The sequence below is a fragment of the Nelumbo lutea genome, chromosome 1 (genome assembly GCF_056320005.1).
Source record: "Nelumbo lutea isolate HS-2025 chromosome 1, American lotus-T2T, whole genome shotgun sequence".
Taxonomy (NCBI): Eukaryota; Viridiplantae; Streptophyta; class Magnoliopsida; order Proteales; family Nelumbonaceae; genus Nelumbo; species Nelumbo lutea.
This window is the reverse complement of record NC_142684.1, coordinates 209,605,838-209,677,926: the sequence shown is the minus strand read 5'-3', so window position 1 is coordinate 209,677,926 and position 72,089 is coordinate 209,605,838. Positions and strand designations below refer to the sequence as shown.

Sequence of the window (72,089 nt, the reverse complement as noted above, 5' to 3'; positions counted from 1 at the left end):
TAAATGGACGAACTGCTTCCTGGTGTAATAGTAAAATCTTCTACTTGGTGCCAACACAAGTCCCAGGAGCTATGGACCCAATAATAGAAAAGTTCCATTGCAAGTTTGCAGGTTGGAAGATAACACTTAACCAGAGTGCTCTCTCTAATCTTCTTCCCATATATTTCTTGTCTTTATCTACAGCACTAACCTCGGTTCTAAATTCTTTGGAGAAAGACGGACCGCAGATGGGACTTCTAATGATGAGAATAAGTTTCATCTTGTAGCATGGCCTTAATTTTGTCTCCATAAGAAAGAAGATGGGATAGGCGTTAAACCTCTCTGCCTAATGAATAAAGCTTTTCTAGGAAAATGACTATGGAGGTACACCAATGAGATGGATGAAGCTTAAAGATGATTTCTCACGGTACCTTGGTTTAAAGATGATTTCTCTGTGTTCATCACTCTTAAGCCTAGAAATGGAGAGTGAATTTCTATCTGGTATGACACATGGTGTGGAGGAAGACCCCTTTGAAGGGATGAGAGATCCATCATATGGATAGCCAAACCCTGCAGGAAGGTAGGGCGAAATTTCAAAAATTTCTCTCTCCCACCTGGGAATCACATTCCCTGTTTTAGAAAATCTGTATTTTCAATGATCAATCTTGAACCAAGAACCGAACCAGATTTGAAACCAAAAGTAGGAGAGGGATATAACTGGTACGAAGAAATAGTATCTCCCAATGAAGGTGTTCACGCCCAAAAAAAGTCTCCAAAGACTGCTCCCACTGAAGATGACAGTGTAGGGTGGAGCAGAATCAGCAGTGTTCTTCCCAAGAACCGAATCCTTCAGTAAGAATTCGATGGAGGCTGTGAGCACGACTTCAGATCAGCCTTTCTTCAAAGACTGATATCAAGAACTGTTCTTGAACGCTCCTACAAAACTGGAGAACGAACTAGCAGCAGGCGGCAACTGGAGGAGAACATAGGGAGAAGATGGCGCAGTCACACTGTTGCTGTCTTCTCTCTGGGTGATCTAAGATCTGATGTTTGGGGATGGGCTGAATGGTTCGCCCCCTCCTCCTTTTATAGACTTAAAGAGATCAGGTACTAATCTCATTATGAGTTTCCTGATTCAAATCCTTATTTGAATCTAGACTCTCTTTAAGTGATAAGGATAAATCCTTATCTTATCTGCAGATTAAATCAGCTCTCTCCTAATCTCATTAGGAGGTTTCCATATCCAAATTCAGATCTGGACTCTTTGAGTGGATAGGGATAACTCCCTATCATATCTGTTGATCCAATCCCAGATCCGCCCCTCTCTTTAATTAGCCCAATAAGTCTTATGTGCTCAGTGGCCTTCCAAACTGTTGCCCAATTGAGCTTCTTTGCATGGCGTGGGACCTAAACATTGATCTACACATCAACCACATGGGTTCAGCCTAGCCTCTATTACAAGGCCTGGCTGAATTCCTTGAAAAGATAGTGAACCCCCTGAAGCCCATCACATGGGCTCCTAATGGGCCCAACACTTACACTAAGTGGTCCCTGGGCCAAGCCACCTTATAAAAACCCAGGGACTGTGGGCAAATGCAAGATTAGCCCATCAGGTATTACCCTCAATGGTCTTACACTTAACCTCTCAGCCCATAATGATCAAACATTGCCCGACAAGAGAGGACCTCCCCCTCGGCTGCAAGGAACAGTGTTGCACTCTCTAGTCACATGGATACCAGGAATTAAAACCTTTTGCAAACATTTTGAAACCAATATATATATGTATATTCGTATATAAATATATTTTGCAAAACAAATTTCAACGATTGAAATCGGTTGCCGGCAGTCTTGGTTTCCATCAGAGAGAGTGCATCCCCGATCATTACCTTTGTCCGACAAAGGGGCTGATCCTGTCACTATGATCACTCACTCAGATGAATTCTCGAACTATCCCAACATACCTAGGTTTTGACCCCCTCTAAGGATCTCACTGATTGGCATATCAAAGACAACCCAATCCGACACCTAGTGTAGTATCATAATCGAGTCTAGGGGTCAGGTGTAACTTTCCAGTTTTGCCCACTAATCTCCAAGGTCCAGGGCAATACTGGAAATCCGATCCGGTTCAGGGTTTCAAGTAAACCTACACTGCATGTACCTTGGGTCTTACCCTGGCAACTGAGACAGGCCACCCCAACACTTGGCAACACATCAGTGTCAGCCTTAACAGGATAAATCTCCCCAGACTTATCCAACGGCTATGAACATTCTAATCAAATATGTACTTTATTCATTTACAATGTCATAATGTACATCAATCTAATTGGAGCTAAGGGCATACATTGTCTAACACCCATAGCCAATCCTATCCTCATATCTTTAATATAGCTCCAAACAGGGATGCTGTAGTTAAAGATATCTATCAGATTATTGGTGGGGAAGCGGTCTGGGCCCCTGTTTTATGCAGAATTCCATATGATCCGAAAATTCAGGAAACAATGGCATTTCTGAATGACATTGCTCAGTTTAAAGTTCACCCCAATTCCAAAGACCAAATGTGGTGGGTTGTATCTAATGGGGGAGCCTTCTCAGTCAAATCCTTTTCTCTAAATTGTGTGGATCTACCAGCTCAACAATAGCATGAAAATGGATCTAGAAGTCCAGAGCTCCATCCAAATCCCTTTTTTCACATGGATAGACACCTATTAGGGACAGGATTCTAACTATCAACCACCTGCATGCAAGAGGCACGGTGCCAGTTAACCACTGCATGCTCCCAAAAGGGGGAACCTATCTTCGACTTTCTGATTCGTTGCAACTTCACTTATAGCATATGGATGCACTTCTTTCTATTCAGTGTATCTATGACTTCAGTATCCTTGGGGGGGCTCTATGCTCTCTATATAAGTTAGTCCCAATTGCAAAATATGTTGGAAAACGTGGGGTTACTGGTTCAGATCTGAAAATAGAATTGTATATATTCCTAGGATTGTGGAAGGATTGATTTAGAAAGTTTTTTCTTTCTATTTCTTTCTTTCTATTTTTTCTTCTTTCTATTTTCTTTTCTTTCTATTTTTCTTTCTTTCTATTTATTGCAGCAGCTTACTGTATAAATATGCCCATTGGCAATAGAATGAAACATATATCAGTATTCTACCATTTCAAAACATGGTATCAGAGCTCTAGGTTTGTCAACCTTGAGATTTTTTCGGCCTTCATTGCCAGTTTTTTGTGCTTTTCTCTTCTGGCCTTCAGTGTTGATCTGTAACCAGAAGTGTTTCTTTATTCTCCTTTCTTGCTGGCCTTATTTTTCCTCCATTAACAATGTCCGACATGACTGCAACAAGTGCTCCCGTCCAAACCGATGAAGGAGCAACAAATTCTCATCCTCACACTGGTCATTTGCAGAATATTCAGGCAACATATAGACTGAATGGCCAGAATTACTTGAAGGGTCACAACTAGTGCGTACCTATTTGAAGGGAAAAGGAAAAATTAGTCACCTCCTTGGAACAAGACCAAGGTTGGGCGAGCCAAATTTTGATGCTTGGGACGAAGAGGACTCCATGATTATGTCACGGTTGTGGAGTTCAATGACACCCGAGATCAGTGATACTTGTATGTTTCTTCCCTCTGCAAAGGCTATTTGGGATGTTATCCGACAAACCTATTCCAAAGCCCATGACGCTGCTCGTGTCTATGAGGTCAAAGTGAAGACTGTGGCGGCCAAACAATGGAGCAGGAGTGTTACAGAGTATGCAAATCTGCTGCAAAATTTATGGCATGAGCTTGATCATTATCGGGTTCTTGAGACAGTGCACAGATGATGCTGTGATCTTGAAGAATTTTATTGAAAGAGATAGGGTGTATGATTTTTTGGTCGGACTGAATGCTGAATTTGATCAGGTCCGAATACAAATTCTTGGCAAAGAAGAAGTGCCTCCATTGAATGAAGTCATAGCCCTTGTCAGAGCTGAGGAAAGCCACCGTGGAATCATGCTTGAGCCTAAAGATCCCGAAGGCTCAGCCATGGTGGCAAGGGGAGGAAGTTACAGTGGTTCAAAGGGTGAGAACAATCACAACTTGGCTCGTGACACAACCACCTGTGACTCTAACGATAACCTCTGGTGCACCTATTGCAAGAAGCCCAGACACATGAAAGATCGGTGCTAGAAACTTCATGGGAAACCTCCCACATCCAGCAAGGAATGGGGAAATCGAGGAGTTTCAAAAGGAGTTCAACAGGCCCATAATGTCTCCAGAACCCCGCAGCAAGAACACTCAAGTTAGGGACCATTTAATGATGAAGAAATTGAAAGGCTAAGGTGCTTCCTGAAATCCTTGAAACCAGGAAGTGGTTCTACCACTCTTGCTCTCTCAGGTGAGTCTTTATCTCTAGGATTACATGCCTCGGCTAGTGTTTTTCCATGGATTCTTGATTCTAGAGCTACTGACCACATGACACCCTCTTCACTACATTTTCTCACCTATACACCCTGTCCTAGTAATAGAAAAATTTCTGTTGCTGATGGTTCTTTCACCACAGTGGCAGGGATTGGGAATATTCAAATTACTCCATCCCTATTACTTAAAAATGTGCTTCATGTTCCTAAGTTATCCACTAGCCTTATCTCTATACATAAACTCACCCAGGATGTGAACTGCAATGTTGTGTTCTTCCCTTCTTACTGTGTATTTCAGGACTAGGTTTCGGGGAAGAAGATTGGACTTGCTAAGGAAAGAGATGGACTCTACTACCTTGAAGCAACCAGCAAATCATCTCACACTGTTATGCATGTCACACGAGTCATTCTTATCTACCTCCAATAAAGATTTAATTTGGCGTCATCATTTCCGTTTTGGTCATCCTTCATTTCCTATTTTAAAAACAATGCTTCCTTCCTTGTTTAAAGGAATTGATGTTGAAACCTTTCATTGTGATGTTTGTGAACTTGCTAAGAACAAAAGGGTTTCTTTCCCAATCAGCAATAAAAGATCTTCAACTCCTTTTTATTTGATTCATTCGGATATATGGGGCCCTTCTCAAATTCCCAACATTACTGGTTCCAGATGGTTCATCACCTTTATTGATGATTGCACTAGGGTCACATGGATTTTTCTTCTTAAGTCTAAATCTGATGTGGGTACGATTCTTCCCAACTTTCATAACATGGTCCAAACTCAGTTTGGTGTGAGAATTAAAAGGTTTCGATCTGATAATGCTACAGATTATTTTAATCAGAATTTGTCCCCATATTTTCAGAAAGAAGGCATTGTGCATGAATCCTCCTGTATTAACACTCCCCAACAGATTGGGGTAGCTGAGAGAAAAAATGGCCATCTTTTGCAAACCACCTGAGGCTTTCTCTTTCAAAATCAAGTGCCAAAACAATATTGGGGGGAAGCTGTCCTTACTGCTGCCTACACCATAAATAGACTACCATCTAAAGTTCTTGACAACCGAAGCCCAATACAAGTCCTTTCTCAATTTTACCCTGATATTCGAGCCTCAAATAATCTCACACCAAGAATTTTTGGCTGCACTGCCTTTGTTCATGTCCATAATAAGGGAAAATTAGACCCACGAGCAATCAGGTGTCTCTTCTTGGGGTATTCCCCAACTCAGAAAGGTTATAAATGTTATCATCCAGCCACCAGAAAATTCTACACCTCCATCGATGTCACATTTGAGGAAGGAAAATCTTTTTTCACTCAACCTTATCTTCAGGGGGAGCCCTCATTAATGGAAGATAAGGCCTCGGATCTACTCTCCCTAGATGTATTACCCTCCTCACAAACACTCAATCGTCAAGAATCACATCCTTCTGAGTCACATTCCTCTGAGCCCCACATTCTCGAGTCTCAACAAGAGTCAAACAACCCGACCATTGAACCAAATTCGGACACTGTTAACCCCACGAATGATGTGCATGATAATGTGAGATATATGCAGGTTTACTCTAGGAGGAAAAATCCAGATCCTCAACCTGTGCAAGTCCAAGATTCAACTCCTAATCCTAGAACTGAGGGATGCTTAGAACCTGAACCTACACCTTCATAGTCTAAGTATGAGTATGACCTGCCTATTGCACTGAGAAAAGGAACCAGAGAATCTACCAAACACCCATTGTACCCTTTAGCCAAATATGTATCATTCCAAAGATTCTCTAAATCCCATAAAAGTTTTCTAGCCAGCCTTAACACCATTCCAATTCCTAATACTCTAGCCGAGGCACTTTCTAATAAGGAGTGGAGAAAAGCCATGAGAGTGGAAATGGAGGCATTAGAAAAAAACAACACATGGGAAGTTGTGGATCTACCAAGAAACAAGAAGACGGTAGGTTGTAAATGGATGTTCACAATTAAGTACAAATCTGATGGGTCATTAGAAAGGTACAAAGCACGCCTGGTAGCCAAGGGATATACACAGACTTATGGGGTAGATTATCAGGAGACTTTTGCCCCAATAGCTAAAATGAATACAGTAAGGGTGTTACTGTCGTTGGTTGCTAATTATAATTGGGATTTGCAACAGTTTGATGTAAAAAATGTGTTTCTCCATGGTGATCTAGAAGAGGAGATATACATGGACATTCCACCGGGTTTTGGAGAAGGCATTAAAGGGAACAAAGTTTGTCGGTTGAAGAAAGCACTATACGGTCTCAAACAATCTCCGAGAGCATGGTTTGGAAGGTTTACGAAGGTAATGCTGAGTACAGGTTACAAGCAAAGCCAAGGTGACCACACATTGTTTATCAAACACACAGCCTCTGGGGGAGTTACTGCACTATTAGTCTATGTGGATGATATAATCGTTACTGGGAATGACAAAAAGGAGAATGAAGCATTGAAAAACTGCCTTGTCAGAGAATTTGAGATAAAAGACTTGGGGAGACTAAAGTATTTTCTCGGAATTGAAGTTGCACATTCTAAACAAGGCATCTTTATCTCTCAACAAAGTATGTTGTTGATCTTTTGAGAGAAACAGGAAATATGTCATGTAAACCAGCTTCCACGCCTATAGATCCCAATCATAAACTTGGAGAAGCCAACGAGAATGTAAGTGTAGACAAGGAGATGTTCCAAAGACTAGTTGGAAAACTCATTTATCTTGCACATACACGACCGGATATTGCATATGTTGTAAGTGTAATAAGTCAGTTTATGCATAATCCTAAAGAAGTTCATCTGCAGGCTGCTCATCGAATTCTGCACTATTTGAAAGCCAATCCAGGAAAAGGAATTTTATTCAGAAGAAATGGAGGACTGACTCTTGAAGCATATACAGATGCTGATTATGCAGGATCTCCAGTAGATAGACGGTCCACTTCTGGTTACTGTACCCTTCTTAGGAGGAAACTTAGTCACTTGGAGGAGTAAGAAGCAAAATGTAGTGGCTCGATCAAGTGCAGAGGCAAAATTCAAGGCTATGGCACAAGGAGTGTGTGAACTACTCTGGTTGAAAATTTTAGAAGACCTGAAGATTCCACGAGAAGAGCCTATGAAACTATATTGTGACAACAAGTCAACCATCAATATTGCTCACAATCCTGTTCAACATGACAAGACGAAGCACATCGAAATTGACCGACACTTTATAAAAGAGAAACTGGACAACAAGTTGATTTGCACTCCCTATGTGTCTACAAAAGGACAACTAGCCGATGTACTTACTGAAGGGCTCAATAGTACAGACTTTCGGAGAATTATAGCCAAGCTGGGAATGGAGGATCTCTATTCACTAGCTTGAGGGGGAGTGTTGGAAAACGTGGGGTTACTGGTTCAGATCTGAAAATAGAATTGTATATATTCCTAGGATTGTGGAAGGATTGATTTAGAAAGTTTTTTCTTTCTATTTCTTTCTTTCTATTTTTGTACTTTCTATTTTCTCTTCTTTCTATTTTTTCTTCTTTCTATTTTCTTTTCTTTCTATTTTTCTTTCTTTCTATTTATTGCAGCACCTTACTGTATAAATATGCCCATTGGCAATAGAATGAAACATATCAGTATTCTACCATTCCAAAACAGCTGGGTTATGTGGTCTGATTGCAATGATCAGATTTTTAGTGGCAAGAATTCATCTACAGAAGTTGTTGGTAAGTCAGAGAGACTGTTATATCATTGGTCTATGTTATATAAGGACCTATCGGTAGACCTGTTCATGGGCCAGGTAGCCCGACAACCCGGCCCGGATGAGCTGTGGCGGGCTTGGACATATTATTAGGCCTGTGGGCCTGGGCCCGGGCCCTATTATCTAAGCCCGACTTAATTTCAGGGCCCAATGGTAATTTAAATACTAATATATATTATTAAAAATATAATAATATTTTTTTTCCAACCCTAACTCGTTTGAATCGATAGTCTTCACTCTTCCTCATCCCTGTTTTATTCGAATGAACTGAAACTTCCCTTTCACAGCGACAGCCGGCAGTAGTTTATCTATCTTCTATACTACAGACAGCGAGCCGGCAACGACATCTCTCCGAGCTCTGACTCCGAGTACTCAGCGGCCTCCCGCTGTCCCCATTTCTCTAAGCTTTGAGTCCAGACTCCAGAGTCCAAAGTAGCAGCGTCCCCAATAATGGTTGGCGGCAACTACAATAGCAAGCTGACAACCAACTCTGAGCTCTGACACCAAATACTCAACGACATCTCCATTTCTCTGAGCTTTGGGTCCAGACTCTAGAGTAGTGGCATCCCCAACAATGGCCAGCGACATCTACAACGGCAAGCCAAGCAACAACCAGTGAACTCCATCTCCAGTTCGTCGATGGCCGATCCTTCCTGCGGAAAATCAGCAATCTCTGGATTGGAAATGTAACTCTCTCAAATCATTTCTCGGGCTTTAGGCTCGGGCTCGAGCCTCGGGCTTTTATCAGGGCCAGGCTTGGGCTTACGATTTAGGCCCGATGGTCGGGTCAGACTCGGTCTCGGGCCTCAATATATTGCGCAGATAACAAGTGAAAGCCCAGCACGGCCCAACCCATGAACAGGTCTATCGGATTTCACCATCTGAAGCTTTTGTTCCCATTGGCGAAGGATCATTAGAGATGATTTTTTTTTTTTTGATAGATATAGAGATGATAATTTGTTAATAGATTCCTGATAGTAATTTCTTTGGTTGATATCTCTTTGTACTCTTTCTTGCTCATTTAATAGAATTGCTCTTTCCATTTCAAAAAAAATGGTATCTTGGGCTGAACAAGCATGAGAATGCAGTTTGGAGTCTGAGATTGGCCACTTCATGCAAAAATTGCTAGAGGTTAGGTCCGTATGACTATATCCAGTGCATCTCTCCCAAGACCCTGGATAGCTATTAGGTAACAGCATATTTTTGTGTTTAGCAAAGAATTAAGATGCTATCAGAAATGTTCTTTCTTACAATAAATGAATATATGTAAAAAACAAAAAGAGAATACAAAGGCTGGTGATAAGAAATTACTCAGAACAGGATCCAACCTTCAACCAAACCCACCCAAATGAGAGCTCCCTAACAATTTAACCCCCTCAAAATTATGTAAATATTCACCTAGAAGAAGATCTCCCAACCAACATCAAACAGCCTCCCAAAATAAATCCTCAAAGAACAAAACAGAGACAGAAGAATTCAGAATAACAAGGAGTGTCTGACCTGTATCTTAATAGGAGAAACATATCAATTGTTGTGTGGATTGCAAGGATCACAAAATGTTGATAGTTTAAATTGTGTATGTGTGCATGCACATGTGGCATGTGCACTTATCCATACATGTGCCTGTGTCAGTTCTTGTGTGCATCCGTGTGTGTATGAGAGAGAGAGAACGAGAAAGAGACCTCTTCCTTGGCAATGACAGCATTTCACTCTCCCACTTCCTCTGCATACAACACAAGGTGGATATGGCTTCTTCTTTTCTTCTTTCCGGACATTCGACTGCATAATGTAATGGAAGATGTAAACGGGTTTCGAGGACAGCATATGTGTAGTATATAAAAAGCAAGATTTTATGTATACTTTTTTGGTTCTATCAATACAATAGTGTTACCTTTTCACAAAAAAAAAAAAAAAAGAGCAGCATTGCTCTCAAGTCTCAAGGATTTATTTTCTCCTTTGTGTGGTAATGCATAATAAATGTCTTACTGCTGATAACCTGTTAAAAAGAGAATTGGCTGGAGAAATCCGAATTCCATTTTCAGTAATGGCAGTTTGGCATCTGTTCACCATCTTTATTCATTGCAAATAAGTATATCATATTATGGAACAGATGGCAGGTCTGTTGATCTGCTAAGGAGCTTCTCAAGGCATAGCAGACCGCCAGAGGAGGGGGGGAATGAGTAGAGGTTGCAAGCTTTTGTGGAAAATGGTTCCTGCTGCAGTCTTGTGGGCAATTTGTGTAGAAGGAAATGTGTGCATCTTTGAAAACAGACTTTTAGAGGAGATTATGGTTGCTAAAAAAAGTGTGGGAATGATTATATCATGGGATGGGAAGCCATGCATAAATTATTCAAAGGAAGACCATACAGCTCTTTTTTTAACTGATTTTATTTTGTAACTAATCAAGATATGCTACAGAAGTTTTTGTGAATTCCAAATATACAGTTGCTTATTGTACATAGATCTATTTGTTTAATACTATATTAGTACTTTACCAGTTTTCAAAAAGTTTCAAGAGTTGCATAAAGCGTTGTTTACTAGCATCCCTAATATTAGCTAGCCAAGAAACATTATTTTGAATAATATCTTGTTACCTAAAAAGACATTCCAAAGTTGTGACTGGTTAAATGCATAAGATTTTGTCCACTAACACTGGACCAGAAGTGACATTTTCAATAATTTATTTTCCCCTGTAAAATGACTAATTTATTAATATGTATCGTTTTAATAGGTGAACCCCTAAACATGTAAAATTAATATGTATCGTTTTAATAGGTTGACCGGAATTTGATACTTAATTTTCAATAATTTATTCTTAGTGCTGTCTTATGGTCCATCTGGTCTGAGAGGAATAGTAGGCTTTTCTGTAATAAGGCCTTAAGTCCAGAAGATTTAATCCAGATTCTTGGAAGGGTATGTAATTTCTGAGTTGATCAGTCTGCCTTTCTGGGACTGATCTCAGCTTGTATGTGCTGCTTTTGTTTCAATAAATATTACGTTACCTTTTTCCAAAAATAAAAATGGGTACCCTAAGTTTACTAACTGAGGAAGATATTCAAACAACGGATGATTTGCAGTAGGGTACTAGGGTATTCAAACTCCTCCAGAAGTGAATGACAATAGCATGATGCAATAACTTACATGTTCTTAGAGAGAGCATTCTATCCCAGTATTTACAGGGTTCAACATCCTTGAGTAGTTTTTGAGTTTATCATATGTATTTAGACTTAGTTTGGGAAGAGTACAAATACAAACATGCAGTGCAAATACAGGTTTAGAAATAAAGAATACAAGGTTTTGCACTATACATATTTGTATTTGTACTCTTCCCAAGCTGAGCCTTATATGCACACATGTTAGGTAAGCAGCAAATATGCACATGATTGAATACATGTGAAGGGATAAAAAAGGAGAGAATCATATCAACCAAAATTTTGGTCTACAAATCAAACAGTGTTTACATGACTACATTTTTTTACTTATTGATAGTTTACATGACTGCATTTGGAACAAAATTGTTGCATCAGAAGCCATCAACCATCATATCAATAAAAAATGCTTTAACAGAATGTTCAAATAAAAAATAAATCCCATTGGACAAAATTCAGAACTATAGATGCAATGCAACTAAAATAAATCCCATTAAGGGCCCAATATAAGGGTGTGAAAATATAGAAATAAAAGAAAAAATTGATTACAAATATACAGAAAGAGATGGTTCTTGTGATTCTTGTTAGGTTTTTATGTCTTAGAATAGTCTACATGGATGTTCACACAATGCACATGTTTTAGCTTGTTATGAATATGGAATTGAATGAGAACCATGACTGTAATACTAAGGCTGAAAAGTGAAAACCAAAATAAGACGGGACCATGCCAAACACTCTGACAGAGGGTCTGTTCAGAGCTTTAAATAACCATCGTGCTTTGACCAAAAGGGATTTAGAGACTAAAAACAATGTCAAGTGCGAACTTTCAATGCTGTTCACTTGATAAGCAAGGAAACCGTTCCCTTTGCACCAATCCTCTTCCATTTGAGTCATTAAATGCCACTAAAAACATAGAACAAGATACCAAAGAGTTTCCAGCAACTCAGGACTTACCGCATAGAGTAATCAAGACTGGGGCATCTGAGACAAGGAGAAGAAGCTTGTTACCTCGGTTCTGACAACCCAAGAAGGTCTTGAGAAGGACAAACGAGGCAAAGGGTTTTGGTTTCGGGGAACACCGTTGGACGGGGCGGCTTCAGCCTTGATGGACGTTATCAGACATGTAGTTCTTGCTGCCATCAATATATACTTTCTCCTGTCGGACAATCTCTATCGTCTCTTCCACCGAACAGCAGTTTGCAGTTTGGATTCCGGCTAGTCGGTCGGTAGATCAGTTCGCTCGTAGTCGTAGAGGAAATTGGCTTGGCGTTGAACTAACATATGCCGGTCTTTTGCCTGGAGCTGGTCTCTCTTAGCCTCATCCTATCCCATGTCTCCCAGACTAGACAATCTCTGTACATTTGATTTGCAATTGAAATTGCAGGAAACAGACACCATCACACTCACACGCCACACGGCAAAGCCGTTGTCCATCGACCATCATTGGGCGAGTTATGGGATTGAGGCTCATCCAATAAAGTTGGGCAGGGTCCCCGGGCGTGTGCCCACCCTAGGGCTAGGGGAATGGACCCGAGCCCAGCTTGGCCCAGCCCTTCTTCGTAGCATCTATAACAAATTTTTTATTTTTTATTTTTGATATCACATTTTTTTTTTCTTTTAATGGGCTTAGCTTTAGCGGTTGATGGGCTGCAATAGTTTGGGCTGAGGTGTTTAAAATATTTATAAAGTTATTTTTGATTAAAATGTTTATTTTTTAAGTTTTCTCAATGGTTAATCCAAACCCTTTCAATCTCTTTTCTAAAATTGATTTATTTTTCAAATTCACCCTTCACATCATTGAGCTCGCATTCTGTGCATCCGTGGATGCATTGGACGAGTGCAGCCACGAATGGCGTATCGATGTCGATACGCCTAACGTTAATGTGCGTTTGCACGTTAACGCAGTCTGGTCTGGTTCGCGGGGAAACTAACCGGTTCGTGTGAACACGAACCGGTCGAATGTTCAATCAAAAAGCCCCTTCTTCCTAGTTTCATCGACTCTACTTTTCCAGTTCTTTCGTCTCTTTCTCTCCACTGAATCCTATCCATACAACAGAGTAACCCTTGTCCATTGTCTCTTTCATCGATTGCGACAGAGTTCCGGTGGCGGCGACGTATCCTCCTCCTCTTCTTCTTCAACTCTCCATATTCTTCTTCTTCATCTTCTCCCGATAGTAGGTCCGATCTGAAGGACAAACAGGTAGGACACGTCAACCAGAAACAAGTAGGACGCGTCAACCGATAGTAGGTCCAAGCACATATATACCCCATAACAGCATCATATTCTACCGATGTGGGATACCTCACATTAGCATCCCATACTACTAACATGGGACAAATGGATCATAACATCCCACCACTCTTTTGCAGTCCCAGCGCCCACGCACACAGACTGACTTTGCACTAGTCCACCTAGTCCCGGTCGAACACTGCAATACCGACGTCACCACCTGTGCCGCACGATTGCAACTACAAGGCATAGTGTGGGCTCTGATACCATTTGTTATGTGTCTTAGGAGAACTCACCCCTAAAAGCTAGCTGTTAGAGGGAGGGAACCCAAGCACATATATACCCCACAACAGCATCCTATTCTTCCGATGTGGGATACCTCACATTAGCATCCCATACTACTAACATGGGACAAATGGATCGTAACAGATCCCTAGTATCACCCCATTCATCGGATTTCGGCCTGAAGGAACTAGACTCGAATGACTATAATCCACCACTTGCATCCTTGATTAAAACCATTTTAGCTCCAATTGCATTCCCTGGTTTGGTTCAGGTTTACATCTATTAATAGCCAATCTAACTTCGACCTTGTCGAAGTAATGGCTGGTTCTAAATAAAAGCGTAAAGAAGGGGAATTCCAGCAATGCCCCGTTCATTGGATTCTAGTCTGAAACTTGGGTTGTGAACAAAGAAGTGTGAATCCATGGTTCTGTGACCAGATCGAGTCCCTTTTAGGAAGGGCCAAATAACTTGGTGCTAGACCTCTCCAAATAAAATAAAAAAGTTAACAGTGTAAGAAGAATATCGTGGTTGCACATTGAATATGCTTGTTTTCGCGCGTTTAGAAGCTCTTTAGAGTCTGAGAAGGCTCTCGGACTCTTCTTCTTCTTCTCTTCTTCGTTCAGATTTGTGGGATTGGGAGAACCGGCGAAGTGGAGGAAATGGGAGGGACTGAGAGAGTTCGAATGAAATCCTTGAAAGAAATCCTTTAAATAATTTTTTGTCCTTTATGGACAGTTCAACCTGAGGATAATCAACAATAGCCGATTCAACCGGCCAAATTAATAATAACGGAGAAAACTTTCGTTAATTAGTGGTTAACACGTGTTCACCTCTCATTCCCCGGTGCACAGAATGCGACGTGCACATCAATCATTCAAAGGCAAAATTGTAACTTTAAATTATGTATTTGTTTTGGGTAAATTACAAAGATCCCTTGTACTATGGGGTCAGTGTAATTCAAAGACAAAGACCTCTTACACTTTTTTTGCAATAAAGACACCCTAAACTTCGTCGTTAGGCAAATACACCCTTACATTAGCATTCCGTTGGCAAAAAGGATTCTCATTTTGCTATTACAAGAGTTTTAAATCCCTAAACTACCCTTTTGATAATTATTCGAATAATTTTACACTTATTATCATTTCTATACATTGCCTTACACTCTGTTGCCTATCTCCTACACCTCGTCCCATTACCGATGCCTACAACTTGCTTTAGCCTTCACTTCGCTCAGAATCAAGAGAGAGAGGAGATGCAGTCTATCATAGCTCCGAATGTCCCAGCCATGTACTAGCTCCACTTCGCCATCCCCATGGTCGGTGCCATTCTCAACATCATCAATACCCACTTGGATGCCCAGTCTTAGACAGTTATGCCCTTAGCTCCAATCATATTGATGTATCTTTTGACATTTATTGTAAATGAATAAAGTACATAATTGATTCATGTTATTGTGGGGTGTTTTTGTGTAATACCCTTAAACTGGACACATATGAGACTCGTGTTAGTTTAGAATCTTCATAACCGTTGGATAGGTCTAGGGAGATTTATCCTGCCAAGGCTGACATTGATGTGCCGCCAAGTTGGTTGGGGTGGCTTGTCTCAGCTGTCAGGGTGAGATCTGAGGCACATGCACTATGAGTTTTCTTGAAACCCTGAACCAGACCAAATTCCAGTATTGCCTTGCACCTTGGAGATAATTGGGCAAAACTGGAATGTTACACCTGACCCCTAGACTCGATTATGGTACTACACTAAGTGTCGGATTGAGTTGTTTTTAATATGACAATTAATGAGATCCTTAGAGAGGGTCAAAACCTAGGTATGTTGGGACAGTCCGAGAATTCATCTAAGTGGGTGATCATAGTGACAAAATTAGCCCATTTGTCGGACAAAGTGAATGATCGGGGAATGCACTCTCTCTGATAGAAACCTAAACTGTCGGCAGTTGATTTCAAGCGTTGAGATTTGTTTTGCAAAATATATTTATATAGAGATATACATGCATACATATATATACATATGTATATATATTTATTTATTTATTTATTTATTTATGGTTTCAAAATATTTGCAAAAGGTTTTAGTTCCTGGGATCCATGTGAGTAGAGAGTGCAGCACTGTTCCTTGCAAGCGAAGGAGGAGTCATCTCTTGTCGGGCAGTGTTTGATCATTATAGACCATTGAGGGTAATACCTGATGGGTTAATCTTGCATTTGCCCACAGTTCTTGGGTTTTCATAAGGTGGCTGGATCCAATAACCATTTAGTGTAAATGTTAGGCTTATTAAGAGCCCATGGTAATGGACTCAGGGGTTCACTGCCTCCTATAATGAATTCGGCCAGGCCTTGTAACAAAGGCTAGGCTGAACCCATGTGGCTGATGTGTAGATCGATGCAAGGGTCACACGCCATACAAAGAGAGCCATATGGGCAGCAAGTTAAGGAGTAAGTGAGCACATAAGCTTAATGGGCCTAAAGCCCAATTCGAACTGGGCTTAAGTTAGTTAATTAAAAGGGGCAAGATCTTATTTATAATCTAATTAGGATTAGTTGAAGGATAAGATAAGTCTTATCCATTTAAGAGTCCAAATCCAAATATCATATTTGGATTAAGAAACTCTCCTAATTAGATTAGGAGGTCGATCCAAAGAAGACTATAAATAGGGGGCGAATTCCTCAGTTTTATACATAACAATCTATAGAGTTCTCTCCTGTTCTTGCCATCCCTACCCAATTCGATTTTCACTTGTGGATCTGATCAAGAAAGGTTCTTGATATTGTTTCTTGGCTGAAGAAACAATCTAAAGTCATGCTCACCAACCCTTATTTCATTCTTGCTGAAGATCCGTCCTATTGATCTTGCTTCACCACACACTATGTCATCTTCAGTGGAGGTGGGTTTTGGTCTTCTCCTTGGGCGTGAACACCTTCATTGGGAGTTACTGTTACTTCGTATCAGGTATATCCTTATCCTTCCTTTTGGTTCCAGATATGGTCCGGTTTTGGATTCAAGAATGAACCTTGAAAATGCAGTTTTCTAAATTAGGGAATGCGATTCCCGGATGGGAGAAAAAAAAATTTTGAAAATTCACCCAACCTTCCTGCAGGGTTCGACCATCCATATGATGGATCTCGCATCCCCTTAGTGGTATCAGAGCCATGGTTTGATTCATGAACTAAAATTTAGCCAGACTTGATCTGCACAAAACGGTAGAAACCGTTCTACCCGATTTCCACAGGTAGCGTTTTTTTTGGATATCAGTTCCCAGTTTTGGGCGAATAATCTGAAAATAAATCTTTATTATTCAATTATATATTTAGAATTATTCTATTTATATTTCTTGAATTTTGGGTTGTTCGTATAGAAGAGATTGAAATCTTTCTGCAGCACAAGAAATCTGCGCATCTGTGTTTTTTCTATTCATTCTTGGTATGTAATTAATTTTTATTATTTTTAATTTTAGACGGAATGTATAGGAATTCGAATATAATGTAATATTAATAGAAAAAAAATAGGTTTTCTATTTTATTTCATTTGAAGACGAAACTGGAAGCGCGAAGGAGAAAATTTTGCAAATTTGGGTTCAACGATCTGCAATTTGCAGTTTTGGAAACTGCAAATGCGAACTAATTTTGCTTTTGCAGGGTTACAACCTTACGAACAGCCCTCTTGCTATTATTTATTGATTCTTGATTGTCATGTATCAGTTTCTTTATTTTCAGATCATGTTTCTTGAATTGGATCTTGAATTAAACATCAAACCCTAGACCCATTCGAACCAGATTGGATCAAACTGGTGGGACCAAATTTGTGGTTCGATGAGGCTATTCTTAGCCCTAAAATTTCCTTCATGGGCCGAGGGGTTGATGGTTAATTGCAAGATGCAATTCGGCCCACATCTGCAAAACCCAATTTTAATTTGTTAAAACTACTTTAGCCCAATTTAGCATAAATGCTATATGGGCCAAACTGCTCTTTGCAGTTCAACACATATACCTAGATAATATTATTTGATAATATTATGGGCTTTAAATGGGCTGAAAAGATTTTTAAATTTTAATTATGGGTTTTACAGTTATATAATTGATTGGGTCAATTATGGATTTCATGCATGTGATGTGATGTGATGCGTACATGGGCCATAAGTGCTTGGCCCATGTTAATTCGATAGTAGCTCTTTCGAACACCATGGTTGAATGCACATCATTGTCATGATGCCCTTAAGATCATTGGATGATCTCCCTTTCTCAGTGGGGCTCACTTCAGTTTCTCCCCAAGAGGAACACCTTGGAACCCTAGCCGTTTCAGGCCCACTTTGAATTTGGCTTTATGAAAGCCAATGGGAGCCACTTTGGTTTAATTTAAATCAGATCTAGGGGGTTTTTCGTTCTCTCCATTAAATATAAGTGCATGTGATAGGGAATTTCATATGATAAATTCTCTAAAGGCCTTCCATTATTAGTATGAAGGTTTGTTGTATTGGTGGGTAGAGATGCACAATAAAATTGGGTTATCCATCTACTAATGTAGTTGGCTAGATTGCTTCATGAGATGATAGGGGCGTCATAGACCAATGTGGGAGGGGCCTATCCTAAAATGGAAAACTCTCTCATGGTACCTTGGCGTTCATGAACATGATGGGTGAGCACTTACTAGACAAAAAAGTTTAACCTAAAATGGTAATGAACCTTGTCTGATAGAGGCCAAAGGGAAAGCTCATAAGATGAGTGGATGGGATCCTTCACATAAGGTGGTGGGGTTTTGCAGCTGAAATAGTTGGCTCCATGCACCCCATGTGGTTTCCCACATTTCCAGAGACACAACTGTCTCTGTAACTGAGATTGGAGGGAATCTCATAATGCCCTAAATGGAATTGGAACATAGATTAAAATCCCTTTCTATGTAATGACATGAATCAATTACGTTGTGAACTTATAAATCTGCTTTGCCTTTACTAGAAATGGCAAATGGAAACTTCACCAAATTGTTGGATGATAACAAACTCAAGGGCCCTAATTATACTGACTGGTTCCGAAACCTTATGCTAGTTCTGACGTCCGAGAAATTGGACAAAATTACTAAGAACCCTGCTCCGGATCGTCCGGGTGACAGGGCTTTTGAGGCCCAAAGGAGAGAGTATCAAGAATGGGAAGAGAAAAAATTTCTTGCCCGGTGTTATATTATAGTCTCTTTAGACAATCTGATACAGTGACAATTTGATAAGATCGAAGTGTCCAAGGGTATATTGGATAGTCTGAAGACTATATATGAAGAACAGAACCGTTCTACTCGACAAAAAGTCTTACAATTGTTTATGACTGCACAGATGACCGAGAACCAACAGGTTCATGACCATTGTCTAAAGATGATGGGTTATATCAATGAATTGGAGGCTCTTGGGTCAGGGTTAGATCATGACACCAAAATTGATGTTGTCCTCAATTCCTTGCCTCCATCCTTCAATCAATTTATCATGAACTACAACATGAATAAGCTAAACGTTAGCATTTAGGAACTCAACAATATTATGAACTACAACTGGGCAGCAGGTTAAGGAGTAAGTGAGCACATAAGCTTAATGGGCCTAAATCCCAATTTGAACTGTGCTTAAGTTAGTTAATTAAAAGGGAAAAGATCTTATTTATAATCTGATTATGATTAGTTGAAGGATAAGATAAGTCTTATCCATTTAAGAGTCCAAATCCAAATATCAGATTTATTTCAAGAAACTCTCTCCTATTTAGATTAGGAGAATGATCCAAAGAAGACTATAAATAAGGGGCAAATTCCTCAATTTTATACATAACAATATATAGAGTTCTCTCTTGTTCTTTCCATCCCTACCCAGTTCAATCTCCACTTGTGGATCTGATCAAGAACGGTTCTTGATATTGTTTCTTGGCTAAAAAAACAATCTGAAGTCGTGCTCACCAACCCTTGTTTCATTCTTGCTGAAGAATTTTGGTTCTTGCTGAAAAGCCGTCCTACTGATCCTACTTCACCACACACTGTGTCATCTTCAGTGGAAGCGAGTTTTGGTCTTCTCGTTGGGCGTAAACACCTTCATTAGGAGTTACTGTTACTTCGTATCAGGTATATCCTTATCCTCCCTTTTGGTTTCAAATCTGGTCCGGTTTTGGATTCAAGAACAAACTTTGAAAATGCAGTTTACTAAATTAGGGAATGTGATTCCCGGATGGGAGAAAAGAAATTTTTGAAATTTCGCCCAACCTTCCAGCACTCGTCCAGTGCACCCATGGGTGCACAAAATGTGACGTGCACATCAATCATTCAAAGGCAAAATTGTAACTTTAAATTCCGTATTTGTTTTGGGTAAATTACACGGACCCCCTGTACTATGGGGTTAGTGTAATTCAACAAAGACCCCCTTACACGTTTTTTGCAACAAAGACCCCCTGAACTTCGTCATTAGGCAAATACGCCCTTCCATTAGCATTCCGTTGGCAAAAAAGATTCTCATTTTGCTATTACAAGAGTTTTAAATCCCCAAACTACCCTTTTGATAATTATTCAAATAATTTTACACTTATTATCATTTCTATACTTTGCCTTACACTCTGTTGCCTATCTCCTACACCTCGTCCCATTGTCGGTGCCTACAACTTGCTTTAGCCTTCCCTTATCTCAGCATTAAGAGAGAGAGGTGATACAGTCTCTATCATAGCTCCAAATGTCCTAGCCATGTACTAGCTCCACTTCGCCATCCCCATGGTCGGTGCCATTCTCAACAGCATCAATACCCACTTGGATGCTCGGACCATCTCTGTCCTCCTCCATCACGGCAAGTCCAAGCTCATCTTCGTTAACTTCCTGTATCGCTCCCTTGTCCTCGAAGCCATCTCATTGCCTCTACTCCCACTCAAAGCCCTCTTCTTTTCTTCATCACAGAGGAAGGAAACAAAACAGTAGCTATCAAAGATGATCTGACTTGTGTTTGAAAGTTTTCTCGTTGATTGGAAGGAACAACCATCGTTGATTAGAGAAAACAACCAATGCAAACCAGCACCCATATTTTTTCTGGCGCTATTTCATCCTTTAGGATGATGTGGAGAGACTGGGCCAAATGGACCCTAGCATCTGTTTTATGTTTAAGCCTAGTTTTTATTTGTTGTGTATGTTAATGGGCCTTTCTTTATGGACATGTTAATCTCTTTTATAAGTTCTTACTTAGCTGGTCATCCACTTAAGGGCAGACATGTAATTAGCCTAGTTAATGAAGATTAATAAAAGAATAAAGAAGGGAGAGAGGAGATTATCAAGCTCTCTTCCTCTTCTTCTTCTCCATCTTCTTCTTCTATTCTGATGTATTCCTCTTTTAATCAAGCTCTTTATATCAGATTTGAAGGTTAGACTTACATCTGACGAATCAAAATATGAAAAGCCATGGATCAAGACATTTACTATTATGATATGCAATGGATTAAGAAGGTCTCAAACGGCTAAAACATTCATTAGGACTAGCAATCTTGACCCCAACCCATTTGACCACCCACCTTGGAACCCACCTATACCCACCCAATCTATTGGCGAGTCAATATGCGTCAAATAACCCATTAGGGTCAATGGAAAGGGTCAAGGGGGTTGGCTCGAGGGTACCCATTAGGGTCAGGATGGGTTAGGTCAAAGTCAGCTCTATCTATAATAGGGGTGGCAAATGGGTGCATTGGGTTGGGTAAAGGTTGAATACCAACCTACCTATATTGACCCACCATGATTCATCATAAATCCTTGTTACAAGGTCATAACCCACCCTAACCCTGACCCACTTGACCCATTCATATTGACTCCTAACCACCCTCACCCATACTAACCCACATACCCTCACTTATAAATACAAAAATAGGTCAAGACGACACGTATACCCGAAATAATAATTTTTGAGAGAATAATCTCTCTCAAGGATGCCATGTGATAGAACCAGGCCAGGTCAACACATGCACTCGAAAAAAAAACATTTTTGAGAAAATCATCTCTCTTAAGAATTACCACATGATAGAAATAGGTTGGGTTGACTCGCATATCCGAAAAAAAAAAAAACATTTTTGAGAGAATCATCTCTCTCAAAGACTGCCACATGACAAAAACAAGTCAGGTAAACCCATATACTCGAAAATGCAAAAATAATAGATAAATGCAAAAAAATAGTAGAAAATTTATAGAAAATACAAGAAATACCAAAAATTCCAGAAAATTCAAAAAAATACAAGAAATACAAGAAATTAAAAAAGCATAAAAATACCAAAAAATGCAGAAAATGCAAACTTTTGCAGAAAAAATCAGAAAAGTATGCAAAAAATCACCGAAAATTGTAGAAAATGGAGAAAACACCAAAAATTTTTAGAAAATATATAAAATTACCATAAAATTGTAAAAAATGCAAAACAAATACCAAAAAAATACAGAAAATGCAAAAAATGCATAAGTTTTATACAAGTGCATTTGTAAAAGCATTTACAAAAGTACTTTTATAAAAGTACTTCTATAAAAGTACTTCCATAAAAGTGCTTTCATAAAAGTACTTTCATAAAAGTGTTTGTAAAAATACTTTTATAAAAAGTGCTTTTATGCTTTCATAAAGGTGCTTTCATAAAAGTACTTTTATAAATATGCCTTCATGTAAAAGTGCTTCAATGCTTTCATAAAAGATTTTCGTAAAAGTACTTGTGTAAAAGTGTTTTCATAAAAGTACTTTTATAAAAGTGCTTTTATGCTTTCATAAAAGTTTTTTCGTAACAATACTTTCATAAAATGCTTTCGTGTAAAAGTGCTTTTGTAGAAGTACTTTTATAAAAGTGCTTGCACAACAATGCTTTTATGTAAAAGTACTTTTATAAAAGTGCTTTTGTAAAAATCCTTTTTCATAAAATTACTTTATAAAATTACTTTTGTAAAAGTGCTTTTGTGTAAAATTGCATGTGAATACGAAAGTTTATAAAATCTATTTTATTTCACTTTTAATTACAAAATGAAATGTGGTATGGTGGTTTGGAATTGTAATGAGATGTGGACGTGCTAAGAGGCCTGAGTTTGAGCCACTTCAATTGTTTTTGAGGTTTGGCAAGTATAAATAAGGCTGGCAATCTTGACCCCAGTAGAAATCACTGATTACAGATTTAGTTGAATTCCTTGTGAAGGAAAAGAAGAAGAAGATGAAGATTTTAGTAGTAGAGAAGAAAATAGTGGAAGTCAACCAGGATTCTTAGATTAACCCTAGCCGCCAATCCCTCATTATAATGTATACTTAACTTAAAGGATGAGATATTACAAGAATACCCTTAGTAGGGCAGCTACTAAACTAGTTGAATAGTCACAACTTAAAAACATAAACTAATGGGCCTAAAGCCCAACAACTTCCTAACTAAATAACTTAAAATAAGAATAAAAACAACTAGGCCCAACTCAACACCCCCCTCAGGTTGGAAGTAAATATCACACATTCCCGACTTGTATAGATCATGCTCCAACTTGTTCTTTGCAACACCTTTTGTGAGAACATCAGCGAGCTGCAGATCAGAAACAATGTATGGAAGACAAACTTCTCCATAAGTCACTCTTTCTCTAATAAAATGTTTATCCACTTCAATGTGCTTAGTTCGGTAATGTTGGACTGGGTTATGGGCAATGTTAATTGCTGCTTGGTTATCGCAGTACAACATCAAAGGTTCTTCTACCTGTACACCAATTTCTTCTAATAGGGAACGAACCCAGAGAAGTTCTGAAACTCCATGTGCCATGGCCCTGTATTCGGTTTCAGCGCTTGATCTTGCCACCACTGTTTGTTTCTTACTCTTCCACGAGACAAGGTTACCCCCAACAAAGGTGCACACTCCTGAAGTTGATCTCCGATGATCAAGGCATCCTGCCCAATCTGTAAGCCTCTAGTTTCAATTGTCCATGATCAGTAAACAATATGCCTCTACCCGGGTGTCCCTTCAAATAAGCAAGAATCATGTCAACTACCTCTCAATGCTAGACTCGTGGAACATGCATGTATTGACTTACCACACTTACTGCATAGGAAATGTCTGATCTTGTCATACACAAGTATAGTAGTCGACCCACAAGTCTTTGATATCTCCCAATGTCCTTTACTGGCTAACATTTTGATGTAGTGATTCTATGGTTCTGATCAATAGGGGTATTGATTCCCTTCGTTCCAAGCTTCCATGTTTCTTGAAAAAGATCCAAGGCATACTTCCTTTGAGAGTAAAAATTCTATGTTTTGATCTTGCAACTTTAATGCTTAAAAATATCTCAGATCTCCAAGATCCTTAATTTCAAATTATTTATGTAGATTCCTTTTCAAACAATCAATCTCACTTAGATCATTCCCCATGACAACAATATCATCCACAAAAAAAATTAGGACTAACACCGAAGATCCCCTTCGCTTCACAAACAAGGTATGATCGGATTGAGTCTGAGTGTAGCCAAAACCAATCAAGGCCTTTCTGAATCTGCCAAACCATGCTTTGGGAGATTGTTTCAAGCCATAAAGTGATTCTTAAGCCTACATACCTTTCCCTTTTTAGCATCGTTGTAGAAACCAACAGGAAGATCCATATACACTTCCTCTTACAGATCCTTATTTAGAAAAGCATTATTTACATCAAGTTGTAACAAGGGCTAAGAGTATATGGCAGCAAGAGAAAAAAGTATGCAAACAGAGGTCATTTTTGCAACTGGTGCAAAGGTGTCTAAGTAATCAATGCCATAGGTCTGTGTGTACCCTTTTGCAACAAGTCTGGCCTTGTATCTTTATATACTTCCATCTACCTTATCTTTTTCTATGTAAACCCATCTACATCCAACTGTCTCCTTGCCCTCTGGTAGATCCACAATGTCCCATGTCTGATTCTTAATCAAAGTTTTCATCTCTTCCTGCATAGTTGTCTTCCACTCAGGTTTGGAGAGAGCCTCACTAACACCCTTGGGTATAAACACAGAGTCAAGAGAGGAAAGAAAAGCACGGTAGAAAGGAGAAAGTCCACTGTAGGATAAGTACTGTGAAATACAATGAACAATACACTTTTTCTTCCCTTTTCTGAGAGCAATAGGAAGACCGAGGTTATCTATAACAAGGTTAATAGAATCAATGGGAACTGAAATAATAGCGGGATCAAGATGAATACATGAATCCATGTCAGTTGAATCTGGAGTCTCCAAGGAACCAACAGGAAGTGATGTGAGTTCTGCTATAGTGGAATCAACCTCCTTGTGAAGTCTTTGTTGTGAGTAATGCTGAGAAGCAGGACACAAAGGAGGTGGTAAGGTAGGTGACACAGTAGGGTCAAGCATAAGAGTAGACACAGGGACTGAAATTGGGAGAGGAATAGACTGTTGACTCACTTCTCCAAAACACTCCCCCTGAGAAGGATTCTTTGAGAATAAGTATATGGATTCAAAAAATGTGGCATCCATGGTAACATACCGGCTCCCAGAGACTGGATCATAGTAGCAATACCCTTTCTGATTTTTTGCATAGGCAAAGAAAACATGCTTCTTTGCATAGGCAAAGAAAACATGCTTCTTTGCCTTGGGATCAAGATTTGAGCGGTGAGGACCAAGGATATGTGCAAAGCATACACACCGAAACACCCTGAGAGGAATATGAAACATCTCCCCTCAGGAAAAAGGAAACTGAATGGGGTGCTAAATCCAAGTAAACGAGAGGGCACCCTATTAATCAGATATACTACTGTGAGAATTGCATCACCCCAAAACCGAATTGGAACTATAGATGTGATCATCATGTTTCTTGCAATCTCAACAATGTGTTTATTCTTCCTTTCTGCAACACCATTCTACTATGGACTGTAGGGACAACTACTCTGATGGACAACACCATATTCTAACAGATATGAGGCAAGGTGTTTTTCAAAATATTTCCTAGCATTGTTTAATATGAACACCTTTATTCTTGTTCCAAACTGTGTTAGCACCATCTGATGAAATTGCCTCACCAAGGATGGTACTTCATCGCGGGATCTCATCAAGTAAATCCAAAAGTATCGTGAGAAATTATCCACAAATAAGAGAAAATATCGATAGCCTCCCATAGAATGAACATGGTAAAGTCCCCATACACCAGAAGAAGAATACATTTTATTATTAGGTTTAAATGAATGTCTACAATGCTTTCCAAGTTGACAACCTTCACACTCCAGACTTGACAAACTAACAAAATCAAAAAGTTTTAGAAACAAAAGACTCAAAGAAAAAAAAGGTAAATGGCCCAAACGATTATGCCAAAGCATAATTTGACCCACAGACCCTGACTCACTATCCCTGCTGACATGATGACTGTTGAGGAGGAAGCACATCCAGGAGGTAGATTCCATTCACTTCACGACCACTCCCAATCATCCTCTTTGAATCCAAATTCTGAAAAATACAATAAGTATGAGAAAACTGAGCAGTTCAAGTTCTTAATCAAACTACTAACAGATAACAAATTGATGCTCAATTTGGGAACATGAAAGACAGAGGGAAGGGAAATAGAATCATTAATCTTGACAAATCCCTTCCCAACAATGGAAAGATGGAATCCATCAGCTGTAGAGACCCTATCTCTGTCAGAACAGAGTTGGTAAGAGGAAAAAAATAGTAGAGTTATGGGTCATGTGCTCTGAGGCTCTAGAATCTATAATCCAAGGAATTCCCTCCTTACCTGAAGTAGAAACATAATTTGTAGTGACATGTGAACTACCTGTGTGAGCAAAGGAAGTAGAGTGGACTCCATCAGTACCACCTGTACCTTGTTGTCCGCTTGCTGCCAAATTGGAACTAGCTGTATCCCGTTGGTTCAGAAGTTGCCCATACCTCTCAAGTTCAACCCTTACTACAGTAACTACAACAGACTCTAGAGCAGCTGTAGTAGGAGGGGCCGGAATGTCACCAGTAACTGCCATGTGAGCATTTCCCTTCTTATTTTTCAGTCTATTCAGCACAAGATGTGGGTGAAGCTTCCAACAAGTATCTCTTGTGTGTTTAGGCTTCTTACAGTAGTCACAGATCAAATCTCTTTTATCTTCCTTCTTAATTTCACTGCCACCCCGATCTCCACTTTGTTTAAGTTTCACAGTACTCACCATGGCAGATTGATAAAAAACAGGATTTTTCATCATCACATCTCTCCTGCTCTCCTCCCCTAACAGAAAGGCATATGCCTGAGAGAGGGTAACACTGTCCCTGGAAAGAAGATGTTGTCTTGCAATATCATACTCATGATTAAGGCCAGCAAGAAATTCAAACACCCTATACTTCTCTAGATGTTTCTGATAGGTAGTTGCATCCTTAGTGGTTTCCCAAGCAAATGTTACTAAATGGTCAATCTCCTGCCATAGGGTTTTAAGGGCTGAAAAATAAGCTGCAACAGGTTTATCTCCCTGCCTTGTAGAAATAATTTGATTTATCAAATGATAAGCCTTAGTAACATTCTCCTTCTGTGAATAGATTTCTACAACCCCATCCCATATTTCCTTAGTTGTATTTGCCCATAAAAAATTTACTTATATGGGGCAACATGGAGTTACACAACCAAGTCATCACCATATAATTCTCCGGTACCCACCGGGAATTGCTAATTTTGGGTTTCACTATTCACCAGTGATATACCCTAATTTTCCATGAGCACCAATGGCCACCTTTGCATATTGTGACCATTCTAAAGTAATTTGCACCATCCAACATAATTGTACTAATGGCCCCAGTCCCGAAAAGGTTTCCGACACCTCCTCTCACTGGTTTCATTTCACTCCCGGGCTTATTTTCAACTTTGTGACCCTCCATGCTTCTCAAAAAGTGTAAAGAAAATAATTGAAATATGCAAGAAGATCAAACGAAACACTTCTGGAACCAACAACACCTTTATGGTGTCCTAAATTGTCTTCCCACAAAAGATTCCTTTTCTACGGATGGGAGAAGATAGCGAAGAGGCAACCACTCTCTCTAGAAGCCTCCAAATCAGGCAAGACTTGAACCGCCCCCATAGAAAACTCCAAGGAACCCTAAAAAATTAAGGCACCACTTCCTAAGTCAAAATTAAAGAGTCCAACAAAAACAAGAATCTTCCCCTTTCTTCAATTTTTCCTGAATTTAATGAAAAACCCTAGACCAACTACAGGGCAAACAGGTCCACTAAAAAATCCAAAAACTGGGCTTACCTGAGATCTTTGATCAACCTCTTAAATCACCATGCAGTTGGCCGATCTAGGGCTGCATGAGAAAACAACTCAATGAACCTTTGGCCTGCTCTGATACCAAGTAAAAATCACTGATTGTAGATTTAGTTGAATTCCTTGTGAAGGGAAAGAAGAAGATGAAGATTTCAGCAGTAGAGAAGAAAAGAGTAGGAAGTCAACCAGGATTCTTAGATTAACCCTATCCACCAGCCCCTCGTTATAATTCATACTTAACTTAAAGGATGATATATTACAAGGATGCCCTTAGTAAGGCGGCTACTAAAGTAGCTGAACAGTCATAACTTAAATACATAAACTAATGAGCCTAAAGCCCAACAACTTCCTAACTAGCTCAACAACTTAAAGTAGCTGATTTTAATGAGAAACCCTAGACCAGTTACAGGGCAAACAGATCCACCAAAAAATCCAAAAACTGGGCTTACCTGAGATTTTTGATCAACCTCTTAAATCACTATGCAGTCGGCCGATTTAGGGTTGCATGAGAAAACAACTCAAGGAACCTTTGACCTGTTCTGATACCAAGTAGAAATCACTGATTGCATATTTAGTTGAATTACTTGTGAAGGGAAAGAAGATGAAGATGAAGATTTCAGCAGTAGAGAAGAAAAGAGTAGGAAATCAACCAGGATTCTTAGATTAACCTAAGCCGCCAACCCCTCATTATAATTCACACTTAACTTAAAGGATGATATATTACAAGGATGCCCTTACTAGGGCGGCTACTAGAATAGCTGAACAGTCACAACTTAAAAACATAAACTAATGGGCCTAAAGCCCAACAACTTCCTAACTAAATAACTTAAAATAAGAATAAAAACAACTAGGCCCAACTCAACAACCCCAACCCATTTAACCCACCCAACCTCCATAATGGGTTGGGTCACGCGGGTCAAGATGGGTTGGGTCAAAGTGAGTTCTATCTATACTCGCCAAACCCAACCGTCAAGATGAATTTGATCGCATAATACATGCACTTAGGGATAATTCTTAAGTGCATCTTTGTTGGGTATTTCTGAGTTTTGAAATGCAGCAGTAATTCCTTCTCCATGGATATAAGAGTAACAGAAACTCATGGACTCATCGTATACAACTAAAAAGAAATCTTCATATCATCTAGCTATCTAAGCTGTCCTACCTGTATGTGGCTAGCTACATGAATGATGAATCTTATTTCACCATTCTGTTGTTCAGTACATTTTCACTTTAGACCCAGTTCTTACTATTCAACTCATGTCCTTTTAGTTCTTTTCTAGCCCCCCAATTTATAACAGGTCACTCTTTACAAGTGCTGTGGATGGTCTTCCATGCATGCAACCAAACCACCTTAAGGGGTGTTCAACTTTTTTGCTGTTGTGGCAGTTGATTTTATTTTCAAAAGCAAAACCAACCATGTTGTCCAACACCCCTTGGTCTATCTTCTCTTATTTTGTTACGGGCGCACAACTAAAAATGCATCAGAAAGAATAAAAGCAAATCCATGTCATTGGCGTCAGGGGAACCATCTGCCATCAAGGAATGGTAATAATACACCTTGAATTCTTAAAAGCTCACCTCTTTCTTCTTCCAAAACACCCACATTGAATGTACAATCATCATAATTATACAACCTAAAACAATACATTCACCTAACTAAAATGGAATATCATCAACTACAAACATAATCAAATGGCTTTACAGAGGAGAGATTGTTTTTCTCTACATTTTCACATCTTAGGAACAAAACCCCGATTCCTTTACCTAAAGGTCTGAAATACTCCATACTAACTAAATCAGAACTCTCTGGCATTACTTGAACCACTCCCGCTAGTATTTAAAATGTATTTGTCATGTAATGCTTTCTTGCATAGATTCATGATTACTGTGTCTTGCAGCTGCATCAGAAAATAGCATGCAGGAAATCTAGTTAAGTTTTCAAAAAACTAGACAAGAAGATTTTCCTCCCATGTCATCAGGACTTCTAATAGCATTCCTTGAGTTCACCCTGCACAACGGATTAATGCATACTAAAATTTAATCACTTTTATTTTCAAGTTATAGAAGGACAAGTTTACAGTTTTCTACATCATAACCATAGCAAATTGATAGCCACTCCAATAAGAATACTAAGTGTTAATATTAATATTGGTATTAGTATCGTTATGCCTTCTTGGTCCCTGAATGCTACTATAGCCAATTATCAATCAGCAGAATTATTTATTTCAGCAAATATGGAAGTACTTCTATATTTGAGGTAATGACATAAATCTAAGCATAACCTAAATGGACAAGATGAAGTGCAAAATACAAATCTAGTTTGGTATGCCCTCCTTTGTGCCTATCATTCTTTACATCATAATCAATAAAATTTTTACTGTTACCAATAAAGAAAAAAATACCCAACCAACTATTATAGTCATGCTATATAAATGATATTTAAAGCTCCTTTCTCTTCTTTCCTTCTTCATTTCATCATTTTGTGCCTCTTTCCTTAAGTAATTCCTAGATTTTCTTCCTGTAGCAACTTAGCCTGCATTAAATGGTTTGTTTTGTCATGAAAAAGCTGGGATAAGACCAGCAATGAAGTAAACTCAAGATCAAGATTCCTAAAACCATTATTCTAATTGAATCTTTGCTTGACAGTTTTTCCCCTTTTTCTCTTCTTATACCCCTCCCCCCTATCTCCATGTAAGTTGGTAACTTAGGTCAAGTCAACCAATTGAACTATAGATTTTATTTTCAGAAAGTTAATCATAACTTAACCATCTTTTTTTTTTTGGCCAACCATCTAATAAAATGATATGGCAAAATTTTGGTATTGCCACCAGGAATGTCATTTCCAACAAGATAACTAAAAGAAAAGTGCAAATGAGTACAAAAGTATAGATATTGCAATGATGAATTTTGATTACCTAATATCTTTGACCTTCCCAGTCCACCTCCTCCTCAACAAAAATTTCAGGATGTACTGCAGCATTAGTAAAATTTAGAGCCCTCTTGAGTTTCCAATGGTTAAATACTTCAACTTCAACCAAGAAGATTGAGCTAACAGGACGATGATCTGAGAGTCTTATTTCAGCCCGCTTGTACGAAAGCTGTTTGATGCCTTTCCCTAACCATAGAATGCGATCACACCTACAGGATGGCAAAAAAGTATGTCCCACATACATGGAAAAAAAAAACAAATTCCCTAACCATACCCAGCCAAAAGAAAGAAAGAAAAAGGAAACAATACAATCATCATTTTTTATATGTACTCTATAATAATAGGAAATCAAAATACAAGAGTTTCAGTAGTATGACACACAAGGAAAGGAACCCTTCATGACATGGGTCCAACATCGAAAAATTCTGCATCAAAGATCAATATTTGGCTTCTCCTTTCAATTAAATTCCACTAGACCTGCAATTCAACTCAATTCAGGCTTAATCCCATCTATCAGAGATCAGCGCATGAATCCTGTCTAACAATTATGCTCCATCAAAAGCCATGTTTTTGCAAGTCTTTAGATAATTTCTTACCACTTCAGATGACAATTTCTTTGGTTGCCCCCTTGCTCTTTTGGAGCTTTCTACTTGTACCAAGTCACTCTTGTGATATTACAGTCATTGGTTGTTTATGCACAACCCAACCATCCATTGCAATATCCTCTTTAATCCTTACATTTCTGGTCTGGTCCCTTCTACTCTTGCCACTCAACCATTACAATATCCTCATCTCAGCCAAACTCACTTTTTAAATGTTTTGCTTATTGATTTCCCAGCACACTGTCCCATATAACAATACTGATCTTATAACTATCTTATGAAATTTTCCTTAAGTATTATTGTATATGCAGGTCATACAGCATTCTCTATCATTCTTTTTCTCATAAATGGGAATGTTGATATGAATGGTTTGCAAATTACAAATGAGTACATCATTGGAATCTTGGAGTAGCCTCAACAGGTGATAAAATGAAGGGGGTAAGCCCTCTTTTTTTTTTGTTTCTTGAAAATTTATACATTAAATCCTAATTATCCACCATAAGAGGTGAAGCAAGAAGCAAGTAGATAGAATTTTAGAATCTAAAGAGACATGATGGGAGAAAATTACAGATCATGCTATTCATTTACTCTTGTGGCAAATTCACAACATATATTTATAAGGAGAATGGATTACTATACTAATAAAAGAAATTTACTTAAGTGCAAAAAATGTTAATGAGAGCCAACAATAACACTATTGCATTGGTTGGGAAAATTTGTTCTTGAGAGATTAGGATGTAATTGCAGGGAGCAGGCTTTGCTAGTCAAGTAATTTACTGATCAAGTTCAAGCAACTTAGGAATTTTCCATAAAAGCTAAATGTTCAGGGGCCCAAAAGGCCCTTAGATATTCCTCTTGCCACCCTCCATTCACAGGACAAATTTTAGATTATAAAATGCTTGGCAATGCCCAAAACCACCATTTTGTTCTGTCATTCTACCCAGTTTAGTGTCATATCTATTGTTAAATTATGGGCCCTTAAATCATTTTTTAATAGTTCCATGTCCTTTTGCTCTGCCCCTAGATCTTCTAGATCGTTGAACTTGTAATAGACACTTCTTCTTACCAGTGTTGTAGATGATCTTCTCTGCACATGAGCAGACCATCCTACTTTAATTTTCCTCATTCTATCACCAACTGGAGCTGCTTCTAGGTTATTTCAAATAAGTTCATTTTTTTTCCTATCCTTTCTGGTATTCCCACTCATCCATCTCAAAATTCACATCTGTTATACTCTTTTTAATGGACATGTTTCTTAGTTTCCCAACACTCAACTCTTTGCAACATAGCTGGCCTAATGGTTGCCTTCATAAAATTTTCCATTTTTCCTTGTACTTGATCTTCATTGAAGGGATAAAATAAAGGGTAGGTGATGGATCTCAATAAGATTCTTAAGTTCCACATGACATCACATGGAATCTGAGTTTCAAATGCAATTAGAACAACTAAGAGATAGAAGCTCAAGAACTATTACTAAAAAGTCTAGGAGCCAGAGAGTGGGAACCTTTTAAAGTCCAATCTTTTCCATAAAATTCAAACTATGGTGACAGGTCCATGAGTAGATTTTGGAATTCCATTTCCTTCTAAGATTTCCTTCCTGGTTTAAACCAATGTAAGGGAGAGGTTCATGGGTCAGAGGTTCAACCAGGGCCAAACCATGATGTTGTGGCATATATGTATATATACTATGGGTTATATAATACTATTACTATATATAATATATTTTACAACTTTTAATATACTTAAATATGGTGGATGGGTGGCAAGTTCTTAACTTTTAAAGCAAATGACCCAGGTTCAAGTCTTATAATTTACATTTTCTTTAAAATACGTGTGTAATAAAGTAATATATACAATAAAGAGTCATTAAATAGCACAAGTAAAGAGGTGGACTAGTGATAATTAAGCAATATATGGAAATAAGAGGTCATGGATTCAACTCTTTTCAAACTCATTTTAAAATTTCAAGTATTTAATGGCCTGGGCGATTTCATGAAACCAGCACTGGTTCACTGGTTTTTTGGTTAAACCGGTAGGTCAGCCAGTTTTTTAGCAAATACGGTTATTGGGTGTGTGACCGACCCATCCAAGGCCCCTAGTCGTCATTCAACCCGTCCGACCAGTTGGTCCAGTCCAGTTTTCTAAACATTGGTTTCAACAGACTCTTTGGACAATTGTTAAAACTGGACCAGACATTGTCCAACTTTTTTTGCACCTTATGCTCAGAGGAATTTTAAAAAGCCAACCACCCTTCTCTATGTTATAAGTTCACCAAATCCATTTAAGGCCTTTTCCCTGAAGCCTTTTTGGGGGCCTTTTGGGCTGGAAATTGAAAATACTAGAGGGAGAAATTCTCCCAAAAAGTTACCTTTTGCAGTCTTTTTCGGTTGGTACTTTGAGAGATGAAACTCATCCAAGGAAGCTATCTTTGAGGAAGGTCAGGCCAAGCCCAGCTTGGCCCAGGTTCTGGGACTGAAACATTAGCCTGGGTCTTGGCCTGATTCCAGGCCTAAAACTTTTATGTGTAAAGTATTACATATATATAATACTTTATATTATATAATGTAATATGTGTATAAAATTCATTTTATACATTATATAATATAAAATATTATATATAATATGTATTGTAGGTGTCATACTCATAGTTTTTAAGGTGCCAAGGCAAGGCTAGGTGACAGGGGGGTGCCTTGTCGCCTAGGTTCCATAACCATCTTTCCTTAATAATTATCCATAATTTTCATAATAGAAGTATAATTTTCATGTTTTAAGTTTAGGAAATCAACATTTTATGAGAAGAAAAGGAACAAAGGAAAGAAAATTAAAAAAATATAGGGGCTGAACCCCTACTTTTGTTATAGGAAAAGAAGAAAAGAAAATGTGGAAGAAGAAGATCTGTAAGAAGAAAATGTATTGATTAGACAAAATTTTAAGTTTATCCCTTGCTAATTGGTTCAGGTTCTGAAATCTTTGAGGATTCAATCAAGGATCAAAACTTCAATACGATACACTCCATATTGGGTGTATTGTATTGTATCTTTGGCACCCCAATACACATGTTTACAGGTTTTTTCGGGAACCCATTTTTTAAAATAATATATATATATATATATATATAAATGAAATTGAAAACCAAAGAAATAAAAAAAATAGGGGGAGTATTGTTATAAGTACTGATACACCTCTGCCGATACATAGAGGTGTATCGATACTTTGAGCCATGGGTTCAATACAGCAATTAGCAATGCTTGTGTTGATTAAACCCTAACAAATAAGAAAATGATAAAAAGAAATTAGTACATAAACACATAAAATGAGTATTCTAGTTTAATAATGCCTATTTTTATAATTATAATGTCAAAAAATAAAAAATATAAAAGTATTTTATAACATAGTGCACAAAACTCCTTGGCAACTGGGCGAGGCGAGCCTCCATGGGTGCATTGTCGCCTTGACAACTATGGTCATACTGTATATATTTATATATAAATATAAAATATAACATATATACGTATGTAAAAATTATGTTTAAATAACACACGCACACACACACAGATATATATATATATATATATGTGTGTGTGTGTGTGTGTGTGTGTGTGTGTGTGTGTGTGTGTGTGTGTGTGTGTGTGTGTGCCCAGCCCCTGAAATTTGTGGGGCTGGACGGGCTTTATGTGTTGGGCCGGGCTGGGCTGAAAATGGTCATCCATAATCATCATCATGGTTCATTCTTGAATGCTGATTAGAAAGGAACTTAGGTAAGTGATCCTTTCCTCTTTTTTTTTTTTTAGACTATATACAATAAAGTAGCTATATTTCTAGTCGTGAGAAGCATTATGTTGTTCTAATGTATAATTGTATACCACCAAAAACTTTAGTGGCAATCTTCTTAGATCCGTGTAATATAACCACACTATACCCTTTCTAAATTAAAATTTAAAGGAATAAAAATGAAGGATCCTGTCACTTGGGATAGCTCAATACAGGAAGGATTATATAGTATAAAACTAATCATCTGATCAATTCTGAGAATTCCTGTACAATGGACAATTTAAACTGATCACAAGATTCCTCTGCATGGAAAAAGAAAACCAACTAGGGAGCTTCCCTAATTGACCTGTTAGAGATTGATATCTAACAGGCTAAAAACTAGAATGCTACAAATGCAATGTCCCTGTTAGAGATTGATATCTCAGGCAGTTAGAACTCTGAATATTATAATTTTTAGCCAGCAGATTGTCACCCTCTATTTCAAGGATCTAAAGAAACAAACTAACAACAATAAGCAACCAGCATTATGCATAACAGAGTCAGGTATCCATGTTCTCTTCTCTACTAGCTAGTAGCTACATTATTTTCCCAATACATCTAACTACTAAATGTGTTGATTAAAGGTGCTTAAAGGCCAATACCCAATGTTGGCCCAAGCTATCTGGGGTCTTGGGAGGGGTAGACTGAATACACAGTCCTAACCTTTTTTTTCTTTTTTTTTTCTTTTTTTTTTTTTGCACAAAGTGGCCACTCACAGACTCAAACATGTTTTCCTCATGCAACTTGAGATTTTATCATTACACCATGTAATGGCCCCCTGTACAAATTAAAAGTGCTTTATCTTTCAACCAAAAAAAAAAAAACACAACCTGCCCTTACCATGCAGGGGATCTCTTCTTCTCTCCTTCCTTTGGGTTTTCTCCAACATATCTATCTGAGTTGACTTCATACTTGTAAGTGGGTGGGAAGTCTATCACTCCTTCCTTCCATCCATCAAAAACATGACCAGTGCGAAGTTCTTTAACCAGCTGCCACATCCAACATAATTTTATCAAAATCTTCTTTACAATTAAAATGCATCTCTCAATGATGAATACATAGAGAGATTAGACAAGGAATCAAAGGGCCCCGCTGATTAGAAAAGACTGAGAACATTAATCAAGGATGTTATAATATGACAAAAAAATAATTATGGCTTTGTTCCATTGAGAATATATTCCATAATAGTAGTTTTTGAGTACACATGTACAAATGTACATGCACACCCATCTCTTGACTGCTTTTCCTCATTAACTAATGGGTCCTTTATCTTCCAATGAATGTCCAAAAACTCAGAAGTATGATGATATTATCCAATAATACCCACTCCGGGATTTTCCAATATCACAAAAATTTTTTTTTTTTTTATTATTCTTGGTCAAGGTTTCACAGATATACCCTGCCAAAGACCAATGAGCTACAGGCTTAAAAAGGGACCACAGGTGCACCTGGCAATTTCGGATGGGAAGTGTTCAAATGATTCAGTGAAGTTGCACTTGGCTCAGACAGATATGGACCAGTCTCCCTGATCTCAATACCTTGCTATGTTTTTGGCATAAGAAAGCAAAATGCTGCAAGTCTTACCTGATCATTGTTGATAAGCTCACCCCATTGTTTCTTAGCTACAAGCTTTCTCACCTCAGCATCTGGCATATTTAGGCGATAATTCAAATCTCCAAACCAGAAAATTTGACTGTTCACCATTTATATAACCCATTAGACATTTCTGACCACATGAAAATCCGAATACAATTTACAAGGGGAAATGATCACATGAAAATATGTATACAATTTAGAAGGAAGAAAAGATCCTCAGAGGAATGGAAAATGGATTATTAACCAAACTGGACCCGTTCACTGCACAAATTCTTAAATTGTGGCTTTTTGATTGGTTCTAAACATTTCCCCATGATGTACTTGGTTCTCCTCATAATCTTCATATAAGCATATTTTCTTTCTTCTTTCTTACTTTCTAACAACATAAGACATGTTCATAGTACAAATATGGAAACATTAATAAAATCCAAATGATTTTCTCCAAATAGAAATAGAACTTCTGAACAAAGATATTCATGTTCACATGCTCATCAAATAATGGCTTCAGAAAAATGGGAATTCTAATGTCAGGAAAGAACTTACTCATGTGATGGAATAGTCAATGGTTGATCAATATCAAAGACAGAAGAAAACTTGGTGCGTCGTAAGATCTCGTACACATCAGAGTTACGCCTCTGTTCATCCCCCTCCTTTTGTCCAGATGTTAGATGTGAGCAAACAAAGCATAGTCGTGATTGGAAAAGAGACATGCTGACAGAAACAGATCCCTGCATTACCAACCGTGAAACTTTTATTAGAAATCCACCAAAAGAAATCCCAAATACACAAAAAAGATCTCATTAACAGATGTCTGCATTTTGTAGTATGGAAGGTAGTAGGCCACCTTGTTTCCCATGTAACCCATTAGACCAACTCCAACAGGAGCAACCTTCAAGTTGTTTATATGCCTCCTCAACCTTCTATGAACCCAAACTGAAACAAATATTCCCACCATCTGCTTGCTCACAATACGCACATATTTGGAACGAACCTTCACACTTTCTCGGTTGATTCCATTTTCACAATGCACCTTTCCTATTTCCAAAAAAGAATCTTCCTCCTCTTCAGACAAGTCAGTAACATCAGAAAATGACTCAAGATCTTTAGATTGATCCTGCTGATCAACCCATATCAATCCTAGGTTTCCTGAACTATGGTGCACTCGTTTCAATCCACCACTGAACTCTAAATCTTTAGTTTTGAAAACCAGAGGCTTCTCCATCCAATCAAAACCAATTCTTGCAGAACTGCTGAAGACTCTTCGCAACCCTTTGCTAGAAGAGAAAACTTGTGGTGTCATATCTAATGAACGTTCTGGCCAATCTAGTCTATTGTCATTGTCTATTCCATATATTATTTTTAAGTGGGATTTCATCCCTATACTATTTACTTCATTCAGCTTTTGGCTTTCAAGGTTAGTGCCATCAGCAAGCCCCAAAGGCTCCTTGATCACTGTCTCTACTTCAGAAGCACATATCCTATCTCGAAGTACATCAGCAGTAGAGGATCTGCACAATACTGGAGAGGGTGGAGCACTATAACTTTTACATTTCGTTTCAGGTTGCAAATACTTGTTGAGAGTTCTGCGAATGATGGTCTCCCATTTTCGAACAGGACTGCTATCCTCTGCTCCTAGCACATTCCCAGCATTTAGAGGCACCACTTCTTGAAAACTACAGAGAGGATTAAAGTTCAACATCAAGAAAACATGAGAAGTTCAACATTCTGATCATCCAATATAAAAATAACCCCATAAATGGAATCTATAATGAAACAGTTATATGGCACCATATCCAATTAAAACTTATAAATAAAGGAAAAAAAAACAGATTTTTTATTATTTATCCATCCAACAGTAAAAGAATGTCTGAAAAGGCTTGACACCTTCTTAAACAGTACAGTGTTGTCTTATGTCATGTAGGCACTAATAAGATTTTGAGCAATTAAAAGGATTCGCTAACTTGAGAAAAGGAATTACCCAAGAATATACATATCTGCTGGTTCTTCCATAGAAAGCCAATCTTCTATCTTAAGATCCTCATATGGGAGTTTTCCTGCAACATTCCATGTACCTACCATCACCCTACAAAAGCATATATTTAATCGATGAACTCAGCAAAAACAACACACCAATTTAAGTTCAGAAAAAAGAGCTCCATGCCTTTCAAGAAAAAAACAAAAGAACAAAACAGAAATGACATGGTAATAGAGCCAAACCTAATGTCCTTCCTATTTATGTACTGAACGCGTAGAGTTTCTGACTTTCCTCTCCTATGCTTCGACAGATAACCTTTTGAAGGTATTCCTAGACGGATCAAATGAAAAAAAAAAAAAAAACAGCACAATTAAAAGATGTGGAATAAAATAAGTTCACATTTAAAAGATGTGGATGAATAAGTTGACATATTTTAAGACAGAAGGATAAAAGGAAGTGGAATAAAATAACATGTGTGCATGTAGAAGTTTTAACATCCATGGATGCAACTAAACCACCTTTCCACCTTTGATAATTTGGCCAATACAATCTTTATTGAAATTATTGTGTTGCAAGGAATGACATGAAGAAAAAAAACGTAGAACAAAGAAAGTTATGTATAAGGAAGAGATTGATATAATACTTAAGAGTTGATTTGATAAGTATTTTTACAAGCTTAAAAGCAGTGAGGTAAGCAGGCCTCATCCACACATGAAAAAAGTGGTGAAATAAGAAGTTCACCATTGCCTGAAGCTTGACTTAGGTGTACAGGTTGGTTCCTCTGTATTCTGTGGACCTTATCCCCACCCATATCTTCTTTTGCATCTTTAAGAGAGTAAGCTGGATAAGAATAGGGAAATTAGAAGAAAGACTAAAAATTTTCAATTAACTTTTCCCTGTCAAGTGCAAAACCTTACCATCATCCTCACTTTCAGTTTCAGTATCAACCTCATCTTCACTGAATTCATGCACCTTGGGCATAATATTTAACCATTTCTTCATTACAATGGATCGCCAAAAGGACTGCATAGATGCAAAGTTGTTCAATTAGAGAAAGAACAGTCATAAATTTGATCACAAATTAAAATACAGCAATCAAAAGGTATCAAAGCACATGGTACAAACCTCAGAACACTTTCCTCTTCTTGCTTTCATTGTCTATCAATCAAAATTCAGAACTATTGAAGAAAACAACTAAGGCAGAAGACACTGTTCAGAATTTATAAAGGTATCTAGTAGTCACTGATCTTGCAGTCAAATTGAACAATTGACAAGCTTCTTAACAGTTAGGCTAGTTCAATGCTCAAGAGAGGGGATTTTAAGTACAGCCAAATAGATAGGACAGAAAAGTGTGGTCAAGTTGAAGAGACATCCACAACCTCAAGTTGAAAGAGCAATCAATGGTCCTCACAAAACATCATTTTTCTAACTTTAAAAATAGAACCAACTGTAAGAAAACAACAACAACAACAACAATAAGAGTCCAAATGTCTCTTTCAGTATAGGAAAACTTGCACCGTTTGGTGTTGTAGGCACTACTTCAGCTAAGCAGGGTGGATAGGATGAACTATTGAGAGAGTTGATAGAAAAGAAATTGAACCACCTCCACAATTCACCCAAGACAAGAGGAGGTAAAGCCATCTCTCAAGGAGGACAAAAATCCAAGTCATTCATTATAAAATGCATTACCATAGTACCTAATTCCAATTTAGGCAACTCCCCTTTCGCACGCTATCCCCACCATGAATACAAATGCAAGATTATATGCCCAGAACCCTTTTTAGATAACCACAAAAGATTGGTTAACATTAGAAACCAAGACATCCCCTAATAAACAAATTATGATACCATTTATCCTATATTAACCAAGATTGCTATGACCCACCAACATAAATACCAAGAAACGCGGAACCTGAAACCCCTACATAAAATAAGGAAAAAAAATAGCTTTTGAAACTATAATGATGGGTTGGAGTCAAAGGGACGGCTGGAACATAAATTAAAATACTATATTGTTTTTCACCAGAGAGCGGTGTCCAGGAAGCTACAGCACTACATTTCTCTTCTGCAAGAAAAAATAGTAACAAAAACACAAATGGAGAGGATAAAAGGAGAAGATTAACTTGAATCAAAAGGTAGTAATAAAACGACACACCATGAAATAATTTAATAGGGACAACAGAGACGAAACCATTACTTACTTCGGATAGAAGGGTGAGCAGAGTGTGGACCCTGCGCATTACAAGTGCTGACGAATTCCAACCATAAAATACTTGGTTCGAGGTTGATTCGAAGGTGACTTCAATAACAGCCATGAAAATAGAATAACGTAGTGAAAAGTCGGCTTGTCAGAATTTTTTTCATAGACGATTCTTCTATTTTCTTCATTTTTTATCAATCATGAGTTCATTTAATTTAGCAAACGATGATTTGTACTTAGCTGTCTCTTCTGAAGATGGATGTTGACTTTGAATTTAGTTAGCAAGTAATAAGTATATATAAGAACGAAAAGCAAAAAGACCGGTGGACTCTGGAGACAAATTTAGATTCAGTGAGAGCGAGAGGTGAGTAATGACGCTTCATGGGTGTTAATGGAGCGCGGTATTACATATAGGAACTTTCCAACTACCACTCAAAGTCTAATTAATATAAATATAGATTTTTGAAAGCTGAAAGAAAAGCGGAAAGAAAGATATTTTTCTTTCTTCCCACAGGCAAGTAAGCGAGCTTTACTTGAAAATCCAATACGTCTTCAAATTGTTCGGTCTTGATCGATTGCAAAGGAGGAAAAGTAATTCAAGAAGATAAAAGTAAGTTTTTCATCTAATTCACCAGAATTTTCATTGACGAGAAATGATTTTATACCAGCATCAGAAAAGAAAAAGCAGAATTAAAGTCAGTTGGTCACCTAAAATCAATTCATAAAAGGACAGGCAATCAAAAGAAATAGTCAAAATCACACAATTTTCCTTTTCTGTTAGAAATTTAAGGAATTTCACATGAAAAATGAAAAAGAGAAAAAGAAGAGTGGTAAAGTTTCAGATCCGCCAAGCCAAAAAAGGATGAATATAACATTTGAAAGAGAAGTCACCTGCGTGTCCCTAATTTTCCTAAAACTACCAAATCTCAATCTTGGAAAAGAAAAAAGATTCGTCCTCAGTAACAAAACACAAATACAGGAAATCCAGGTTAATCAAGAAAGAACAAAACAGATAAGATCATCGCTGTTTCCCTAGCGTGTTCAAAGAAGCTTCGAATGCACTACCGGAACAAAATGCACCATATTTAACCATAAGAAAACTAACCCAAAAAAAATCCTGAAAGAAGAAAAGAAAGATCACGGAATCAAAGAAACCCCTAACAAAGACATCGCTTTCAATTATCTGGATCGCACTGTTGGGAACCAGAGCAGACTGCGGAGTCAGCATTCAGCAAGCTATAGATTAGCTTCGAAAACGTGTGGGAATGATTCGATTTCGAGCGATTCGGCAAGGCTGAAATAGACGTCCACTCAGAACCAACTTGTCTCTCTCTACACCAGTCTACGTCCAAGGGAACAACATAGGGAGGTAAGGACGCTCCGCGAATGTGAGCTCTCGTTGCTTCGTTAAGATATGAAAAGAGAAAGGAATGTATATTCATTTTTCCCGCCTTTTTCCAGTTAGCCACGTGTAAAGTTTTTCTACGTAAAAGTAGAATAAGAGTTTTTTGATACGTGGCTGATGAATATTGGTTTGAAACTTACCCCATGGAAAGCGGGGATGTTCGTCAGATGGTTCGAAACTTATATCTTGAATTCTTGATCAAAGTAAATTTTGTCTACTTAAGAAATTGAAGAATCTATTGCAATCTTTGACTGAAATAGAACCCAGTTTCTCTCTAGTCCCACACTCCCACTGTATTAATACTTAATATTAATAGGCCGATGAATATTGGCTTGAAACTTGCCACGTGGCTGATGAATATTCGTTTGAAACTTGCCAGATGGAAAGTGGGGATGTCATCAGATGGAAAGATATCTTGAATTCTTGGAATTCTTGATCAAAGTGAGAATCTATTGCAATCTTTGACTGAAATAGAACCCAGTTCTCTCTACTCCCACTGTATTAATAGGCTACTGTGTCTGCTAGACAAGTTGTGGCAGAGATAGGTTTTTCATGGCTTCATGTACACAAGCAAGGTACCATCTCAAATGCGCTCCATGTGTTTGCCATATTGCTCTATCTTCAGGTGCATTTGGCAAAAGAAGATGATCTTTTGTTGCAACCAATTTGTGCTAAGCTTCTGTGGCTGCTATCACACTTACCTTTAAAAGAAAAAGGGAGGGTGAGGGGTCAGGTTGCTATTAAAGTGAAGAAGAAAGGCTCACTCCAAAACTTAAAAAGTGGGGCATCTCTTAAATCTCTTATCTCTAGGAAGATTTGATTCACAATGATCACATGTCTTTCCTTCTAACACCTTTTACACAGAATTGGAATCCAGAAGCGCCAATGCCCTACTTTGAACTGACATCTATCCCTGCTTACACCAATTTGATATCACATGCATTCATCCTTGTTGAATGCAACACCAAATTTGCAAAAATAGCGCCATGAGGGCGTCACATCAGAAAAAGCGATGCTTCAGAAAACGGCCTCTTATTTGGTACCGTTTTTCCATAAAAAAAACATTGCTTCAGACCACGCTTTGGAAATTAGGAAAGTGTGGTCTGAAGCAATGCCAAATTTGATGTTTTCTCAGAAAACAGCCCGTTGCTGCCAGTGGTGCAATGATGTGGTATCAATGTGACATCATCTTGGATGTTGGATATGACCAATGCTGAAAGCGGTTCAACAGCATTGGTACCAAACAAAACCAGTGCTGTTTTCCTAGAAAACAGCCTATGTAGCAGCACCGCTTCCAAACAAAAAACGGTGCTTACAACCCAGACATGCCCAGCACCGATGCCGAACACCTACTTAGAGGACCATTTCCGAAAAAAATTGGTTCCTCCATTGTGCATAGAGAGGACTTCACATCGGGGGCAGTCAGATCATGGACAATTTCGACTTTGCACAGTCTTTTGTTTGCTTATACTTTCATTGAGAATAAAGTTGATGTTAAAAATGAGAAAGAAGCATAAAATGAAAGGTGCAGAATCAAAGAACAAAAATTTTATTATTCCTGAAAGGCAGAAACAAAGTACTACAGCTGCCCAATTTAATAAAATAAATGCATCTTTTTGACTTGTTTAGAAATCAGAACAAGAAACCATGAATAGAGATTTACAAATAAACAATGATACAAGAGAAAAACAAAACACAAAATGTACAAAATAATTCCCCTTGTATCAATTAATGCTACAATAGGCTGCTTGGAAATCATCCTTTTTCCATCTCTATAGCATAGTGTGGAACTGATTCGCACATCTACCTTCACCAGTAGTCTCTGCAAGAACAAAAACCATCCTTAAAGTGGTGAAAACGACTGCGATCTCTGATGATTATAAGCCGATGGAAAACCTTTGATATAAACTTCATTGCAGAATGACAATCTTCACAAACCCTTAGGTTCTTAACAATGCGAAGCACAGCCCTTTGCTTTGTGTTGATCAATCCAAAAGCAACTGCCAATTTCTCACTATGTTGTGATAGGGCCAGCTTTTTTTCCTCCTCATCTATATCCAAGGCAATTCCTCGAGTAGCTGGTACATGTCCTTGGAGGCTGAGAAGTGTGGCAATCTCATCCAACATCATATGAATTTGGTTGATCTGTGGGTGAGAACGGTCTCCAGCTATAAATTCATGAACATCACCATTTAACTCAATCAAACTAGACCCCGGTGGCTTCCTAATCCCTTGTTCTTTCATCGAGCTCCTCACCTGTTCAACTTCAGACCACCTGCCAGTGGAGGCATATACATTGGACAAGAATACATGGGCACCACAATGGTGAGGATCCAACTTGAGCATCTCTTTTGCTACCAATTCTCCCATCGCCACATTGTTGTGAGACCTGCAAGCAACAAGAAGAGCACCCCACAAAACAGCATCTGGTTTTAATGGAATTCTTCTAATCAAACCCAATGCCTCCTCGAGACACCCAGAACGACCCAGAAGATCCACAATGCAACCATAATGCTCGATTGTAGATTCTACACTGTACACCTTACCCATTTTATCTAGAATTTGCAACCCCTCCTCCACCATGCCTGCATGACTGCAGGCGCACAGGACACCAGTGAAGGTAACTGAATCCGGATTAATTCCGAGCCTTTGCATTTCTGAGAAGAGCTCAAGAGCTTCATATGCAAGGCCATGAACGGCAAGCCCACCAATCATCACACTCCATGTTCTCACATCCTTCTCAGGCATCCGCTCAAACAGATGCATTGCAACATCGATGCTCCCACACTTTGCATACATATCAATGAGTGCCGTCCCAAGGCTCGCACTTAGTTTGACATGATTCTTGTCAATGTAAGCATGAACCCACCTACCCATATCCAATGCCCCCAGTTGAGTGCACGCCAAAGCTACACCAAGTAGCGTAATTTCATCAGCCCTAACATCTCTCCTATCTTGCATCAGCCTGAACACACGGATTGCATCCAAGTACCGGTTACTCCTAACATACCCCTTTATAAGAGTATTCCACGAAGTAACATCTCTTTCAGGGCATCGATCAAACAACAGTCGTGCAGTCTCTATGGACCCACAGGAAGCATAGAAGTTAACCAGTGAAGTTTGGATAAAGGCATCGGAATCCTCAAACCCACACTTGATTACGGTCCCATGAACCCCTAGCCCTAGGTTGAGATCCATCAGATGCGTACATGCCTTGAGAACAAAGGGGAAGGTGTAGTTATTGGGCAAGTGCCTTTGCTCAAGCATCTTCCGGTACAAGAATATTGCTTCTATAGGGTTGGGACTATGCGCATAGCCCCTGATCATGGAATTCCACATGAATGTGTTGGGAGGATACTCGAGAGTGGCCATAACTGATCGAGCATATTCGAGGTTTGAAGGATTTGAGACAGCAATATCCGCAATGAGCTTCCCAGCCGTTAGAACATCTTGAATTCCAGAATTCCTAATCAACTTGGCATGAATTTGTTTCAGATGGTTAATATTTGAAGAAGAAAAAGAAGATAACCCTCTGCGCGTTAGGAGAGAAATGTTTGGATTTGAATTCCCGGGAATATTAACGGCTACTAACCGAAGGCGCATAGCTTGGCGCGGAATGAACCAACAGCGAGAGAGAGGGCTTCTGCGTTTAGGGTGCATTGTGTTAATTGAGCATTTGAGCTGGGGAAAATTCCCGATTAGTATCTCGTAATTTATGCTAGTGACACTTTCGTCCTTGAATTTTAAAATATGATAATTTAGTACTTCAACTTTCTAAATGTGTCAATCCAGTATCTGTCATTAATTAATCTGTTAATCAACCATTAAGTAGTATTTGAAAAGACAAAAATATCCTTCAAGTGTCATCTAATTCTCTTTATCAATCATCCAAACGTTAATACTTGATAAAAAATGAATAATCCCAAATTTTTGCCTCTTTTATTCAAGAAAGTTGTGGTCACATCTCAGTTCTTGAATAGAAGAGGCAAGGATATTTTGGGATTATTCATTTTTTATCATTGTTTGGATGGTTGATAAAGAGACTTAGATGACACTAGAAGGGCATTTTTGTCTTTTCAAATGCCACTTAATGGCCGGTTAATGGCAGATACTGGATTGACACACTTTGAAAATTCGAGTATTGAATTGTCGCATTTTAAAGTTTGGGAGACCAAAGTGGCACTAGACCCAAAGTAAAGGGTACTAATTGAGAACTTTCCCTTTGAGCTACAGTGGTGAAGCACTGCGTTTTGGAGAAGCTACATAGTAATTTTGGGCACTTGGAAAGCCTATATTAGTTTTCCGGAATTTTAACAAACATAGGCCATTGTCACGGGGTTAAGTTTGTAAGGAAGAAACACATGCGGCATTCGAGCCATGTGTGGCCAGGATAAGCTTGATGTGTGCATAAGGGCCATGTGTTGGCCCAATGTTGGCTCCACCAAGGTTAATGGCACTGGACCATGACCTCACAGCGCATAGCCAAGGCTATCCGTGGCTCTTGCTGGTCTATGGGAGGCACCTCTTACGTGTTAAAAGGGGATCGCCATGATGAAAGGCATATTTGTGTCGATGATGTGAGGCACCTATTGTGTCGATGATGAAAGGCAACTACTGGGCCTAAGCACACCCATGCACTGTAGGTAATGGGGTAGCTCGATCAACTTAGGCATGAGACCGGCGAGGTGTTGGGACATGCTTGGGTCAAACCCACATGGAAAGTCTCCCTTCAATGGGTCCATGCACTGTCCCCATGGGCATGTGTGTGTGCACATGAGGAACCTTGATAGTCATGCTAGGCATTAACCAGGGCCGCCCTACAAGGGGATGCTGGTCTAAAAGTGTCAAGGTCAAGCACCCAAGGAGGTTGACCACCCCTCCTTATATGGACACTGAATATGGGCTTACATGAGTTGAGATATCAACTTATTTTTGGCTTGAAACCTATCAAACAAGCAATAGGGATCTTCTACGGTCCGAAAAATATTCTCAATGTGCAGTTGGATGTTGTGTGCAAAGAATTTGCTTACAACGAATCCGTACTCATGTTCCCCAAACAAGTCATAATTGAACTATTTTCATTGAGCCACTTGGAAGAAGATACTAACAAGCTTGACTCAAAAACCAATCTTTTGGTTGAATGAAAACAAAATGTATGTGTTTGATTCCAAGGGCATTTATAATGTGGTGTTTATTGCTTTAAGGTTGTGTTTGGTTTGTAGGAATGTTTTGGTGGGATGGGATGGGTTGGAAAAGTGAATGAGCGGAGAATTTTAATGTTCCATTGTTTGGTCACAAAAGGGAAAATAGTGGGAAAATCAACCCTAGTAACAATTATTAATTAATTAATTAGTAATATTTTTTTATTTTATATTTTACTATTATTAATTATTAATTATAAATATTTTAATGAAATAAATTTTATAATTACTTAATATTGATAATTATCTAATTAATTATTAAATAAAATTTAATATTTTAAAATCTATTTTATTAATATTTACTATGAATTAATTAATAATTTTATTTGTATTGTTCATTATCTAACATTTTTATTACTTAATTATTTTTATTGAATCATTAATTACATTAATAATAAAATCCTTATTTATTTATTCATTAATTACATAGTAAACTAATTATTAATTATTTAATAATATTTTTTATTATTTAGTATTTTATTATTAGTTATATATTAATTATTTAAAATCCACTATTAGTTGATTAATTATTTTAATTAATTAACATTATACATTTTATTAGTTTATAATTTATTATTAATATTATATTTTATTAATCACCACGACTTAATTAATAATTTTAACATATTTGTTCATAAATTGTTAAATTTTCCCTTTAATTTATTTTAATTAAATTATGAATTATAAAATAATTAATTAATTAGTAAATTTAATAATTATAAAATATTATTAATTAATTAATCATATTTTTATGATTTAGCATTTTATTATTAATATTTTTATGTCTTAATTAATAATTTAATATTTAATTATTAAAAATAATTAATTATTAACTTATTTATTGATTAATATTTTTATTAATAATTTATTTTAATTTATTTATTAAAATTTTAATTAAATTATTTTATTAGTATATTATTAAATAATTATTAATTTATATATGGGTCATGGATCTAGTATTAACTCTTAGAAATACTACATCAAAGTTGATTTTTTTGTTAAACAAGTTTTCCCCTACATTCCCATTTGTTTCCCACCAAAATGGTAAGACTCCACATCCCAAGAATTGGGATCTATAATCCCATATTTTTTCCATCCCATAAACCAAACATGGGAAAGAAGGAATATTCTAGAACATTCCATATTTTCCCTTCCCACCCCAAAAACCAAAAACCAAACGTATCTTGCTTTTTGTTGTTTGGTTGGGCATAATTTTAAATGTTTCTCACTTTTAACCTCAAATTAACACCCCATAAAATATGCCATGTAAGCATTTCATTTCAAGAAACATTGGGGCGTTGGAGGAAACAAGGATTTGACTAGTCCCCAAATAGTGGTTTCATGCTCAATAAAGGCCAACACTGAGATCAAATCAGCCCCCCCCAATGTCCCACAGCACATCCCAGCCGTATATTGAGAACATCTTCCGATGATAATACCAGAAATGATGATGTCATCAGGAGGTATTCCTAATACCAGACAGAAATGTGTTGTAGGATGTTGTGGGGGGGGGGGGGGGGGGGGGGGGGGGGGCAATCTTATGGGGGGCTGATTTGAACTCACCAACCTGCACTGATGTGGTGGCATTTTTTTAATAAATGCCCATGCAAACCAAACATAATAGAGCCTACGTATCTCACAAAGTCGCAAAGCCAGAAACGAGTGCGTGAAATACCTCCCAAACGGGCGAATGCGGATGGGTAGACTGTAGAGTACTAACTACTAAATCTTGGGGATCCTCTGTGTGAGTCTGGACCACCGACCAGAATACCTAACTCATATCCATTACAGGAAGGAGAGAACAATTTTGTGGCGTATGGAAGAGGATTCTGAAAAAGATGAGGCTGGAAATTGACTCTAAAAAGTCACCATAAAGCCAATGTCCCAATAGTACTCATGGGTGGGTGGGAGCATAAGTTCCATGGTCGAGGACGCTTATTTATCAACCTCTCTCTCTCTCTCCAAGGTAGCCAAGCAGTTGATATCATTGATGAAGTGGGGGCATCAACCTACTACTAGGCAGTAGCTGAAGGGTGTAAAGAACTAAAGATTAGATGCCAATCTTGTATGAGGTATCCATTGCCCTGACAGTATCTCATGCCATTTCAGCTTTTCAGGGTTCAGACAACCATGGTGGATGGTGCTTCATCATGTTATTGTCTCTATAAATATACTCTATTTCTGTTCTCGATCGAATTGGCCAACTTCGGTTAACATCATCAATTTCATCTTAACATATGTTATTATTTACTCTAATCTGATAACTTTATGCAACAAAAAACAATTCGAATTGCTGGGATTTGGAAACCAGCTTATACTCGATATGGAAGCATGACTCGACTGCCTTTGCTCTATTTAACAATAACTAGCAGCTAGCAAGAAAACCCACGTAATGCAAGAGCATGGACAATTAGAAATGGGGTTAGCTTTGGGTATTGACATTGTTTGGGTCCAGATTAGGGTCTATAATGATGATGATGATGATGTTATCAAAACCCATGTAACATAGATAATTAATCTTTTTCTTTCCTTTTTTTTTCGTTTCAAGGGCTATATAATAGGGGGCAACCCTTACTAACTAAGCGATCATTAGTTGGTAAAGATGAATAACCAAACATGCTGTATTGATGGATTTATTGTCTTTCAAGTTTCAACCCTAAAGACCTAGTTTCAAATCTTCTAACTTGTGTTTATGTCAATGTTTTCATTTTGTAGTTTTAGACAATCAAATTGATGATTTGTCACAAAGACAAATTTCTGATATGCTTGAACTCAAATCACTTTGTTGCAAAAAAAATATATAAATAAATAATCATTGGACTAGTCAACAATTAGATGACCTTATTGATTGAATCATTGACCTATTTGATCAAGTCAAGGGATCATAGATAAGACATTAGTTTTCTTTTTTCTTGTATTTAGCCATTTCCATCATTAATAACAATGATCTTCATTTTTACACATATTTTACTTAAATATGATGAATATAGAATGTTAAATACATGCTTAAATTTTCTATATTTTTATTTTTATTATTTAATTCATGACATCATAGATGAGAGGAAAATGTGGTCCTAATCAATTTTTAGCATTTTTTTTGTCAACGTTTTATATCTCATAGTCAAGTCAGATTGGTTGACTTATCTACATGATTAGGGTTTTGGGTCCATTTACCACCAAGATGATTGTCTACAAAACAAAAACCATTAACTTAGTCAACAACATGGTTACTTAGCTAATTGAACCTCTTGACCTTGTAGTGGGGTCATGAATTAGATATTACTTCTTTTTCTTATTTTTTGTATTCCATTTTTATCGATAATAAAAATAATTTTTATTTATCACAATGTTAATACAATAAATATATAATATTAGAGATGAGACCATATTTTCAACAAATTTTCCATATTTCTTATAACTTATTGTATGCTTGTTTATTTTCTAAATTTTTATTATTTAGCTAGGACATATGGATCAACCCATTTGACCTAGATGATTGAAATGCTAACCCACCACATCAATGGAAAGGTCATTTTACTTTTGGATCAATTTTAAATTTTGTATTGCTTTTCCAACATTAGTAATATTTTTTTCACTTATTTTGTTTAGAAGGATGAATATGATGTGCTCACCTTTTTCTACAAAAAAATTCAAGTTCTTCATATTTTTTGTGTTTCTATCCTTGTTTTAAATATTTATTATTTAATTTTGACATCATGGATTAACCCATTTGATCTAGAAGGTTGGACCAAAATTTTCTTTACTGTTTACGTTTTTATCTATTTTAAAAAGTTAGTATTTAATTATTGGCATCATGGCTTAATATGTTTGATGCAAACTTACCACCCTAAGAAACAATTTCATTTTTGAATTAGTTTTAAAACCACAGGTTTTTATACTTTTATAATTATTGTTCATAAATTTAATTAGTGAAATTTAATGTTAAAAACAAAGATACCTTAAATATAAGACTTAATGAGAGAAATAGATAGAAACAAAAGGGGTTACGGATTCATGAAGGAACAAGGGAATTAATGGGAGGGGAGACATTACAAAGATTAACTATAGGAGAGAGATTTTCAAGAAAGAAATTATTGGAGAAAGTAATAATTTAATTTAAAAATAAATAGCCATAAGTGTGAAATTTAAAGAGGTCAAAATGAGCATTGAGATTAAAGGACTCTTGGCGTTGATAGGTTGACCCGGAAAGCATCCCTTACATTGTATATTCAGGAGATTATAGCTACAATCATCCCCATCTAAGAACAGCTGCCTTCTTTCTTTTAGGTGAGGGTAGGTGTTAAAGGGGAAATATCCTGCCATTCATAGATTCATTTTCAGCACTCGAGTTAGGTCATTATTGATTCACCATGAGAACAATTGATAATACTACTTTTCCCATCTCTAGCTGCCTAGCTAGAAATTATTTCTGTGAGACAATCTCCTGAAAGCAAAAAACGTGTACACACCCTATGAGCATGGAATCCAACCGTACATAAAGAATATCTTCCCATGAATTCAACTTATAAGTGGCAGACATTCCAGATATGCAGCTGGATGCCATGCTCTTAATCCATCAAAAAATGGGTAAGGGTTAAGATTGCCTTCCCAGTCCCAGCACGCCAACATTGCCATCATAGTCGTTTATTTGATCACAAGGCCAACAACATATAGCGGTGCAAATAGAGCAACATCTCCCCTCTTTCTACAACTCGATCAAATCCTACAATGATACATGAGATGCATTCACCAATTTCCATGAAATCAGCTCCAGTGTATTTGGGAGAAACAGAGTACTCCATGCAATCAAGGACTACTTGGCAGAAATCTAATAGCAACCAATGACTATTCATCCACTCATTACATGTGTTCCATCGACTCTAATACAGCCATATTTTCCAATCAATAGGCCATCTCTTGCAAGACAAAGGTCCACATACAACATGACCTAGTTAAACACATTCAAATAATGCTAACAAATTTAAATACAAACCTTGCTGATAGAGGCTAAACCCCTGACCAAACCATATTAGACTAAATACAACTCAATATAACTGATAGTCAACCATTACTTGTATGATTATGTTGCCAAGTCTTAAGTGCCATCATCCGATTCTCCTGGTGTACTAGGATAACTTGTCAACACATTTTGATTTTTGACTAAAACGGGAATTTGCAGCATCACCAATTTGCCATATCAGACGTGAAGAAGTTATGAGAAGACATGTTCTGCAGAAGATACCAATGAGAAAAAAGAGGTCCTGAAAATTTTGTATTCTACACAAGCCAGGGAAAGGATGGGAAAAGAAAGATAACTTCAACAAGTCTGAAAATTGCACACCAATGTCCATCAAAACCCGTTTCACAGAATCACTTTCCTTGAATTCAAGACAAACTAGGACGACGCGTAATGAATCACATAATGGTGCAACGACTCCTTTCCTCTGCTGGCTGTACTGGCCCTTGCTGAAATCTGTTTGACTCGGAAGGGTTGTACGTGAACTCTGATGTATCAAGGCCATACTGGTTATATGCACAAGAGAGAACACAGAATATCAAGGTAAGAGTAATAGAAGCATGTGCACCCTTGTTTTGACATACTAAACAAGTATTGTCAACAATCAATTGTATCAAGATGGTTTTTTTTTTTTTTTAACAACAGAAACTTTCATTAATTAAAAGGATATGGAAAAGAGTATCAAGATGGTATTTATCAACTCCAACAGCTTGTAAAGTCGGTTTCCTTTTTCTTTTCTTTTTCCCTATTTATTTTTGGTAGATGAGGGAGTGGCACCAGCTGATACCTAAAATCAGTCAACCAGATGCCTTCCTCCAGTAACACCATAGGGCCCTCTTTACAGAAAAGTCTCTGAAGACTATTTTATTACTTATGGAAGAAAGAAATGGAACTAGGATGAATCATACCTTTTCCCTCATCCGTGTGCTCCAGGCATCATTCCTGCTTGGGCGCTGATCAAGGGCACCAGCCACTGGCACTCCTGTAGCAGGAACCCCTTGCCTGTTTATCAATGGTTGCCGGACTGTGGACCTTGGAGCAATGTACTCGTCATCACTGTCATAGTCTGCTGGTCGATTTGCTGCCCTTACCACAAGAGCCAACAAAAACAACAACGCCTGCAGTTTCACAGATAGTAAAATATTGATCAAGTAAACACTGTTTCTTAATCACTATCTGAGGACTACAGAGTTAGACTTTAGCATACAATTGAGCATATCATGTTCAGGGAAATAACTGGGTTATTAATGGGAATGAGTATGAACCATCATCACTTGAAAAGATGGATCAGATGTTCCAGTTCATCAGTTTGAGTGCAACAAAATAAAAGATAAAAAAAATGGCATCTGAGGACTGCAGAAAAAGGTTCCAATTCACTGACTGGATGATTGGACTTGAGAATACCTAGTGGGACAAAGAAGGTGACATTATTATAGAATATTTTCCCCATGAATGAGATTTAGGGCAGAAAATACAAAGCATAATAAATATAATGTCTCAAAATTTTATTTGTACAATATATTTTTTTATGAGAAGTAAAGTATCCATTCATTCAAAAGAGAAATAACAAAAGTACAACCTGAGGCTGTACAAAAGAGAAATCTTAGGATGCTTATATATATATATATAACAAGGTGGTCCAGGTCAGAAGGCCTCTCCTTGCTCCAAACCCCCCTCCCGTCCTAATTTCCTGTGATTTTGAATTTTCTATTTTTTTATTCCACATAATTTGTAAGAAAACCAATCAAAGGCGAGAATCCACCCTCCCACCAGGTCTTGAGGAAAAGAGCCCAGAACGAGGGAGGGAAACCCTAATATCCCCCTTTCTTGTTTTGGGCAAAATCCTAGAATGCTCTGTGTCTCTGTATGTTTTAAGGATTCAAGGAGTCAGCGTGATTTCTAAGGCTACATGAGAGGTATCAAGGTCAATGGATCTATGGTCTTTGTGCAGCTGTCAAAGATGAGATCGTCAGATTGGAGATGCTGATTAGTACTGAAGAAGCCTTCTATCAACTCCACCTTTGAACCCTACAGAGCATCTAATTTCCACCATGAGACAGCTTCTTCTCAGAATCTTGGACTCTCCAAGAGCCCTAAGGTTGATGCCAAGTAGTCCTCTAAGGAAGGAAGGCAACGTGCTGGTTAAATCAAAGCACATTACATAGGTAAAAAGGAAAAATAGAGAAATTAAACAATTGCAGCAACATTTAGCTTACTTCATGTTAGGATCTCCTTTTGTTTTGGGGTTTTCCCAGATACTTGATATGTATCAGGTTTTGGCCTTCCTCTTAGAAGGAGCCTGCCCTCCTGTTCTGCATCATTCTGTCTGTTCATGTGCTGACCTCTTCTACAATGGCAGCTTCCTATTTGTTAATGTTCTGGTGAGGTTTTCGAATATATTAGTTCTCTTGTTCTATTGGATATAGGGATTCTCTATTACTTGAATTTGAATTTTGACTTTTTATTTTTTGTAGTTTTTCTCACTTATTTTTCCTTTATGATTCATGGACGAGTTTAGGATGATAGTGTTTGAGTTTTGAACCCTAGGTTTTATTGGAAATTACAATTGGGTTGTTTTGGTTTATGCTTTGTTTAGCATGAGTTCGATGCAACTTTTGGTTTTATGCTTTGTTTAATTGTTTATTTATATTGTGATATTGTGATTTTTATCCATCTGAGTTTATTTTGGTGTTTGTCTTATTATAATTCATATTTGAGGTCGTTGAGATCATTAACATATTTAGTATAGGCAACCAAGCTCAATATTATATCATTGTTGTTTGGATAAAAATTAAATGTCATTACATATGTGTGTTTTTCTAAGTAATTAGATATATTTGGCCATATATTTTATTAGTTAGATTACTTAGAATTTATCCTTTTCCAAGTCTATATTCATGTTTCTCTTGCAAGGTATATTGTTTTAGCACACCCAAGAAATTGCATATTATACTGTTTGTTATTTATTTTTTTTCCTAAAAGAAGTAGAATTTTTTAGTATATACTAATGAACCCGTTTGCTTTATTTTTTCTGTTTTGAGTATATACCAATGGACCCATTTGTCTATGTTTTCCTTCAAGGCATATTTCACTTGAAGTTTGATGCAGTGGAAACAGTGATGAGGACTTTTCTTTGTTTCCGCATAGGCAGGCAAGGTATAAAATTTGGGATGAATCCAAGTATTTGAGCATATGCTAATGAATCTCCACTACAGGTTAAATTGTCTTTGGATTTATTACGTGTTTTCCCCTTCCATAGTTTTTTATTTTTTTGGGTTTCTTAGTAAAACTTTGGTGTATATATATTGTCACTTTGGTTCATTTGGGAATTTACATTATTTTACGGCAGAGAAGCAAGTTATCATGAAGGGGTTTTAAGGTAAAAATCCTACTCTAATTTACAGCATAGGACAAAACCAATAGAGGGGCTAAAGGTCAGTTTTCTACTGGTGATTTACAGAGAAAAATCAAGGGAATTGGGATGTCTTTAGGTTTATTATAAGATTGATGACAGCCTCACCAATCACCCTTTTTTTATGAGTAATAGTATAATTTTATTAATTCTGAAACTGAATTAGAATTGTGGTTTCATACAACACCCCACGGAGAGGCGCAAGCCACAGCCCCTCCTAGAAGCTTACAAGTAAACTGGGAATAAATTACAGAAATCACAGCTGAGCACAAAACAGTTCTTCTCTATTTAGGTTTATTATAAGATTGATGACAACCTCACCAATCACCTTTTTTTATGAGTAATAGTATAATTTTATTAATTCAGAAACTGAGTTAAAATTGTGGTTTCATACAACATCCCACGGAGAGGCGTAAGCCACAGTCCCTCCTAGAAGCTTACAAGTAAACTAGGAGTAAATTACAGAAATCACAGCTGAGCACAAAACAGTTCTTCTCTATTTAACCCTTGCTTGGATAACACATCAGCCAAAGTATTTTCTATCTCCCCACCCACTGTATAGAAACCAACATATTCCTTGTCAACCAATTAAATTTCTTCATTTCATTCTTATATAGCACCCTCAGGCTTTTTCAACCAGCCCACCACCAGGTCCACCACCTTGGAATCCCCTTCAATTATCAAATGCTCTACCCCCGACTGATTTGCAAATTGCACCCCTTGTACAGCAGCTAATAACTCTGCCCTGATAGAGTCTCCGAATCCTAAAGAACCTGAGTAAAGCAAAACAATCTCTCCACTATCGTTCCTCAAAACACCCCCCCGCTTCCAGATAATCCTGGGTTACCCATGCTACTTCCATCAACGTTCAGCTTCAGTGAGCCTTCAGACAGAGGAGACCACCTTGTAATTATCTTGTTCATAAAGGATGAACACCTCGCTACTGCTGACCAGTTTCTCCAAAAGTCATTAGATGAGAATTGATGAAAATTTTATTTATAGCTTGACTAATGATTTATATCAGTAAGCTGGTAGTCCAACTTATTTCTAGCTTGACTAATGATTTCATGGATCCTTTATTCGACCTTCCTTCTAAAGCTCCCTCATTTTTTAAATATTTTCTTTTGCATTTTCAGTAATTCCTCTTATTACATTGAAAAGGCAACGGTCACATGGGAGTTCTTAATTATGGTTACTTCTAAACTAAAATTTATCAAGAGTCAATAGGGTAGGAAAGTAAAGAAAGAAACAAAAAGACTTAGTCATGTTAGGCACAATTTCAAGTGACATTCACTTAAAATAGCATGCTAAGATGGTATAAAAGCAATTGATACTTTCTTAGAGTTATCACTTTGACTCTTCCATGTTCTAATTTTGTCTATCTGTAGGTACTTAGGGGTGAACAGAACCGTGCAAGGATATGATAGAGGCGAAGACATTGAATGGGTGGTGATGGTTTCAACCTTTTTTGTTTATCACATAAAAATCTCACTATTTTTTAATATATTTATTTATTTATGTAGGCTTGTCAAGGCCTCTAACAAATGGTCTCCCTCATTTCAACCACAGGAACGGATTCTTTTTTTTTTTCCTCCTAAATTCCCATAAGAAAGGGAAGTTTCAGCATGTCCATGTTTTACTGTCCATTAATTTCTAATTTTACTGAACACAAATTTTTTGTCACTAAATTACCAATAAATTAACAATTATTCATTTTTTATCAGAAACGATGTTATTCAATTTTTTTATTCATTACCAATTAATAAAATTAACCAATTTTTGGATTTTCCCATGCATCACATGGGGCCCCGGTAGTTAGAAAAATGGTAAGGTGCAAGTCTGAGAGCTGACACTTTGTGCAAAATGTCAAAAGGTTAGGTCTGCCTTCAGTCCACCCCTCCCAAGACCGTAGGTGGTTGGGATCAACATTGGGTAATGGTCCTTTTAGTATATTCTTTAATCAGTTCTTTATAAATATACCTAATACCTCCCTTAGATAAAAAAGAGAGTTTAACTCCAATATTTAGTGGACAACAAACTTCTCGATACCAGTTATATTCTCAAGTATTTATAATTTCCCTCCCTCCCTCTGTCTTGTTCATTTATTATTGCCATGGAATCAGTATTAAGATGATTTTTTGGGAAATGGTAACCTCATCATACCATAATATCATTAGCTTAGTTTTAGCAAAAAGGGATTAACAAAGTTCCATGTTGAGAGAGAGTAAAATATATCATGTTGTGTTTACCTCCAATACTACAGCTCCTAAGGCAACCCATTTTGCAATTTTCCAATTCTTCTCCAGGAATTCATAGATCATATCAAAGTCTCCAGTTTTGTCAGTTGGAAGTGTCTGAAAGATCCAAATTGAGTAATTAGGCAACCAACAATGCAAAGCAACCAATTGAAAAGCCATGTTAAGTTATGGAACTTACATCTTTCCAGCTATGGTCAAAGAATATAAAAGCTGCACATCCAAGCTCCACTAAGATCAATAAAATAACCAATATGGAATACTATGTTTGTTAAGGACACCATTTCACAATAAAGAAACTGAAGCAAAAGAGATAAATGCTTTTGAATCTTGGAGTTCCTATGAGAACAATTAAAAATATGAAGAAAAATGATGAAATTAGTTATTTTACCCAGACACAGCAAGGACAACTGGACAATGTGTCGGATACCAGATTTGCACTAAAAATTGAAGCATCCAACATGATATGGCACCTTTGTACAGGTATCTGCATATCATGGTTTAATTTACCATCTACCATCCTAAACGTCATTAACAATGTTTTCTAGTAACTAGACATTGAAACAGAACTAGAAAATTTGTAAGGACTTTCAAAAGAAGAACATTTGAACAACTTATGAAAGAAAGCAAAACAGAAAGAAAAACTTGTGTTGTGCAAAAACAAATAAGTAAATAAAACAAGGCAAGTTTTTCAGGAAAAATCAAGTAATTCATCATCATCTTGTGCCCTTGTCCCAACTATATGGTCAGCTACATGAATCCTGTTTCACCATTCCATTCTGTTTAGTGTCATATCTGTGATTTAAAAGGCACACCTCAGGCAAGATGCATTTTAGGGTAGGTGCCTCGCCCAAGTCCTAGGTGCAGCCCATTCAAAATGCACCTAGTGCGCCTTTTGAAAATTTGCCGCTTTTTCCTTTTTTTGAGTCTGGCCGTTGGGCCGGGGGCTCCACCCCTGGACCCCCATGCCACGCCCCTCGAGGCAAACCCAAACAAGTCCATGTTAGGGTCTTAAATTATTAGATTTCACACAAAAAATTATACACCGAAGCTTCAAGAATCCCCTATTTGGTAATGTTGTCTATTCATTCATCTTAATAAAATATCTTCTTAAAAGCAATTAAAACTATAAAATTATATTTTTTTGTGTGAAATCTAAGAATTTAAGACCCTAACATGGACTTGTTTGGGATTGCCTCAAGGGGTGTGGCACAAAGGCGGCTCATAGAATTAGGATGTAATATGTCACATTAGCTACTTGATGCAATTGAGAAAAAAAAGAGATTGTGGGTTTTATATGTTTGATTTCATTTTTAAATTCTCATTTGAACATGCTTTACATATTATATTTATGTATTTTAATTTTAGATAATAGGTTTTTTAAAACATTTATTTTAAAACTTAAGTTCATATTTTTATTAAAATTATGTTTTATAATTTTTTTTTATTTTTTTTTAATTTTTGCAATTTTTTTGAATTTTTAGCTTTTTTTTTAATTGTGCACCTTGTCTCAAAAAGGCGCGTGCCTCGCCTTGCGCCTTGCGCTTTTAAAACACTGTGTCATATCCATTGTTAAATTACGAGTGCTTAAATCATTTCTTACCACTTCAACCTATGTCCTTTTTGGACTAGCCCCTAGCCCTTCTAGCCCCTTCAACTTGCAACAAAAATCAAGTAAATTTATGTAATCTTAAAACTTAAAACTCAAAATCATTTGAAACCTGTTATTGAAATAATGATAAATCATGCTTGAAAAAATCACATATAAATAGAAGCTGGTTAATGTCAACTAGGAAAGGAAAAGAATAGGTGATGAATTAGGATACACAAGTCAAGCAGCAACCATTCCTTGTAACTGCTCCAATGCAGCCACAACAAGATATGATGAAAAGAATAACTCCAACAGCAATGAACAAGTATATAAACCTGTAAGAACACCAATAATGGTAATATTAGCTACTTCTTCTCACTTAATATGCATGCCTCCATTTAAAACATGGGGCCGTCAAAGGTTGGAAAATTCACCTTCCTAGAGTCCCTTGGGTCAAGAATAATTTCCACAGTCTAAAACATAATTAGATGGTGCTCTAATAATACATGTTATCCACACTTTTAGATAACTTGAGCTTTATGCAAATGCTTAGAACCAAGACCTCCCCCCCCCCCCAACACCCAAATATACAGAAAATGACAATCTTACCAAAGAAATCACGTACACAATCATTTACCCAAATGATGTCTGTGTTATTCAAAGTGGTTTACCAATTCATAAAAAGGAAATGGCATCACTTGGAGCAAATACCAAACGTTTTCTATGGTGATGTGGGAGCCAAGTGGTCCAATATGGGATTTCTCTTGAATTTTTTATATTTTTAGAAATAGCGAAGGTATTTTTGTCATTTGACAAACTTCTCCAGTCATAGTTTTGTTTAGTAAGAGTTGCCTTTAAAAGCATTAAAATCTAAAGACAAAACATTTGTTTAAGCCCCAAAATGCAAAGCCTAAAATTGGGGCTTTGTACTTTTGAACTTTAAAATCACAAACCCAGAAGCTTATCCAAACATAACCTAATTTATTTCTTGGTCATAGTTTATCTTCAAATACTCGCATGTGCTTTTTTACCACCTTCAATTCCAGGCCACATTGTGATCCCTTGGTTCTGATGAGTCTGACTTGCAACCTAAAACATTGAGAAAAAGAAGAGCCAGACAAACTCCTTTACTGCAATGGATAAATAGATGTTTTGCATCTTTTCAGTCATTACACACCAAGGAAACGCTTGGTAACTGAAAACTGAAAACTTCTACATTTTAAATGGTCCAATGTTAGAATACTGTCCATGGATAGTAACCATGAAAATGCTTTCACCCTTGGTGGAATCATATTTCCCCACACTCCACTAACATTAGAACTTTCTGCCTGCCCTCTTAATATAGCTCCATAAAATGACTTTACAGAGAATTCCCTATCTATCCCAAGTTAGAAAACAAGAAAGTACAACACGCTCTTTGATCACTCTGTCCAGCAAGGACATCTGAAAACTAGACATCAAACAATATGTTCACCTCTCTTTTCAAAGCACTGACTCAGTGAGATGTCCTTAGAACTCAAATTATATAGTCTAGGACAATGTTCACAAAGCTTGCCCTCTCCACACCATTCATCTTAGCAAAACTTCAGCCTAGTTCCTTCCCCAACCATGAACTTTGAAAGTCTATCAAATTCTGCTTGAAGATAATCCCTTTCGGCCTTTCCACATGCATAACCTGTATAAAGATGATACCTCTCTAGTATCTTCAAATCCCATTATCCCATGTTTAGATGGCACCACTCATTTTTTCCTTCTTTTTCTTTTAATAAAGTTTTACCTTTTTTTTATCAGCAAAGAAGAATTTTATTCAATTAAGAGAAACAGATACAGAATTACAGATAATGGAGAGCAGACATTGCACTGTGTTACGATAAAAAGCCCAGAAAAGCTGCTGCCTATGAACTCCCTGTTTGGCTAATGTATCAGCCATCCCATTTGTAGTTCTCATCCATGTGAAAGAGGCATTGAGTTCCCTTGCTAGGATTTCAATCTCCCTTAGGGGATGTCTATAAATCCAAGGAGCATTACCCCTTGTATTAGTACATGATATCACTAGTTTTGACTTTTGAGTCCCCTTCTACCTCCAAGTTCTTAAGATCTGCTTGCTTGGCAAGTTGTAACCCCTGTAGCAGAGCTAATAGTTCAGCCTTTAATGAATCATCTTCCTCCAAAGGTCCTGAATACATAGCCAATACTTTGCTTGAGGAGTCTCTAAACACACCACCAATGCGTGCCAATATTGGGGGCTTCCAATAACCCTACCAAATTTCAGCTTGATTTTGTTGAGAGCTGGGGGCTTCCACTCCATCACCTTTCATTCTTTCTTCTCAGAAGAGTGTGCTACTTCATTCCACACTCTTGGATATTCATCACCTTTAACCCTACCAAATTTCATCCTAAACCCCATCTGAAACCATAGTTTCCAGAATTTTTCTAGTTTCCCTCATAGGGAACTTTTTGATCCTTTTGTCAAAAAAATATCCAAATGCTTTTTTTATTAAATTGCCCCATACAATCTCTCATTCTAAACATCTCTACAAAGTTTCATTGAAAAATTATATACCTATACTTTTTTGAATTTTCTATTTTTCCACCATCCAACAAAAATCTGCAATTCTTAGCAAGTGGACCTACATGAATTTGGTATTAGAGTAAGCCATTCCCACCACATCACAAGGTTTAACCTTGCAGCTTATGTCACTTAATTTCTTTTCATCTTAATTAGAATGGTATATAGTTTTCCTGTGTTATATATAGTTCTCTATCTAATTGCAAATAGCATTTTGAAGCATGTCTAGGTTATATAGTCAAATGTTTAAAACGCCGAGGTGTGACATAAGGTATTCCACCATCCTAAGGCATGAAGCATAAACCAGAATGCAAGAGGCATAAGCCTCCCAATCATGGATATTTTTAATTAATAAATACTTAAAATAGGATAAAAATAGTAACATTATGAGAATTTAGAATATTTCAGTTTTTCCAATTTCTAATAATAGAAGCATCATATTTGAACATAATATATCATCAACCATCAATATATCACTCCAAAGTTGCAAATCAGAACTTCAGAATTAATAATTCACATAAATTGTACAACATTATTATAAACAATTGTACCGTCTCATATTCAATCAAATGTAATGCATTAAAAGAAACCAAAGCCCCCCTCTTCTATTTATGGGAATTTTTTTGATAAATGTTCTATATATGACATTTTATTAAAATATTACAATAAACGAAAAAGAACAAACGATATGGGTAAACAATTTCAATGTGTGATAGAGAATGGCAAAATGGAGTTATTGATTTGGGTCACACTAGCCAAAAGCTCAATATGATGCAGGATGGATCTAAAATGCATGAGCTGCTTACATGAGGCCACACATGCAAAAGAATTTTTGGATATAAACCACCATTTTTCCTTAACATATTCCCCCTTTCTTGATAGTTGATAGAACCACATGCATTATCTTCAAAACAAATACACTAATACCTTGAAATAAATTTCAGGATTCCAATGGTAATGATAGAAGTTGACATATTGTCAATTATATATACAGCAATAAATGATAATAGGCACGCATATGTTAGATTTGAAAGCACATTATTTCTGATACAGTCTCTGTTTGGAGGGGTATAACCATATTCAATTTTATCAGAAAATCTCCAAGGAAATATCTAAAGATAATAAGAAAACTCAATGCAACCCCAAATACTTTAGATTAAACATATAGGTTATAAGACGAAAATATTGTTTATGTTGTCAGAGTGGAAGAAAAGGATCATGATCAGTCAGATATACTGGAAGAGGCTGATTTTGGGCAAGAGCAGCACGAGTTGAAAAAACATGTCACAAGGACATCAAGATAAAAGGATAAGACACTAGCTACCATATTATTATGGAAAGACCTTAATGAACAGTGGATTGCTAATGTATGAGGGTCAATTGATGTATACTGGAGCATTTCAGAAGATATTTCTCTCTCTAACAAAAGATAATTGATACAAAACAAGTCTTATATTTTGTTGGAACAGAAGCAAGAGATTAATACTGCATAAATACATTAAAAGAAACATAACAACAACAGAGAGCTATACTTTCAAACTGCAGATAATAACAATAAGTAATGAATGACTACAAGTGATCTGAGAATTACAAGAAGATTTATAACAAAGTTAGAAACCTAAACTTGCTCAGTCTCATTTTCAATAAAAGTTAACTTTGCTCAAAAAAAAGTTAGGGGAGGTTTTTCAGCTAGGCGTCCTCATATATCCAACTGCCCTCACTTTGAATAAATCCAGAAAACAGTGGTAAATAGCTCATCAATTATTCATTTTTACCGACCAAACACCATGTTCAATATCAAGACTAGAAAAAAAAATACATTATGATTTACGGCAGAAGAGATTTTCATACCAGGCTTTTGGTAGTTTGTCAAAAATGTTGCTCGACAGAGACACAACCAGTAACATAGGCCGACCAAGCTGTACAAATTCATGATTGTCGCTGAGAGGCGAGAGAGAATCCGTGTCTGCAGAAGTTTTCTTCCATTCGACCAACAAGTAGATGCCATAGCCCACCATGGCCAACCCAACTAGCGTCAACAAGAAGTTCAGAAGCTTTAATAGGCACTCCAAACACCCTCTGCAAGCCATCTTTTCGAATTTTTTTCCCGCTCTCTTCAAGCAAATGCTTCTCTATTTGATGATCTCACTTATTCCCCTCAACTGAAACCCGCATTGGCCTCCAAAATCAATTACCAAATCACCACCTTGAAACATGAAATTAGGAGTTCTCATTAAAACAAAGTCCAATTGAAGATTGAAAGGAAATAATAAACCACCAAATTTGTGAATAAAGTTCAAAAGAATATATATCGCTTTTTTAATACTAATACAATGTCGAATGAAATTCTTCGTCTACTCCACCTCTGATCATCTAAAAAGTAGACATTACACGCCGAGCTTTGAGAAATCTTTTGGTCAATACTTTTTAGGCGAGAAAAACGAATCAAAAAGGCGATAACGATCAAAAATATCCTCAGAAACCGGCTAGATCGGTTAGAAAATAGAAAATTTCTCGAATTTTTCATTCCAAAAACCATTGAGATGCCAATCTCAGAAGAGAAATTACCAAAACCGATGGAAAACTTGCAGAGTTGCAGTTACTACCGATGCTTCCGAGCTATGGATTACCAGATATAGAGATCCTGCTCGGAAGAAATCTAGAGACCTGCAAGGAGAGCCAATCCTTGAAAGCAGCAGGAGAAAATGATGAATTACGTTCAATTTTATTGATTTATTGTTCATTTTCTAATAACCAGGGGAAAAGCGAATGGCCAGTTGTCTCGTGGCACGTGGCAAAATCTCGTAAACTTCAGGTAGCTATGAACGGCTAAGATGAATAACTTGGATTAGGACGGTGCAAAAGTGCTTCGGTCTCCCTCTCCCATCACCATGTTCTCAACCCGGCAGGCCGGCAGGCTGCAGATAGAAATTTATTTGTTAATTTACACGAATACCCTCAATTGTATTTTCAGAACTTGCTTTTGCACTATGGTATTTTGTCAATAGTGTGTGGTATTTTAGCCATTAAAAGTACAAGACAGCCTGAAACCGGCAAACCGCTGCGCTGGGGACCCAATTTGTTTCCGTCGATTAGCTGGAATTAATTAAAGAAAGGGTAATATATGGAATATTCGTATTAACCACGGGAGAGATCTGGTATTTCGCAAGCTACCAAATTAAAATGATCAAAGGGTTTAAGATGCATGATGTAAGCAAAACAATTGCCGGCAGTGGGGCCTCAGAAAAAATGGCGGGTATCTATATCTATCCAAAAGAGGAGAAAGAAATGGCGGGAAGATGAAGGGCCGACGGCTGAGCGTAGGGACTAGGGAGTAGAGACCCACTTACCATTCAAAGACAAGAGCTACCTGTCAAGCGTGATGAAGTGGGTGAGACTGAGAGACTCGACATCGAATCCCACCGAGGGCGTTGTAATTGAATTCTTCCGTTCACAATCCGACGCAACTCTTATGCTGCAACAAGTGAAAACGACACCAATAAAATTTCAAATCTCAAATTCTCAATCCTGGTGAACCTTATAAATAAAACGCCACTTGCCCAGCCCATGAAAAGTGTTGAAAAATGAAAATTCCAGGTGAGCCCTTTCGTCCATTGACGAGAGTATACTTTTCTTTTTCGCCCATGAAAAGTTGGTTTGTACTGGACAAAAAGCGAGGGTATTTTGTGCAAGTTGGGCCGGGTGAACCCAATCCAATCCAAATCAAGTTCGAAAATTGGTGAAAACAAATAAGGCTTCTGGCCGCCGATAAGGGCAAAATTTTTGCCCTTGATATCAATAAAAATAATAATTTTCAAGATAACTTTTTAAAAAAATATTAAATAAAAGCACTGCACACTTTTGCTCGTCTTCCTCTACTAATAAAGAAACAATTCTGTGTGTCAAAAAAGAGTTCTAATGTTCTAATTCCCAGTGCTCCTCTACTTTTGGGTATCTTCTCCAGGATAAGGTGAATATATTTTCTACAGGGTAAGGGGAGGGATGACGAATTCCCATTGTTGCTCATCTATTTCAGAAGACTGAATGACGAATTCAACAAGGTGAATATCTTCTACAGGGATAAGGCGGAGGAGGTAATGAAGGAAGCGAACACGTTGAATAAACAGATGGGCACATTGATAACATTTCGGATAAAGGTGGAAAATCTCACATTGCTCGATGGGTCAGCCGAGATGGCTCTCTTGCTTCAGATGTTGCCAGCTCTGCATCGGCAGTGACCGCCTCTATTCCCTTCAGCGCCAGAGACAGCAGTTCCAGTAAGTCTCGATTCATCGATTGTGCCGTTTGTCAATTTGGCAAACATGTAATGGGTGGATTTTAGCTAAGTCCAACCATTCTCCTCGATGTCCTCACTCAGGAAAAAAGAAGAAATGCCGGTAAACATCAAGTATTGCAACCACCTAACAAGAGTTGCATCAGTTGTTGTTTACAAGTATTAGTTTTTTTCTGCAAGCAAAGACTTCAACTTCCTTGCGACCCATTAAAACACTGACACGTCAGCCTCTTCAAATTCTGTTCGCATTAATACAGAGGTAGGGAGGAAGACAGGCAACAGTGCAATTACCCTTATTTGATATTTGAAAAAAAAAAATCTTATTCTGATTATTATATGAAAAGCATTATTTTTATTGGTATTTGGGGCAAAATATTGTCCTTATCGGCTAGAAGCCCAAATAAATAATGTATTCGAGTTAGGACTTAATCCGCTATCAGGGTTGAAAAATACGATTAATTTATTTGCATTGAAATTACACAAACTTCCATAAGACGTTGGGTTTTATCATATACATTCAATCTCAACAAAAGTTCGAAATTAAAAAAAAAAAAAAATCTAAAATTAAGACTTAAGAGAATCCGTGGACAAACCTAATGGCTTAAGCTTTAGTTTAAGTTCGAGCAGCTGCATAGAAATCATCTGAGACGTCTAATAGACTCGTTTGAATATATAAATTTTGTACATATTGTAAGGCACCATAATTAAACAGCCCACGGATAATTCCAAACAATGGCAACATGTATCCTTTACTATATAAATATATTTCTCTTTCTTGTGCCTTAAAAAAAAAAAAAAAGCTTTAGTTTAGAAAGTGGAGTTTAACTATTGTGTACAAAGTCTTGTGTGTGCATACAAACCTCCCTTTTTTGGATTTTTGGTCTTTGGGTTGGGCTTAGGTTTGGGCATTTGTTTTTTACTTTTTGGGTTAGGCCTGGACTTAGCCCTTAGGCAGCCGGAGCCCAGTTCAAGCCCGCCCCAACCTTATCCTAACCTAAGCTTAACCTAATTATATATATTCATATTTATTAATATAAATACATGTGTATATCTATATGTATAATTTTAGAATTGATTCATTGACTAACCTGAGCCCAACCCAAGAGCTTTGAAATTAACAACCTTGTGATTCTATACCTAACTACCTAACTATGAAACATGATTTGTTGGTGTAACCATGACGTGGCAGTAATATGATTGTCTTACACACAACATGGTACAGTTAGAGGTGTTGATTGGACTGGATTTGGTCCAATCCAATCCAGTCCAATGTGAGCCCATTGCAAATGGACCAGGTCCAATCCAATCCAATTAATAATTTGGACCAGTCCAATTCAACGTTCCAACCATCCAATTTGTTCAAATTCATTTTAATTTAGATCGGTTTCAATTTAAACTCAGTCCATTAATACCTATATTCTTATCTTATATCAATCGACTGGATATTGGCTTAATCCAACTAAATCCAGTATAGATTTATTACGGACAGATCAGATCCGGTCCAATCTAATAAATATTTTGGACCGGATTGATCTAACCCACTATGTCTTTTTGAACCATTCAAACCCCGTCCAGTCCAAAACCAGTCCATTGGCACCCTTAGTTACAGTCATAATGTATATAATGTATATATGGATGGTGATTGTATGATCAAAAGCAAATAGTGCAAGTACATATAATCAATGCTCACATATCATTGTTCAAAAAATGAACCATCCACAAAATAAGAGGTGGTATGGTCCTGGAATGAAGAGCAGATTAGCTTAAATTTGATATCTGTCATAGTGGTTGTGGGACCAAATCATTTCCATCAACACCAGCCATAAAGTGCAAATGGCCCAAAATTGCTCAGTCTCTTGCTTGTATAGTTGTATTTATGACTGTTGGGGAGCAAAATGATTGGTCCACCACTAACACAATTACCAAATTCAACTAAATTCAACTAAGACAATTCAATTTTTTTTTTCTTTTGAAAATGACATCTTTTTTTACACAAAAACAACACAAGCAAGTAATTTTCAATTCCTTTAGGCTTAGTTTGGAAGTAGTACAAATGGAAATATATAAAGTGTAAAACCTTATATTTTGTATTATTTTATATTTATTAGTAATTAAGCATGTGCCTTTCATGTATGATTTTTTTTCATATTAATTATTTTAATTTCAGATATATCATAGTTAGGATAGAAATTGAAAATTAATAAAAGTAACAATATGATTAAAAATAAACTTAAATGCTTGTACTAAATGTGCACCTACAGAAATTTTAAATTACCATAACAATTATTATTATTAATGTTGTTGTTGTTGTTGTTGTTGCTACTACTACCACTACTACTATTTTGTATTCCATTTCTGTCTTAAATAAAAATGATTTTTATTTTAATAATTATTTTTACTTAATATGATGATTATATAACATTGGAAATGTTCTGAAATGTCTTTTCAAAACACTATACTTGTTTATTTTTTGTGTTCTATCTTTTTTAAATATTTATTATTCAATTATTTGACTATGACATCATTTTATTTCTAGGTTTATTTTAATTTTGGTATTCCATTTTCATCATTTACGAAAATACTTCTTACATTTTGATGAGGGCGGATTTGGCCCTCCAATGACATCGTGACACATAGCATCTTGGAACAACTGGATGACACCTAGACACCACCTAAGCGATGATTTGGAGTCCCAAATTGCGGTTTGTCTTCACTCTAACCCAGTGACTTCAACCACAACATAGGTCGGCTTGCAGCACCTCGTCCAGAGCCGACCTGTAGCACATCGTCATTGGCCGAAGTGACCTCGACGTGAGGAGTGACCTCCCTCGAGGGCTTGCCAACCTGACTGAGGACCAAGTGGTGACCTACGAGATGTGCTCGCCAACAAATCGACATGCATATCCCGACACTTCCAAGTTTCTCGGAAGTTGACCCACATATCGGATATTTCGAATGATGGTCAACGTGCATGGCGGTTACCTCCGAGGATCTCGGACCGGTTAGGTACGACCTCCCAGAAATCTCGGATGCGGTGCATGAGGCCCACACCAAACAATGCCTATGTAAGGGCACCAACCTCAATGACATAGGAGAGAGGCAAGTAAACACATTATAGCTCTCATACTTTCTAATTTTTTAGCTTGCGATCTATTACGAGAGTACTAACTTAATCATCGGAGCGACCTCGCCGGGTTAGCTACCTCAGGTCCTCTAACATTGACTCCTTGCAAGTTTCTCTGAAGAGCTACCTAGCTTGGCAATCAACCTAGCTCGACACTCAATCTACCCCTCAGCTCAGCCTAGTCAGCTCGACATCCAAGTCCTCATCTAGCAATAATCCTCCACTTTGGCCTCTGAGTCATCAGCCACTTGAACTCAAAGGCACTCTTGAGCAGCATCAACACCCAGAACGAATACTGATTATTGGGGGCAAAAACATCTATGATGAACCTAGAGAACTCCCCTATGACAATCAGTCAAGTTCAAGCCTAACTTAGCATCCCTAGTGCCCAGATAAATATCCCGCTAATGCATGTGAATGCCCCTTTCCCCGTGGTAGAGCCATCAATAGTTCTCGTCGGGATCGAAGTGCGATAGTTCCATGAGATAAAGCATGAATTTCTAGATGTAAGCTTGGGAGCAACTCGACGTATTCATGTCAATGCAAAATAGGTAGCAACAGAATGACCTTAACAATCAACAATCTGGTGATAGGCACCTCGGAGTAAGGCTGTCCCCGCAGGCCGAGCCAGTCATGGTTCTTGTGGGAAGTTGATGGCCAACAGACTAAGCAGCTCTACCGACTTTATTTCAGCCCAGATAAGCCTCATCAGTCCTCTTTGAGAGGTCTCCCCTACAAATTGAACCCTTCGCAGCTCTTGCAGGAGTTAGCGGCCTATGAACTATGCAAATGCCCTTGCGGATCAAGCCCCTCAAGGCTTTCGAGCGAGTCGACAACCTACAGTTAGTAGAGTTGCCCCCGCAAATTGAGATCCTTGTGGCTTCAAGTATGAGTGGACGATCGGCGTCATTACGAGGCTGATGCAACGCAGTCGTGGCCCCGAACTTTCGACTCACACCAACAACAACATTATGCCCTCGCAAGGGGGGCAGAACATGTATGTCGTGGTCTCGCAAGCACTCACCTAGGAAGATAATCCCATGGGATGACGTAGAAGCAGCCATATGAGAAGTTACTACAGAATGACCACCCGCGTAGGTGGAAAGGTTAGGCCGCACATCGGCCAAATAATATTAAGGAGAGTGGACTACGAAGTCGCTCCCAAAGCCTAAGGGCTAAGGTGCCAAGCTGATAAAGACCTCAACACAACTTGAGACCCATTCGCCCCTTTGGCATGGACAAAGTCAAGAATAAGGAGAGTGGATTACGAGTCGCTTCCTGAGCCTAAGGGTTAAGGTGACAATATGATAAAAGACCTTGGCACCGCATTAGACCCAATCGCCTCTTCGGCATGGGAAAAGTCAACAATAAGGAGAGTGAACTATAAGTCGCTCCCTAAGCCTAAGGGTTATGGTGGCGAGCTGACAGAAGAATTCGGCATCACACAAGACCCAATTGCTTCGGCATGGGCAACCTAAACCCTAGTCGCTTCGGTAGGGGTGACCTAAACCCCAATCAACTCTCTGGCATGGATGAAATAAAAAAGCAGTTCGCATTCATCAGTGTACAAACATGTTGGATACATTCCCTATAGTGTTCGCACCCCTCGGCTTACATCGACCTTGGATCATTCCTAACTATGCCCAGCCCACCAATTTTGCACCTCGGAATCCACACTTAGAATTTTTTTTGGAGAAAAAAGAAAGAGAAAAAAAAAAACAACAGAAGGAAGATTAATTCGGCACAAGAAAGAAAAACAAAGGAAAGACTAGTTCACTTTCAGCATCATGACGGACGCAAACTTGGTCGATCTCTTTATGGTCGACCTCCACCTTGGTTCTTGGCTCCGCATCGAACTCGCCATCTACTCTTTTGAGAACCAACTTGAGAAACAACCACACAAAACCCCTTCTTGAGGACGGCATGATAAGCTTCACTCTTGAGGTATTTAGTTGGACTGTAGAACCCTTTGATGGTCGCATCCCTAGTAAGGTAGATGCCCTCAGGGTACCTGCTCCACCTTTCCTTGAGCAAATGAATTCGCTCTCGTGCCCCGATAATCAAGACGGCAAGGTCCTGTGTAAGGTTGCAAACACTTGGACCCTTTCGACTTGAGAAGTAAATTAGACCGACG

General features: G+C 37.6%; 2 protein-coding genes, 1 long non-coding RNA gene and 1 pseudogene across 19 annotated transcripts in view; all 4 read right to left on the bottom strand.

Annotated features, from left to right (window-relative positions):
* LOC148880731 (uncharacterized) overlaps positions 1-12,354 on the bottom strand; it is a 15,307-nt gene extending 2,953 nt beyond the window's left edge. The window contains exons 1-2 of the long non-coding RNA XR_016104641.1: positions 12,214-12,354; positions 9,793-9,889 (exon numbers count right to left, since the gene is read on the bottom strand). This is a non-coding gene — a long non-coding RNA (uncharacterized LOC148880731). The remainder of the gene's footprint in view (positions 1-9,792; positions 9,890-12,213) is intronic.
* Positions 12,355-25,881: 13,527 nt separating this feature from the next.
* Positions 25,882-42,496, bottom strand: LOC148880730 (type I inositol polyphosphate 5-phosphatase 2-like). Of its 14 annotated transcripts, none has more exons than XM_088962737.1 (13): positions 42,193-42,496; positions 41,089-41,186; positions 40,013-40,081; positions 39,805-39,910; positions 39,629-39,727; positions 39,130-39,217; positions 38,891-38,995; positions 37,757-38,585; positions 37,456-37,640; positions 36,901-37,009; positions 36,157-36,305; positions 30,891-31,113; positions 29,539-29,983 (listed from the first exon to the last, which is right to left on the bottom strand). In XM_088962737.1, the coding sequence occupies exons 3-12, from the start codon at positions 40,040-40,042 to the stop codon at positions 30,891-30,893; spliced, it is 1,923 nt and encodes a 640-aa protein (XP_088818863.1). In that variant the 5' UTR covers positions 40,043-40,081; positions 41,089-41,186; positions 42,193-42,496; the 3' UTR covers positions 29,539-29,983. The 14 variants fall into 14 exon arrangements, 13 of the variants coding, with proteins under 13 accessions (XP_088818861.1, XP_088818857.1, XP_088818863.1 ...); XM_088962736.1 differs by having other exon boundaries at positions 40,013-40,096; positions 42,193-42,493; XM_088962732.1 differs by lacking the exon at positions 40,013-40,081 and having other exon boundaries at positions 42,193-42,493.
* A 1,522-nt stretch (positions 42,497-44,018) lies between these two features.
* On the bottom strand, positions 44,019-46,328 carry LOC148880729 (pentatricopeptide repeat-containing protein At5g66520 pseudogene; annotated as a pseudogene). Its single transcript, XR_016104639.1, has one exon. The product of XR_016104639.1 is annotated as a pentatricopeptide repeat-containing protein At5g66520 pseudogene (transcript).
* Positions 46,329-52,510: 6,182 nt separating this feature from the next.
* Positions 52,511-66,988, bottom strand: TOM2A (tobamovirus multiplication 2A). 3 transcript variants are annotated; one of them, XM_088962727.1, is made up of 9 exons: positions 66,709-66,988; positions 65,888-66,012; positions 65,106-65,455; positions 64,389-64,743; positions 60,204-60,303; positions 58,559-58,639; positions 58,372-58,476; positions 53,619-53,828; positions 52,511-53,216 (listed from the first exon to the last, which is right to left on the bottom strand). In XM_088962727.1, exons 4-9 carry the CDS (start codon positions 64,625-64,627, stop codon positions 53,109-53,111), a joined length of 843 nt encoding a protein of 280 aa, XP_088818853.1. In that variant the 5' UTR covers positions 64,628-64,743; positions 65,106-65,455; positions 65,888-66,012; positions 66,709-66,988; the 3' UTR covers positions 52,511-53,108. The 3 variants fall into 3 exon arrangements, with proteins under 3 accessions (XP_088818853.1, XP_088818854.1, XP_088818855.1); XM_088962728.1 differs by having other exon boundaries at positions 65,908-66,012; XM_088962729.1 differs by lacking the exons at positions 65,888-66,012; positions 66,709-66,988 and having other exon boundaries at positions 65,168-65,294.
* Between the last annotated feature and the right edge of the window lie 5,101 nt (positions 66,989-72,089).

Bases quoted from the DNA above. Each gene is read 5' to 3' on its own strand.
- TOM2A (XM_088962727.1), bottom strand. From the start codon at position 64,627: ATGGCTTGCAGAGGGTGTTTGGAGTGCCTATTAAAGCTTCTGAACTTC. The intron at 58,640-60,203 runs GTATCCTAATTC...TAACAAACATAG, and splicing joins ATGGTTGCTGCTTGACTTGT to TATTCCATATTGGTTATTTT. The intron at 53,217-53,618 runs GTATGATTCATC...GCATATAACCAG, and splicing joins GCACACGGATGAGGGAAAAG to TATGGCCTTGATACATCAGA.
- LOC148880730 (XM_088962730.1), bottom strand. From the start codon at position 41,202: ATGGCTGTTATTGAAGTCACCTTCGAATCAACCTCGAACCAAGTATTT. The intron at 37,010-37,455 runs GTAAGTTCTTTC...AATGGTGAACAG, and splicing joins TTGACTATTCCATCACATGA to TCAAATTTTCTGGTTTGGAG. The intron at 31,114-36,156 runs GTAAGGGCAGGT...GCCATCCTGTAG, and splicing joins AAGAAGAGATCCCCTGCATG to GTGTGATCGCATTCTATGGT.